Source organism: Toxotes jaculatrix, chromosome 7 (assembly GCF_017976425.1).
Source record: "Toxotes jaculatrix isolate fToxJac2 chromosome 7, fToxJac2.pri, whole genome shotgun sequence".
Classification (NCBI taxonomy): Eukaryota; Metazoa; Chordata; class Actinopteri; family Toxotidae; genus Toxotes; species Toxotes jaculatrix.
In genome coordinates, this window is record NC_054400.1 from 20,619,404 (window position 1) to 20,691,289 (window position 71,886).

At 34.6% G+C, this 71,886-nt stretch overlaps 1 protein-coding gene across 2 annotated transcripts; it reads left to right on the plus strand.

Moving 5' to 3' along the window:
- Nucleotides 1-11,639: 11,639 nt before the first annotated feature.
- Nucleotides 11,640-25,144, plus strand: zbtb34 (zinc finger and BTB domain containing 34). 2 transcript variants are annotated; one of them, XM_041042190.1, is made up of 2 exons: nucleotides 11,640-11,758; nucleotides 18,436-25,144. In XM_041042190.1, the coding sequence occupies exons 1-2, from the start codon at nucleotides 11,741-11,743 to the stop codon at nucleotides 19,969-19,971; spliced, it is 1,554 nt and encodes a 517-aa protein (XP_040898124.1). In that variant the 5' UTR covers nucleotides 11,640-11,740; the 3' UTR covers nucleotides 19,972-25,144. The 2 variants fall into 2 exon arrangements, with proteins under 2 accessions (XP_040898124.1, XP_040898123.1); XM_041042189.1 differs by having other exon boundaries at nucleotides 11,654-11,840.
- The last annotated feature ends 46,742 nt before the right edge of the window (nucleotides 25,145-71,886 follow it).

Sequence of the window (71,886 nt, forward strand, 5' to 3'; positions counted from 1 at the left end):
CCTTGTTTTAGAGATTTACGTCTTTAGTAGGAATCAGTGGACTTGGGAACTATGGAATATGTCGACAAGAACAAAAATATAGGACATCACCAGACCTATCCTCCCTGTGCCTGCGTGGGTTTTCTCCGGGTACTCCGGCTTCCTCCCACGATCTTAAAAACAAGTACAATAGGTTAATTGGCTACTCTAAATTGCCCGTAGGTGTGGGGAGTGTGTGCATGAGTGGTTGTCTGTCTTTGTGTGTCAGCCCTGCTGTTGACCGGCATCCAGTCCAGGGTGTACCCCGCCTTTCGCCCATAGTCAGCTGGGATAGGGTCCAGCAACTCTGTGTAATGTTTTACCAGCAACATTTCAACTTAAATCGTCCATTCAAAGTCTGTTCTGACTGTAAAAACATTTTTTTAATGAAATATTCCCCTTCAAAACACACATCACATTTTTCCTACTGTGAAAAACATCTTGGATTGAAACCAGCTAATCATCTGTCTAAATGATTCTGGGATAATGTCTATATTTCCACCAGATGACTTTTTAAACTCCTGACACCGGCATACTGTATGTGAGATTTATTTTTAGCCGTGGAGATAGTTTGAGGAAGCCCTTATAGATTGCACCCTCCCAGGAGAGAAAAGCAGAGACTGCAGAAGTAAAGCGAACCCCAGCTGAGTGTCGATATCAGGTTATGATGTTTGCTGTTTTAACATGAGCCTCTTTTCTCTTTTCTTCTGTTGTTTCTTCTTCTCTTCAAGGGTAGACAGGCAGACAGAGCCCAGGGGCTGTATCTCCCCAGCTGGGATCTTAGGTAAAGAGAAAAATACCACCACTGTTGACTTTTTTTGGTGCATTTCCTTCATTGCAACTCTATTTTACATCACATGGCTTTGTTGTTGTAATTTAGACTGAGGTTCCTTTAATTTAACCAATTCTTTTGACGCCAGTTCATTCAAAGGTCAGAGGTTATGAAAACAGTCAATGCAAGCTGCTGAGCTCTGCCCAGTCAGTGTCATTTAAAGGTATAAATCTACCCATCTGAGTGAAAAGAAGCAAACTTTTTTCTGTCGCATGCTATCATTCTAAAATGATTGCCTTTGAAGAAGAAAGAAGCACTGCAACAAAGCAGACACCGATCAATTTGCTGTGATGAATTGTGGCTTGGGATATTCGATCTATGATCTTGGAAAAAAATGTAGTACTCTATAATCTAATTTCTACAGCGCTAGGAGACAATGAGTGAAGAAAAAGAAAACCATCACCAGCATTTTCTTTTATGGTTACAGAGCAGTATTCAGGTTGTGCTCTGGGTGAGGTCTGACGGATGTCAATTAAAGGGCTATTTAAATATTTAAGCAACAAAGTTTGCAAGTTGTCCCTTGGGTGCAGTTATGGAGGGGGGGAGTAATGCAGCCTCAGCTCTCCAAGGAGCAGCTGAATGCCAGGCAGGCAGCGTGGATAGTTGGGAGGCATCACGGCTAGGGTTACAGTGTGAATTAAAGCTGACACTAAGAAGCGCTCCTCACAATGACCTGCAGAAAACAGCAGACAAAAGAGCCTATTTTAAAGCGGGACAAAGGGGAGGTTAGTGGAGATACCTGAGCCCAGGCTGGCCTAGTCAGCGTGTCTGTGGAAGGACGAATGGCTGGTGCCGCAGGACCACCACAGTTAGACCCAGCAGGAGAAGAAACACACTGAAAAGCACATTCCTGCACAGCCATAACACGAGAAAAGACATATGACACACTGACACACACACACACACACACAGATGCATACACACAAGAATATCCTGAGCACAAGCTGTAATTTGTAGGACATCATTTTTGGTATTAATATCAGTGTTGTCAGAGGTTTGACTGGCGGTGTACTGGGTTTCTCTGGTCTCACACTCACACACACAAACACACACATATGCAATATATGATTTTATAACAGTTCAAAAGAGAAAAATATTGCCAGCAATCTGTTATGCTCCCTGGAGGACGTTGTCATCTCAAAAGCATATTTAACCTTTCAGATCTTTTCAGAAATATAATTTTCTCTGCAATGAAACTCACTCAGTCATTACTATAGACATTTTGTGATGAAATTTACATTAACAAAAATACTTCTGAGAACACTCTTGCACTCTCGTAGCAACCCTCCACCCCCACCCCCCACCTCCGACACTGCCTATGAGTGCTTGTGAATTCCACAAGAGTTTGTGCTATCTCCCTTCATCTGCTGTCACCATGGTCCTCAGCATGCCTTCACCTCCATCCTAATCCCCCACTTCATCTGAAAGTCAGGATGACAGCTCTGGCTCTTGTCCTCTCTCTGTGTGTTTGTGTTCGCTCACATGATTTCAACAGCATCCACCTGTTCTTGGAGTGTGGAGGCTACAGGACGACAGGTAGAATTAATTGTTGGAGTGGATCTTCATGCTAGGTTACTGCAATCAATTATTTTGTTAATGCACAGATCAAACATTCCCGACATTCCCCCCACTTCCAAACTGAGTTGTCTTAATAATTGATATGATACACTTTCTTTTCAGACAGTAGATCATTAGCTTCTAGCCAAACTGTCAGCATCCTGGTTGAAGTAATTACTTTCTGCAGACATCTCGCAGGGTGCAAAGTGTCCAGACAGCAGCCGCATTCTTAAAATGGCACTCTCAGGGTCACAGCTCACTCTGGTAACAAACTGGACCTTTCAGACTGCCATTTGAAATTGAATCTTTATATTCACTGTACTAACTTCACCATACATTCACTTGTATTCCCTTTCTCTTTTGATGTATTCAGATAACACCTTTCTGAAAAACAGAGGAGGAGCAGCAGTCTTTAAGATTGCTTACAATGAATGTCAAATGCTATCAAGCTAACCACCAAGGCTTGGTAGGAAAGTTGGTTTAACATTGTGAAAATAACAAGACTGTGACACAATTTGCCACAACCTAGACGGGTAATTAAAGGAAAAGTGGGACAGAGTTGATGGAAAGTAAAGGATTTAAATGTGACATCAAATTGGATATAAAACAACAATGGAAACAACAATTTTTGGTGTAAATGAGGCATAAGGAAGTGTTGCTTGAGACATTTTTAACAATGTGGACAGAATGGTGACAGGATAGATCTCAAAACATGTGAATGTTGTTCACTGGTAACAGCATTTATCAGAGAAATGCTGAAATTTAAACCTGTGGGTAACAGAAAATAACATAAAGTGATATTATTCTGTGCTTATTTTGAAGAAATACATCCTTTATAATACTGGTACTTGTTAAATATGGTGAGTGATAACTAATGACTAACAATCTAATAATCTATCAAAACTAATATAGATTAATATATGCATATGATACAAAAGCAGTTAAGTTTACTTAAAGGGTATGGTTCACAATTTTTCAAGCCTGTCTTAAAGTAATATTGACATACCCTTATGTACGTGATCAGTTTTTGGATTTGGAAAATTGTGAACCTATCCTTTAATCGTTGCAAAAAATGCTTTTGTATTTTGCACTTCAGATTTTTTCATTGATTATTCAAAAATTACGCTTAAAATTGATTTAATAATGATTAACATCTTTATAAATAACACTGTATATGTGCAGTCTAGTATCTTCCATGTGCTCACCACACTTTTGTTTTATTACAACTATAATCAAATTAAAATTGGAAAAAATGTCAGTTTATGAACAGTGCATTTAAACAACAACAGGCCTTTTTCACCGCAGACATTTTGACTTGTCACTGTGGGAAAAACACGGGTGTTACTAATAATATTAATGACGGGTTGGTTCCAATCAAGTGTCCCAGTGAGCCATGACAGTGGGCCAGCATCCACAATACCAGGACACCCTCAGTTACTTTGTAATATATGCCTGTGTATTTCCCAGTGCAAAATGTCTACTGTCTACTGTCTCCGAAAAAGGCCTTTATTTTATGATCCAACATTCTCTCTGTTGTAATTGTTTCAATTCAGTAACTAATAATATTAATATTAGATACAAGTCAGTCATTCAGTATTATGAAACTACTAAACTATTACAAAACTAATAATCTTCTTAAAGACATGCATTTTTAAAGGTAAGTTTGTATTGACGCATGTTCTAATATTAAATGCACAGCCTGGTAACAGTGCACAGTCAGACAGTGTAGCCCCAGCAGGAAACCAGCAGCTTATATGTCTCCGGTCTCTACTGATTAACATGGATAACTCTGACCCACAGAACGGGTGAGGATTCCTGTCTAATTGAATTACTGTCAGTCTCCTAGCCTCCAAATATTGTTTTGAACTTATACCCCTCTCTGTTGCCAGAAACTATTTACATTATATGTGCTGCTGAGCTTTTTTTTTCCCTTTCTACTTAACTGAAATTTCGTTTTAGGCACTGGTACAAAGCATAATTATTTTTACTTTTTCAACAATTACAATTGGGCTCTATGTTCTTGTATTGGACATCTGAACCATAAAATATCAAATTATTTGATGTAGTTGTCATAAAATAAAAGCCCAATGACAGAGGCCTCCTACATATGATAAAAACACTGTGCATGCTGAAGAAGAAATCTGTTGCAGAATAGGCTTTTCTTTATTGTATGGAACTAGAATAGAATAGAGCTGTGATCCAGAGGAGAGGGAAGACAGGATGAAGGGCAAAAGCTCATCTTTGAGTGAGTTCCATTCTTTCGTTAAGGCCAAAGTTATGTCATTTATTGCATTGCTCTGGAATGAGGTGCAAAAACATGGCTGCCAGTTCTTTTCCCTCTCAGGCCCTGCAGACCCACCCAAAGGCAGGACTTATATGCCATTTTACGCATGTTATCCATTTTGTATCATGGGAGAACACAAGATAAAGACCCCTCAGCAACACAGGTCCCCCAGCGGATAAACAGCTTTGCTCTCACTTGTTAGCATGGAGCAACAGTTCCCTTATATAAAATGCATTTGACTTCAAGTCACACCAACATGAACATTCTATTAAATATACATATCTCAAGTGTCCATGTCGGATTCCAAAGTGGACGGTCTAAGATTTATGGCGCCATTGACCCTCATTGCTTTGCTGCTTCCTCAAGAGAACCTGCCACAGGCTGCGTGCCAAATGCTTTAAAATTTAAAGAGGTGATGAAGAAACTATCCAGAGGAGACAAAAACACATCAGTTCTGCCACAATAAGACTTTTCTCTTCCTTCCTTCTAGCCTCTTCTTTCCAGTTGATCTGTTTTACCCTGAGCACTCATTGCCAGCCATTTGAACTTTCTTCTTACACTTGTGGTTACATATGCGAAAAACCTGGTAAAAATCAGAGAAGTGTGATGTGTAAATGACCAACAAACCCAGGTGGACAGCTTTGCCTGAGCACAGACTGCTGGATGAAGGAGGATAGCAAAAGGAGAATTTTTTTTTCTTCAGGCTTTTTGCTCCAAGCACAACACCTGCATTCTTTCCTGGCTCTCTGGAGAACTCTGAATTTGACCTCAGTGTATGAGTAAAAGGGTATCCAACTTCTTCAAAATGTCAGAATGCCACATAACTCTATTGTTTCTGACATGTTCCCTCCACAGAGGCTCTGATAAAGAAACACCTTTCTAAAAGTGGTGAGGCTGACATACCTTTCTAAGAACAATGGAGGAAACAAAAACTCCCATATTCTCACAGCAGCTCTCTGATTTGTCCACACTTACTGGTAAAGTGATAAAGTACAGTGACAATACCTCTGGAGTGTCTCATAAATGCTTTGTATTGACCTTAAAGCAGTTGCTGACCACAAACATAACCACAAACGGGGGATGGGGTAGGGGGGCATTTCTCTGGTGGGTAGGAGATGATTTTCTGCGGCAGGCACACAGGATCACTGTCTTGGTACTCTAAGCTGACCTTCCACAGACAGCAGCACCTTCCGTTGCTCCAAGCCTTCAGCCTGAAAAACCTCTCCTCTGCAGCATGGATTGGGTTCCAGGACCCTCTCCTCTCCTGGGACTGACCCAAACCCAGGGAACAGGGGGCTTTCATGGGCGATCACAGGTGCTTATATACAAAATGGCAATTTTCTTCTTCCATAATTCCATGTTACTGCATTACCAGATCTTATCGTGAGGCCAGTGTCTCATTCCTGAGGTTTTAGACGTTAATGAAAGATGCTTTGCCTCCGGCCACTGGGGGCTAAATCAACAAGCCCAGGATTCCTGTTGGCCTTTGTAGGGGAATACCAAAGACAGAGAGTAGGCTGAGTTGAGGTCAGAGACAAAGCATGGAGCTGAAGATGGAAATGCTGCACCCAAAACAAGCTTGTATGCAATCTAGTGGTGCAGTGGACCTCAACCATTTTTGTCAGAAGTACTCCCATATACCTATCAAATGCATTCGAGTAGCCTACCTCTTTACTGACACCACCTGCCATGTTCCAAACATGTCCATTTGAACTTATTTTAAATTGGATGGAAAACTATTCATTATATACAAGTTGATATTGTTACAGTAATGTTTTCATATTATTGTACCCCATTTGCAGTAGCAATAGGTGGACGTTACAACATGTATGTTACTTTTAGTCAACCATTTCAGTCGTTTCTGTCTGACAGTTCACTTATTATCAGTCTTTACTGAGCCATTTAAACCTTTTCATTTATCTATTACGTTACTTAAAGCTAATAATTCAAATCCTTTATCCTTCACTTTTTGCTGTTTTAACCTCTTATGTATTTGCCTACTTTTAACAATCAGTTTTATCTGTTTATCTATTACATTTAGCAAACTATTTATCCATTAAGCTAACTATTTAAACCTTTTATCCATTACTTTGAGCCACTTGTTTCAGTTAGTGGTCCGCTGGCTTACGTTTAGCTATCAATTTCATCCATTTATTCATTACTTTTACCCAACACTGATTATCCATTACTTTATCCTTTACTCTTTATTTCAAACAGTTATCCATTGCTTATAGCTAAGTGTTTAGACCTCTAATCACATACTAGTTTTCATGCAATCTCAATGACAACATGTAGCGTTTAAGCACTATAGCAAGCTCAATATGTGGATTTTTTTTTAATGAAATCATAATTTCTGTTTTTTGTTTTTTCAAATTAACTGAGCCTCCTCACGGTCTTTCCATGTACTTCCTTGCACCTGCAGAAGTACCCTCTGGATTGCAAGTACCCCTGGTTGGGAATCATTGATCTTGTGCACATGTGCAAGCTGACTTAAATATATTACCCTTCTTACCTTTCCTGGGTCACACATGGTAATTATCCAATGCTGTCATATTGTACAATTACATAAACAACCAAATATGAAAATGAACATACTGGATCTATGTACACTATGGTATAATAATACAAAATGAATGGCACATTATTCTTTTCATTGGAGAATTGAAACATTTTGATAATTACTTTTTATGCCCTTAGTGTGCCCTGGAATCAGACTAGAACAACCTCAACAATACGTGTTGAGGATATGTAATTTCAGCCACTTAGGATCATTAAAAAGAGATCATATTGAATATCACTTCTACAGAGAGAAAGAGAAAGCGAGAAAGAAATAAAGAAGAGATTTGTTTGTCAGTCAGTTCCGACCCACTCAATCTCCTTAGCCTTGTGAAAGAGGGGGAGAGAAAGGGTCGGGGTCAGCTTTCTGTAAATCTTCTGATGAAATGTTGACAAAACAGCCAATTTTCTGTAATTTTGCTGCAGCCGTCTTTCAGCAGCTTACTCACTCAGAACCCCTTCATTTCAAACAGCAGCACACTGCGACCTCTGACATGTAACTCGTCCCTGACTTCTTTGGCCTGGCAGAAAGACGTAACAGTTGTGCCTTTTAGGTCAGGTGGATGCCGTTTAAGAAGCCAGCTTCATAAAGGAAGCCTTTGTCTCTCAAACAGGCTCTCTTGGGCCCCAGTAAAAGGATAAGAAATGTAGTTAATAGCTCAGGAGTGGCCTAATCATCAGCTGCCATTACTGCTCCAATATCAGCAGAGATGACAGACTTATCAATAACAAAGGCCCAGCTGAAGCCTCTACCGCTCTGTCATTTTGATCTTTGCTCCACTAATCAGAGCTTTCATTTGAGCTAAGCACCGGGCAGCACACCTCTCATTCTCTTCATGCTGTGCCAGATATCACTCATCTTTACAAGCCACTCTGTATTCCCTCAACCCCAGGCCACCATTTCCACAAATTGGCTTAATTTCTCAGGCAAATATATGACACATCTGAGAGCTCATTATCCCTGCAATGCAAGTGATTATTGTACTTACTGGTAAAACTCTCTTAGCTTTTGAGGTTTTGCCTTGAATGGCTTTGGTTGGAGCCCAGCTGATTTTTAAAATGAAATGAAGATATGTCAAACTGACTATCATTGTGGTATATAAATATTTCATAAGCGTATGCTGTATTTGCACATCCAAACACATAAAAGGATTGTTAGGCATGTTTTTTCTATTGTTTGTCCAATACAGAGCGTGGAGATAAGCATGCATTGCTTATCTTGTAAAACAAGAAAAACACTTTACTAATAAAAGGCTGTCAGTCATCTGTACAGAGTAGATAACTGTCTGTCATTAGTCTCAGAGAGCAAATATTCTACCCTCTTGTAGAATATTACATATTCTAAAGGGGATGATGTACATGCTTTTTAATAGTAATATACATAGTTTAATGTCAATATTTCTCTTGTTCATTCTTCCACAAAGAGCTCCTCCATCAAGGAGAAACCTGAGAGGGCCAAAGAGGTGCTCCCGCACCTGGACGAGCTGGCCCTTTCATTTACAGTCATGGTGAGGATCAGGCACTGACTGACTCAGACACCTGCTATTGGGAAATATGTTCTCCATCAGTGAGCTATAGACTATTTCTGGACAGGAGCACTGGGAGGCCATTGTTCTCCTCAGCACTGACAGCCAAGGTATTCTGGGACTCTTGGCACACATAGAAAACAATGTGTTATTCATGTTAAGCTTAAAAATTGGGCTACTTGTTCAACAAAACAAACATACTGTGGTCAGAGTGGTATTTGTTGACTGCGGCAGAATTGCTTAATAGCTTTTAATATTGCAGTAAAACTGCAAACATTACATATTTCATAGAAGAAGCTCACATATGATGGGATTTTTTAAAATAATTGTAATTCTTGGAACAAAATAAAGATACTGATAGATCAGAAATATTAATATACTTTGAAGGACTTTTAGACTTATTAGAGTAAATCACCAGATTCACACAAATGTCCTTTTCAGACAAAGAATAAATACCTATCTTTCATATTAAGCATAACCTATGGTCTCAGGCTTAACATAAAACACTGGAGCTCCTTATTCCCTCAGTTTGATACATGATATGCACTCTTTAAACAAATCATCTGGTTTCTGCTCCTATACAGTCTTATACAAGGGCTGGGGGTTTGGAGATTTTGCTATGTCATCTGGGATTAAAAAGGAGCAGCACATCAGAGCCCCAGGCCACACCACCTGGAGCCCCTATACGATCCCTGGCGCTGCACCACTCAAAACCAGCCCCATTAGCTTACCGCCAAATAATTCCTGGTCAACCAAATGACACTGAGCTAACAAAGCCCCATTTCAGAAAAGATTACAACTTCAACAGGAAACCCTTTGATTATGAGTTTGTTTGAAATGTTATCAATACCATGATCATTCCTGCGGATCAACAAAACCATCTCTAATCACCATACTTTGGCTGCACCTCCAGTTATGCATCAATCTCCTGAAAAAAAAGAGAGAAGAAAATCATGGTTGAGAATAGAGGAGTGACTTGTTTAACAAGAAGCACGTGCAATGACAAAGCGATTTCTTTCCCTGTGTTGATCACCCACCTGCACACAGATTAGGTCAGATATTCACCTGAGCTGCCAACCTGTCACTCACATGCAAAAAAAAAAAAAAACCAAAACACACAGCGCACATTCATTCCTCTCCACAACAAGTATTGCAGATAAAGTGCTCCTCACAGAAGACCAGCAGACAAGAGTTTACCTTGTCCCCCTTTTTGCCATCAGAAAAACATACACCCTAAAACTTATCACACCAAAAATATAAAAAAAAATAAACAAATGAATAAAATAAAAAACACAGTATATACAGTGTTTGCAAGTATTTATTATAATGTATGACTGAAAATATTTAAATAAAATTAAGAAAAATATAAATGGCCATGAACTTGCACCTCTGGTGGGATCTCAGTATCCAAGGTTCAATGGAATCTGCCACTTGCAGACGTAAACGTTGATTTAAAAAAAATTAAATGATTAGGAAATATCCAATATTGTAAGTCCAGATTTTGTGTAGGTGCAAAGTGCTTATAAATGATTATAGCTGTAGTGTTCAAGATTATATTCAAAGCTCTACTGTATACATAAAAGAGATTACTACAGTAAACAAACCTCTTTGTTTACATTGGGTGGTGGCCAAACACCATAAAGCTAAATTTAAGTTCTGTTTTCTTAAGATCCTGCATGAACTTTACACTTACAGTATTTTCCATTCTGTTATTTTTGCAGTTTTATTGGATTAATGGAAAAACATATTTCTCCAATGTCATGAGGAAGTACTTCTCATAGAGTTCATCATTAAATCACAGTGTTTCTAACATTTTCCTAATTTGCCACTGCTTAATCAATATAGACAATAAAGACAAAGACTAATTAAGCAGTGTGTTTTAATGAGGATTTTTAATGAGGAAATTGACATAAGACAACCAAACCCCATCCAAATATTGTGGTAAACAAAAAAATAGAAAAGAAACATAGACAAGTTAATATTTTTGTTGACGGTTTTTATCATTTATAATCGAATTTATTATATATAATGCCATCTAAATCGCCGAATAGCATATTTTCCTTGTTATGCTGATCCACCTCAACCTATTGAGAGTTGAGTATTATTATTAAAGGGAGGACTTGGGTGCAAAGTGGAGATTTTATCATCAGTTTAGTCTCTGGCGCCCCTTTGTGGTATGTATATAGAACTGAATGGATTCATTTTGAGTTCATGAAAATTGATTCCAAAAAAAAAAAAGAAAGAAAAAGAAAAACAAAAAACAAAAACAAGTATATGTGACTATCAAACAAACAATTTAATTACTTGACCAGTGTCTTTGAAGTTGTTAGAGTGACACATCTTAGCTCAACTCAAATGTGTTTTTGAGGGGTGCAATACCACAGTTCTTAACTTGCCCTCTGTTTATAGGCTAAGGGGACAAGAGAACAAGAGTTGCACAGGTGTAATGCACAGGTACGGACGTATGTTATCGCAAAATTAAATGACGAAACTATAGAGTTGCAATAAACATTTATTAAACAAGACAACAATGCAGCAAATGCGTATATGCAGTCATTTAGTGCTCCCTCTCACTGTCAGTATTGTAAAATGCAAGCAGATGAAACTGACCTATGTATAGTATAATAGAATGGGTGTAGTCAGGAGATAAGAGTATGACTGTAGCCACATTATGCTCTGAAAACTATTTGGAAACCGACTGTAGGCTACTTTACATTAATTCTTACGCGTGTATATGTCCTCCATCACGTTGTACGTTAAGAACATGATGTCTCCGCACATAACACTGACATGAGCAAGGGAGGGGCTGCTGCAAAACACACTGATAGAATGAATGCAAAGAGCCAAAAGAACACTTCCTGTTGATGCAAAAATTGCAGCAGCAACTGTCTGACACATCTGGACTGGAGAGGGGGGGAGGCCTGGCTGTAGTGTTAGCGAACTACTGAGGGGAATGGACAACATTTCATGCTAATCTGCAAGACGGTGAGTTTGGTGGACTTCAACTTTGGCTTGGACTAGTGACCATAATGTGGCTGTAATGTCGGCACGCCTTTGGTCTTACAGTGTAAGTAATGGGGAAATAATTGCCCGCGACCGTACGCTAGCAACTATCTGCTAGTTAGCATTAGCCGCTAACTAGCACTGGTCGCTACGTAGCCCCGGCTGACATGGATTGGTTGCTAAATAAGCTAGCTAGCAAATGCCGCGTTCGACGTTGTAACTCGGTTACTACTAAACGGTACAATGTTGTCAGGCTTTTGTGTTGTCAGAAAAAATGTGAGAAATGCATACCAACCACAAACTAACCCACTGAGCGTCAAAGAGGGAAGTCTGTGTAAAAGTTACGCATTTTTCTTAAGCATTTGCTCGATTTTAGGCTGCGTTAGCAACTATAGCTGGTTAGCCATGCTTGTGTGCCTCTAAATAGTTGGGTGGTCCGGCCCCGTGAGCCGATGAAAATGTTTTAACTAACGTTAAGCTAACTACAATTGTCGTAGAAATGAGAAATGGGGGTGAGAACTAAACAAAAAGTAGGTGGACTCGATGGTCAAGCTGACGCTAATGTTAGCATCTCGGCTACGCAGACCCCCCTCATCAATGGCTAACTTAAGCACTAACAGAATGGTTTGGCATAAAGTTTTAAACACTGCACATTCGCTTCCCAGTGTATCAGCATTGTGTGCACGTAAGATGGGTTCAACGGCCCACGCCAGTGTCCCGCAGTGTTCAAGCATGGTGAAGCTAACACGGGTAATTTTTAATTAAAAAGTGAACCTACTAAATATGTAGCTAAAACTTGCAAAAATTAGTCGTACTGTAGTCCCACTGTCCTTATAAGGGGTGGCACTAGGCTTGTACAACTTCAGGGTTTCAGAAACTAGCCTGTACCTGCAGTGGTTTTCACAGGACATATGTTAGACTGAAAGTCTAAAGATACCAGTATTAGCAGTGCTCTCAGTAACAGTTAATGTACTTGTAAACAAATTGTACGCGATGTTATGGCAGGAAAGGACAAAGTGCAGGAACATGGCAGGTTATTCAGTACACCTGGGTTCACCTAGGTCACCAAGGACTGGCGTTTACTGTTTCTGTGACATCCATTTTCTCTGAAATCTCCCATTCTGCTGCATTATCAACCCAGTTTGAAACCAACAACACAAGTTATTCCTGGACAACTGCATCTGAAACCAGTCCAAATATTTTAACTATAAGGCATGTCAGAACAGAGTCAAGCCAAAGCCATTTAGACTTTTGCATGAGTAGGCATTATGGTTTTGCACCCATTCAACCTTACTCTTTTATAGTCCTGTTTCTGTTTGGGATAAGCAGTAAAGCTGAATTGGTTTTAACCACTAGCTGAAATCAGTGATTGTGCAATACTGGGCATAAAGATGCCAGGTGCATACATTGATTTGATGAAAACTGGACTCCTGTGATGTTTAGGGTAATTGTCCTTTATAGTAATCTGGTAATTCAGGAACTGCTTAGGGTATGGGTGTAGTGGTTATTGTTTGTAGTCCCTTTGTTAGTAGAAGGTACCATGTATCATAGTCTTTGTATTTGATTCGAGTGTTATTTGTCCTTGTTTTGTGGTCATGATATTTATTACTTAATTATTGATATAAAATCACGCTGTGATTCAAAACGTTCTCAAGTATTTACTTATTTTATGAGTGTGAAATATTTTTATATAATTTTGAGAAGTGTAGGAAACATAACAGAACAAGAAGACTGTAAATATGACTCAACATTCAGACATTTGAAAGGTTTTTCCTGCATTATAACAGCAAATGGTGGCTGCCTAGCTTAAAGTCTGTTTCACCTCAAGCAAATCCTGACCATTTGCTGGTAATAAAGCCTGTTTTAAGGACATTGCATCAATTGTATCACTGCCAACTGTAATTGCAACAGCGTAATCCCTGCAGGGTTGGCTCTATGTGAAAAGACAATGTAGCAGGATGATATCCTAGCTAATTAGCGCTGCTCATTAAAAGCGCTGTTCATGCTGCAAACAAGAGGTGGTAAATTTGTCAGGGGCTGACCGGGGACAGAAAGCAGGACAATTTCTGCCAGAGGAAAGCACGAGTTATGGAGGCCAGAGTCGGAGTACTGTTACTGTGGATCAGTTAGGTTCTCTTTGAACTAGTTACTCTCATCTCAATGAGTCAGTTGTTGCTGGAAACCAGAAGAAAACGTTTGACTTTCATTGTGGATGAACTCTTGTTATAGGAGAAAAAAAAAGTTGTGTGAGATTTTCACTTGTGTTCATCTGGTAAGCACGTGAGAAGGCTGAAATGAAAGATTACTTTTTTCTTGTCTTCCACTTCTTTCCAAACAAAACAAGTGAGACCACACCCAAAGGCTAAAGGCCAGTTTATATTTCTATGAAGAATCAACGCTGTAGTTATGGTGTAGCTGTGTACCCTATGCTCTATGTAACTACACGTCGCAGTGACACAGAACGCAACAACAGTGATTGGTCCGCTTGGCAGCATGTCTCTCAGTGGCTGGGCAAGCACAGACAATTCACCCTCCTTCTGCCTTAACTGGTTCAGTGGTCGTACACACCATCTCCTCTGACGTCTCCTCTCTTTTCTGTGTTGCAGTAATTCCAGTAAAAGGAACTGTTGTTCAATATTTATTAGCTCCAACTCAGTTTCATGTTGCCACTGTTTGAAGTACACAAAGAAACTCAACAAAGTGGCATAGAAACCCTACCGCCAACTAGCATTTTGGCGGTGAAATGGTAGAGTGACGCAGACACACCAGTATAAATGCTCAGGGCGTAGATCATCTGCATCGATGCTGCTCAGAAGTAAATACCGACCTCAAGTATACAGTATTAAACTCTGCATGCTGAGCTCCCGCTAAGCTTTAACAATTTCCACAATGCATGTTATTCTTACACCAGCAAAGTTCCTCACATCATACTTTCCCTTTAATGTATCACAACCTAGTCTATTTTTATCTTGTTTTGTTCTATCTGTTTTGAATTGCTCTCCTAACCTTTGCTTGTTAAGCAATTACATTCTGGATCTGGTCCGCCCCACAAGCTGTTTTTCAAAGTAGGTGAAATGCTGCTGATGTTGAAGAAAGCACACAATGCTTACCTGCTGACTTTGATTTATCTTCCACTGCATTTTTTTTTTTTTTTTTTTTTTTTTTTTTTTTTTGGGAGGGGGGGGGGGGGGTGACATGCCAAAGTTATTAGAGACTCTATATAAGATTCTGCGGCTCTAGGTGATGTCTTTCCACTACAGTTATGCTGATCTTTTCATCAGCCAAACTATTACAATACACTCAGCATCCTTTCTATGTACCAACATGAAGCAGCTGTGTCAAACAGGTTTATTACCAGGCAGGGAACTTGAGCTGCAGATGGAATTTTTGAGCTGAGTTTTAACATTTTCAGTTTTCCCACGTGAGCCAAGCATGTGACCCTCACCCAGCATGTGCATCTCAGCTACTGAGCATGCATTCTTTGGCTGCCCTTCAACTTGGCTCCATCTAGTATGCATGCTGTTGGCAGCCACCACTGATATGTTGGAGGGTATAAACGTGTTCTATTTGGTAAATGGGGGAGTGAAAATAATGCACACCTTGTTACGATTCTTCTCTGTTTTGCTACATCTTTCCCTCTCCTGCGCCATGATGAGAACATATGGTTTGTTGGACAGGTGTCTTGGCATGCTTTGGCAACTGGAAAAAGTGTTTACGTTCCCAAAGTGCTGACAGGGATTCAGTGCGCAGAAGATCATGCTGAATTGCCAGTGAGGGGCAGGAGGAAGGGAGGAGGAGGAGGTGCAGAGGGAGAGATGGGAGAAGGGCAGATGGAATTGGGTAGGAGGGTGGGGTGGTGGTTAAGCTGGAGAACACACATACTGAGGTTTTGCAACGCGGAAGTATTTGCTTTTATAAACAGAAAATTACGCAGTGGATACCGTAGAATTTGATCTCACAGTTGCAACGTTCTAAAGTGTGGTTTAACAAGTTCTGCTGAGAAGGCAGGGCCTATGTCAGTTAATATTTTATCAGTCAGCTCAAGTGAGTATATTATTGTGTAAGGGCAGTACTTGACTACTGGTGCAGCTATTCCCTGCACGGGGAGATTTGATCATTTTATCACTGATCATTTTCCCAAAATGTGTTTTAGTGTTTCAAAGCTTGAATCTTATGTCTGCTATGTAATGAAATATCAACAAGCATTAAGCTATCCACAATTATGCAGTCACAAAAGAAGTTGCTTCAGTGTCATTACATACAACTCTTTTATTCAGATATATCAGAGAAGCTTCAAAGATAGGGGAGACTTTACAAGATATGTTTTACTGTATGGACATGTTCTTCATGCATTCTCACCTCCCATGTACAACCAGATTTTCTTCTTTCTCTGCCAAATGCAGTATATAAACCTGTATGGCCTCATATGGCTGTCATGCTTCACCACAGTCAGTTTATGCTGAACATGGGTACATTGTGTTCCATCAGTTGCTATCAGGTCCTCTTTTACACCGCATGTTCAAGGCAGGAATGTTGTGCCTTTATTCTGCCTCACCGGTCTGTATAAAACATGCAAACACATAATTGGGGGCTGGGGGTTGTTGAAGTTCTGGCAATAAGCCCACAGTGTATGAACTTAGACTTATGTCAGTAAATAAATAGAAGATATTAAATATCACAAAAAAAGAATTTAAGTGAGAATAAATCTCCCTGGGGCAAATAAAATCTTCTCAAAAGTAAAACTTAGAACTTGCAAACAAATTATTTGTGTAACCATGTAAACTATTATTGTTTTTTTTAGCTTTTTGCTAATATGTCCTTTTGTTTACCGTTCCCTCCTCTTCTTTCTCACTGAACAGACTTTTGCCCCCACTGTCGGCTTCGTGGTTACACTGCTAGCTCTCGTTCACACTGCCAGATGTTTTGTTTGCATTTATGACACAAACCTCGGGCGTGAGCAGGTTTTTTTTTTTTCAGGGGTTCATCCCCATTGGCTGATGACTTTTTGAGTGACAGCTCAGTGCCCCAGACTAGGGTTGCAACGGCATGAGATTTTTACAGTATGATAAGTGTCTCAGAAAATGTCACAGTTTCACGGTATACTGTGTTTCACAGTTTTTATTACTGTCAGTTACGATGACCATTAAAGGAATGAAAATTGAAGAACATCTCAGTGGCAGCATGTGGCAACACCCAGCCACGTAATTCTTTTTCCTTTTTCATTCATTTTATGTTGTTACTTCTGCGAAAGAGGTTAAGATTTCGAAATTTGAAATTTAAAGCAACAAAAATACTCTCTTTACTAATCCCCTGTGTTATTATTGCAGGAGGGAAACACAGGTTTAAATACAAACAACTTTAGTAACATAGACCACTTGATAAATAGAAAAAAAATATTAAAAATAGCTGGCTACGTGTTGTCACATTTTTATTTACAAAGTTGTTTTTTTCTCACTTTTTCGCCAGTTTTTCACTTTTTTACTTAGGTGATTTACTTACAGAAAAATAAATATTAATGTTTAAATTAATAAAATGTTAAGGATACTGGTTAAGACACATGCCACATAATCCATCACCATCTGTGTTTCAAATTCAACAAGCAGACTTTAGTTACAGACTCTCTCTCCCTTAATTTATTCTTGCTTCAGTGAGTTTTATTCTCTCTCAAATTCTGGTTTGATAAGGAAGAAGTTTTGATTGATTATATTGACTCTGGAGGTAGTCAGAGAGCTGAATCGACGTCTGTGTAAAAGGGAGAGCTGGCATGGCGAGATAGACGCTGATTCTGTTGTGTTACACATCACTCTTCTAATACAGTGTAAATAAGCAAAGCCAGCATAATGAGGGATCTTCTGCAGTATAGCAGGATCTCTGTTTAAAAGAGGCTAATTGTTTCATATACTTGCTCTCTATTTCCTGTTTCAATGAATGAATAAAAAATGTGATAAATAGAAGGATAAAACTTGGAGAGATGAATTTTCAGATTATTACTTTCACCTTTGGACCACCATCTCCTTTGTTTTCTCTCTCTCCTAAAACTTGCACTTGATTCTGTTTGTGTGTTGCAACCCCAAGAAAACAGCCAGTATTTTCAGCACGTTTACACTCTGTGCAAAGAGGTTAAAATGTGTATTAGAGCTATTACACTTCTGTCTGCTCTGTGTGAATCATGTTGGTGATTTTCTGATGGTAAATTTACAACACATTGAGTTTGGGGTTACCAGTAGTGGCTTAGCAGATGTCTTTTGTGTTTTATCTTCGGGATGGACAGGTAGTGAAATAGTTGGACTCCATAATGTTTAGCATTTGCTATTTCAGTTTTGAAACTTTGACTGGCCACTGTTGACAGTCAGTAGTAAATATAAGAAATGTAATAAAACAGTTAATTTTGTAATGTTAACATTACTGTAAAATTCATTAGCATAAATGAGCATATTTAAGGTTGTATGCAGTGTGGATACAGTCTTCCATATATGGGCCAGTTATGACAAGAGTAATAGTAATAGTACTGTAGAGTAAGCTTGAATCAAAATCTCATTTTGTTACATATAATAGTTTTTTCTTCTCAACTGTGAAATTGTAAAAGTGCTGCAATCCATTGCAAATGTAGTGTTTCACAACCTAATGTTTTCTCCTTTTTTCTTTTCTTTTCCCATCAGGCTGTCGACAAACTGGAGAAACATATCCAAGAAATGGACGACGGCAGCTACATCGAGTTTGATGTGCCGGAGTTCAGTAACACTGTTCTGACCCAGCTCAATGAGCTGCGGCTGCAGGGGAAGCTGTGTGACATCATTGTTCACATTCAGGGCCAGCCATTTCGAGCCCACAAGGCTGTGCTGGCAGCTAGTTCACCCTACTTTCGTGACCACTCAGCTCTCAGCACCATGAGTGGCCTTTCCATCTCGGTCATCAAAAGCCCTGAGGTGTTCGAACAGCTTCTTGCTTTCTGCTACACAGGTCACATGTCCCTGCAGCTCAAGGATATTATCAGTTTCCTAACTGCTGCCAGCTTTCTGCAGATGCAGGCCATCATTGACAAGTGTACCCAAATCCTGGAGAGCATCCACTCCAAGATCAGCCTCCCAGTTAGCGTCTGCAGCCCAGAGAAGGACGACTCGCAGGCCAGCCGCAATGGGGTCAATGACAGCAACCTCTTTGTAAACCCTACCCAGATCTCCCCCCCTTACTACTCCCGGCAGAGTCAGGCAGGGCACGGCATGGGCCGGGGGCGACAGCATCAAGAGGAAGGCCAGTCGGACCGTGGCAGCAGCGATAGTGTTTCAGAGCAAGATACTCCCATGGAGGGAGAAACAGAGCAAGTGGAACTGATTGGCAAAGACGGGCAGGTAACCGATGTGCACGTGAAAGTAGAGAAGATCGACAGGCCCACTTACTCAGATAGTTCCTCAGCTGGTGATGATGGGTACCACACAGAGTTGGTGGATGGAGAGCAGGTATTGGCTGTTAGTGTGGGTTCTTACTGTCCTGTCATCCAACCTGCTACCTATTCTTACTCAGGGCTGTCCTCCCCATGCTTTGTCAACCTTAGCAGCTCCAGTCCTTCCCGCTCCATGCTTAGTGGTTTCAGAGGTGGGCGAGCCAGGGCAAAGCGCCCCCTGGCCATCCCAGCAGGGGTGTTGAGTCATGTCAAACCAGGCTCAGATGACAACGAGTCAGCTATTGGACCCACAGGGCTGGAGAACGACGTGCGAGAGCGCAGCCTGCGGAGCCAGTGGTACCCCTACAATGAGAGACTCATTTGCATCTACTGTGGAAAGACCTTCAATCAGAAAGGGAGCCTGGACCGCCACATGCGCCTGCACATGGGAATCACTCCATTTGTTTGCAAATTCTGTGGCAAGAAGTACACAAGGAAAGACCAGCTGGAGTACCATATCCGTGGCCACACGGACAATAAGCCCTTCCACTGTCAGATCTGTGGCAAATGCTTCCCATTTCAGGGCACCCTTAACCAGCACCTGAGGAAGAAGCACATGGGGGCATCAGAGGGCAGCAATCATATGGACTCTCCAGAGAGGACGGAGGCAAGCTCAGGTCAGAAGGACCAAGAGGATACGTCAGAGGGGATGGCCTTTGAGGCGCAATATGCAGAGGAGGCACCAGGCAATGATATGGAAGAAAGTTCAAAATGCAGTCCAGAGGAGGCTCAAGCATCGAGATGTGATTTTTAGGTCCTGCTTCAGGTTAAGGAAGCTTTAAGAAATGTTTATTTCAACTCAAGTTAAAGGACTTTTTTTCTTTTTGAATCAGCTCCCTCTACTATGGACATTTCTTGCGTCAAGGGTTTCTGTCAATTTTGTGAAAGTTAGTTGTTGAATGCAGAGAGCAAATGGGTGCTTTATAGAAATTTGATTCTTTCAAGTAAAGGGAGTAACAACTTACTATTTTTGAGGAGGTCCCAATAATCAAGACCCCCTAATTGATTTCTCTTTTTATCTTTCCATGTTTTTTAAAACATATTTACAGAGTTATATAGGCATGTTGCAATAATTGATAATGTGAAAGCTCTGGTAAGATGCTTGTCATATCACCTTTTTACCTGACCTGTTTTTGCACATGTGGCCACAGGAGGTCACTTACTCACAAGGAATGATTTTTCTGCCAGTGCAAAGCTTCGTGTGACATATCCGTTCAATACCTCATGATGCAACTACATACTCATAACAGACAGTATTTTAACTTAAATGAAACTCACCAGGTTCTACCTCATAGCCAAGAACCTACCAGGCACAGATGTGTTCACCGTTTGAAACCCACTTTAGGTTGTATGTACAGTATCTTATTGCCAAACCCTGTAAAGAATATTCTCTCAACACAAAGCCTTGATACTTAGGGGAAATATTCCTTGCTGATTGTATGGATTGGGGGACAAAGTCCTTGTCAATTGTTTCATGGTCAGCCAGGTTAAAATGATGATTAAGAAGGTGCTATGTTAGGAGTGCATTAAATTTGCTAGCTTACTTGTGTGTTTTTGGCGGAGAACAGAGTAAGAGAATGGCCCTGCATACTTTCAAGATATGATTTTACTGTCTTATGACGTTTGTTCGACAAAACACTTAAGGATTTTTATCTCTCATCACTACTGGAGATCTCACTCTGTTGGCCAAGGTGGTTTTAGATGCTGTCATCCATGTAATGGATAAATTACGTCCATACGGTGAAGTCTTTTCTATTCCTCTATACTCTGATGGCAGATTTATACTGAACTATTGTATGTGTTTTGTCCTGAGGTAGGCTTCTAGGTTAATACTCGATATCTGAGACGAGAGTACTCATTGTCAACTCAGCACAGGAGGAACAGCGCTGGATCTATTCACATAAATCAATATAGTATATGAGTCTGATTAATATGCAAACAGACAGAACAAAGGAATCTCAGCCATTTTGACATGGTTTTTCTTACATTATATGAAAGAGCTATTGGTTTGTTTCCTTTTTTCTCATTCTGTCCAGCCGTTTATGACGGGACGGCTGATCTTTGTTCTCTGCATTGGTTGGGGGTTTAAATGCAGACTTGGAACATGTTTTCCTTATTATATCAATCCTATATTTATGGCGTTGACATAGATACGGCGTAGCTAGATTAAGGCTAAGAGGTAAATGCTGTTAGAGGTAGCTGGTGATCCAAAGTATTTATGCACTTCGCAGAGTTAGTGGGTGGGATGGGAGCTGTTCCAGTGATAAAATGTACTAATCTCTGTCTTAATTCTGATGCAGCAGCAGCATCAGTGTCAGAGTAGTACTTGCTTCACAGCAGCAATTTTTTTCCCCTCTGAGTAAAAATATTGTGAACTTGGATGAGACTCTACAGTCCCGTGAATACTATAACTACAAGTCATGCATATGGCAACATTGTATTTTATCTATACTATTTGAACCATGGGGATCAGGGATTGGGGTGTTTTTTTTTTAGCATATAGAGTCTTGGCTTTATTTCCATTCTGATTTTAAAGAATCTACATTCACAGTAAATACATAAAGGCACGTAGAAGGCCTGATTGATTATCCTGTCATATTCTGCAACTTTAGAACTCAGCTGGGTGGTCCCTTTTGTGCTGTCCTGCTTTCTTGTTTGCCATCCAGCTGTTTAATGCCTTTTTTTGAAGAGCACCTGCTAAATGCTTTTATTCTGTCCCGTCTGGTCCATGCTGAATTTGTGTCAATGAATCTGAGCTTGATTATTTTACAGTTTTCATATAATTTTCTACTTTGTGTGCGTTTGGTGGGAGAATATTGTGTTTTGTTGCTCATGTCTAATGTTATGTCAAGAGTGCAGTCCTTTTATTCCACTGAATGTGCGGTCGTCGTCTTCACTCTTTGACAGTTAAGACAGCAATCCAAAATTTAGGGAATTTTGCAAAAGTCAGTATAGCTAGCATTTCGTTATCTTTTTTTGTGTACGGATTTATCACAAACACTTTTGGTCATCATCACCCACAGTGTGTCAACCTATACAGTACTTTTTTAGATGAATGTTTACTAAGTCATGTTTATTTCTGTCAGCCGCTGATGTGCAGGTTTGACAGCTGATCGGACCTCACTAAAATCAGTCGCTGACTATTTGATTTTGCCTATGATGATTCTTGCCCTTCACCTAGAGGAAAAAAAAAGGAGGAAATGCATATTGTCTTGCATTATTGTCGGTAATGTTTTGTGAGTAATAGGTACAAACTGCTAAAACAATTTTGTGCCAAGAGTTCACACCAAAGACTAATAGGTGATTTTTAAGAGTAAATTTTGACTGTATTGCATAATTGAATGCTTGTTAAGAAGAATAGGTTCTTAATTTAATGTAGGACTAGTTCATTGCTATTTGCAAGGAATGTACGTTTCCCAGCTTTTAACAATCACTTGTGTAAAATTTGAACAATTTGCTAAGAGGACATTAAGCAGCAAAGTCATAAGTAACATCAAATATGAAGCCATACGAAAGCTGACAATATAAAAGTTGTGCAATAGGTATTGTAATTGTTTAAAGCCAATGTAAACAAAAGAGAGAATACTTCACAAAAAGTGGCATCTTAAACTTAGTGCCTTGCCACAAGCTTTACCTTTTAGATTCTGGCACTTAGACTCCTGTGCCTCTTTCATTTTTAAATGGATTCAGAGAGATTATAACACAATATGGCCACAACATTTATTGTAAAGTGGCACCAAGAATGAATCGAAATTAATTCCTCTCATTCTTGTCCATTTTGTAATTTTTAGTCCTGTCCCCTGTTGTCACTTGTCATCATTTGATTTAGTTTTTTTTTTCTTTTTGTTTGTTTGGTTTTTTGTTTTCTTTTTTGTCACAGAAAGGAAAAAGTTGAACTGATTTTGTAGCAGTTGATTACAATCAAATGAGGCAAGCCATTGCTCCCATGTTCAGAGACTATACTGCATCCCTCCTCTCAAGCCACTGAGGACAATCTTAGCAATGTACTGTAGTTGTAGGCATTTCAATGAAGGAGGGAGATGCATGAGAAACACAAATCTACTTCCTCTCTGTTCTCTCAGAGCATCTGGCAAGGGAACAGCTGTTTGGGTATTTAGCTGATAATAAACTAAATATTTGTGGAGGGGAAAAAAGCTTACCCTCATATACTGTAGCTGAATTGCACGTTGCTCAACCACAAAATTGTATAAAATTGCCAATGGATAATTTTTTTAAACTTGAGTTTTCTTGTATTTGTCTCATCGATTGTGCACTTGCAGTTTTTCGTTGATCGTACATACCAGTTCCATCCAGGAAGTCAAGTTTTTCTCTGTAGTTACCCTTAAGGGACTCAGCTATAATGGCCTCAATCACTTTGGTAGGGACCTTTTCCCCTTAAATGGTGCTTTTAGACTAGTCAGGTTATTTTTTTTTTCTTATCAAATGACTAAACAAGTCCATGTCTTCATCATAGGTGAATGGAGGGGAAGTTGTTTAAATGCTTTTCATTAACTGAACTATAGTTACATATGTGATAGTACACATCTACCGAACCAGCTGAACTTGACACACTCGAATCGACTCTTTGTCAGCTCTTAGTTCCACACCTCTGAGAGGAACAGGAGATGCATTATGGGCCACAGGTAATCAAAAGGAAGTGTTTACAGGGAAGGCTGTCAGACTACTTTTTTGAAATTGCAGCTCGTCCTATTCCTTTTATAATAAACTCACTTCAGGTAGTTTACGAACACTGATACAGGCTTAGAAAAAAATCTTAAGTCTTCCATAGCTTTTCTGTCAGTTTCTGTCCACTGTGTATTATGAGAAAAAAGCAATAACCTTTTTAAAAGTGGTGTATTGGGATCATCAAGCCTATTGAAATATTGGCCTGTCATATATCAAACAAACTGAATGTCAGGGAGCTGTAGAATTGAAGTAGGACCAGGACAATTTGATATTGATTTATTTTTATGTATTTTCTGAAACTTTGGACAGGTCGACTTTCTCTTCAGAAGATATATATAAATGAAAAATTGGTGTTGCTTGCTGGTGTTCTAAATGCTTGTCAAAATCCAGTGGTAGTCAGTAAACTGCAACACAAGAACTGAGCGTGTGGTTCAGTCATCAAACTCAGTGGCACTGTTCAGAGTTGCACCTCCAGCTGCGTCAAATAATGAAAGGGATTTCGGGCTGTATAGCCACTGTTAAGGAGTGGGTTATCTGCTGTCATGCTGAGGTTCATTGATCTCCTTTGGCTCCCCAGGCACTGAGACTGTAGCTGTAGTTGTTCGGGATCAGAGGGGAAGTTTTCAGCCTGGCTATTGTCCCTTTTCCTTTTACAACTCCCTAAACTCTGCACTATAATGTCTCTGGCTCATATGTATTTGGTGACAAGGCAAAAAAAAAAAACTTAGAACTCAGGGTATATAGTGTTAAAAGTGGTCTCATTGGACATACATCTTATGTCCATAGTTTAATTGTGCACTTCTCTTCAGGTGGGGGAAACAAGTCCTCAGTCAGTGGTTCCCAAACATTCTGCCTCAAGGTCTCAATGAGCCCATATTTTCCACAGAGCTGAAGCTTGAGGAGCACTGGAGACCATGAACTGAACCATGGCAGCAGAAATGCCCCAACTCCTGTTTTGTCCACTCTACACACAACCTCACAACCCAACTGTGAACCTCAGAACTCTACTGTTTTGTACAACTATGAAGTAAATGAAGCTAGCTAGAGCTGATGTTGTATCTATTGCCATTTATGAATTTATTTTATAGCATGAAATAAAATATATTTATTCAAATTATATATTTTACTCATAATCATTCTGTGCTGCTTCATTTTGGTTCTTAAGCTTGTAAATTGCTTTTTTATTATATAAAAAAATGTCAATAGAATAATGCGTTTGTAAAATAAAGACGCTGATTTGGCTCTGATTTGTCCTTTTCTGTTTCCCACAAGTGGATTGATTTATTTATGTTTTTACATGGGCAAGAAAACTCAAATGACCCAGATCAAAGCCTTTGGTGTTAAAAAAGGAGAGCAAACTCTACTAGTCGGCCACCCTATAATAATCTTGTTTACTATGAGCGGAACAACAAGGCATCCTCTATGTTCAAAATGTGTTACTGGCATGCTTGGAATTCACAATAAGTGCACCAAGTGGAGGAATATGTGATGCTAGTGCAACTTCGACCCTGCAGAGGGAGCTAAAGAACAGCAAATACTCCTTAATATGTCACTCATTGTTATTGCCAGAAATTCTGCAATTTAATCCAAATAGAAAATTCTAATATATCTCAGAATTATTATGCTATTGTGATTTAAAACACAGAGATGTTTAACTTATCTATTAAAAATGTTACCAATCCAACTTAACCAAATAAGAGGCCACTGGTGTGAAAATGTTTAATACATCTTGATAGATTTAAAAAAATGACCAGATGTCTCAAAAGAACTTTTTCTCTCGCATGTTCTATTTTGCTAAAGGCAATCCCCATGGAAAATAAGCCATTCACAAAAGTCACTGTGGCCAAGTAGCAGAATATAAAACAATAAATTGCTTTAGTCTCAGATGGCTGGTAATAAAATTCATTTATCACCAAACAGGCTCCTGTTGGATCCCCATTCAAATTCTCAATCTAATCTTCAGCAGTGTTATAGCTCCTGTCCCCACTGTGTTAAAAAATGTATCCAAAGGGAGAAATATATTCATGGAGTGGCAGCTGTGCAACAGCCTCCCATAGTGTTACCACTGTTTGTGGGTTTTGCAAAAAGTCAGAGCATAGACTATTAAACTGCCAAATTGGCCAGCTTTGTGCTTCACTGACATTTTCTTGAAATAGTTTACAGCTCTGCTTTCAGGCTGCTTGTTGCAGTTTGCGACCAACTTCAATGTGGAGAATTTCACAGTGTTTTATGTCTAATTCCTCTTTATGATATATTGTCCAATAGTGATAATCTCAGTAAATAACATACTGCTTGGCAACATAATGTGAAATAAACATCACTCATGCCTGAAAATTCTAATAATCTGGATGAATTGTTTAAATGACAGCATTACAGGGCTTCACAGACATCTGATCCCTAAAATAATATGCAAAATTGCACTGTTCAGTGGAATATGAGAATAAAAAGAACCACAAAATACAAGGCCAGGAAACCAGAGGCGGCCGTGTTTCCACAAGGGGTCTTTAACTGCATTCTATGGGTATGATGTATTATAGCTCTCAGTAACACAAACCCCAACACTTGGATGGAAGTAAATTACTGCTAGGTACTGCTTTTAATATGTACTTTCAGGATGATCATTAGTTTTATTCTGAAACTAGAACATGGCTGTTGGGTCTTCAATTCTCTACACACTATTGTTAGACTTTGGCTCAGTCTGTGCCATGCAGTAAAGCACCCTTAGTCCTGAAACAGCAGAGCATTCTCAAGTTCATCTCAAAGTTCAGGAAAGGTCATGCCCTATAGCAGACACGGACACTTGCTTTATTTGAGTGCTGCTGGAGCACAAAAGGGTTTCTGTGCCATGTTGTTTTATAATGTGACCAAGTCACTAACTTAAAAGTAGTTCGATGGTTGTCTCTATTCCCTTAAACCTAATCTCAATGAATCTTGTTAAATAGACAGAGCTTTTAAAAAAAATCTTTATTCTACTGTTATTTGGCATTACTGACTCAAGTTATCACTTCATTAAACTGTATCTGGCTTTAAGTCACAACTTACTATGTGGCAGTTAAGTGTAAAGGCCCCTTTAGCCTCACTGGTACTCATAAGTAATATTATTACCTCAATGCTCTCTGGATGAGTATAATACCAAGTGTAATGCCACGTTACAAGTGATTTGTGAGGCAGGAGAGTGGCTTTTGGGGAAGAGGAGGACAACAGGTGAGAGGTACATACAGGAAATGAAAGCACAGTCCTCTAAATTAATTTACTGCTGGAGGAATTTCTTCGATGGGTTAGAAACCACTGGACCCTCTCAGTCTACACCAACAATGAGACTGTTAAGCTAGACAATTCACCTGCAGGAAATCGCGAGAGTGGTGCAGTGTGCTGTGCTGTCCCATTCATTGTCTGTACTGTTACTGTAAAGCAGAAACCAAAATATATTCATGACTTTACGAATTTGTTTTTTTTTTTCAGACCTCAAAATGTCATAAAAAACGTCATAGTATAGTAAGGCGTTTTTTTCGGCCAAAAAAAGTCAAAAATTTTTTTGACCTCAAAATGTCATAAAAAACGTCATAGTATAGTAAGGCTTTTTTTTCGGCTTTTTTTGACCTCAAAATGTCATAAAAAACGTCATAGTATAGTAAGGCGTCAAAATCGGCCAAAAAAAGTCAAAATTTTTTTTGACCTCAAAATGTCATAAAAAAACGTCATAGTATAGTAAGGCGTTTTTTTCGGCCAAAAACAGTCAATTTTTTTGACCTCAAAATGTCATAAAAAATGTCATAGTATAGTAAGGCGTTTTTTTCGGCCAAAAAAAGTCAAAAATTTTTTTGACCTCAAAATGTCATAAAAAATGTCATAGTATAGTAAGGCGTCAAAATCGGCCAAAAAAAGTCAAAATTTTTTTGGACCTCAAAATGTCATAAAAAACGTCATAGTATAGTAAGGCTTTTTTCGGCCAAAAAAAGTCAAATTTTTTTTGACCTCAAAATGTCATAAAAAACGTCATAGTATAGTAAGGCGTCAAAATCGGCCAAAAAAAGTCAAAATTTTTTTGGACCTCAAAATGTCATAAAAAACGTCATAGTATAGTAAGGCTTTTTTTTTCGGACAAAAAAAGTCAAATTTTTTTTGGACCTCAAAATGTCATAAAAAACGTCATAGTATAGTAAGGCGTCAAAATCGGCCAAAAAAAGTCAAAATTTTTTTGGACCTCAAAATGTCATTAAAAACGTCATAGTATAGTAAGGCGTCAAAATCGGACAAAAAAAGTCAAATTTTTTTTGGACCTCAAAATGTCATAAAAAACATCATAGTATAGTAAGGCGTTTTTTTCGGCCAAAAAAAGTCAAAAGATTTTTTGACCTCAAAATGTCATAAAAAACGTCATAGTATAGTAAGGCGTCAAAATCGGCCAAAAAAAGTCAAAATTTTTTTGGACCTCAAAATGTCATAAAAAACGTCATAGTATAGTAGGGCTTTTTTTTTCGGCCAAAAAAAGTCAAAATTTTTTTGGACCTCAAAATGTCATAAAAAACGTCATAGTATAGTAAGGCGTTTTTTTCGGCCAAAAAAAGTCAAAAATTTTTTTGACCTCAAAATGTCATAAAAAACGTCATAGTATAATAAGGCGTTTTTTTCGGCCAAAAAAAGTCAAAATTTTTTTGGACCTCAAAATGTCATAAAAAACGTCATAGTATAGTAAGGCTTTTTTTTTTCGGCCAAAAAAAGTCAAACTTTTTTTTGACCTCAAAATGTCATAAAAAACGTCATAGTATAGTAAGGCGTCAAAATCGGCCAAAAAAAGTCAAAATTTTTTTTACCTCAAAATGTCATAAAAAAAAGTCTTAGTATAGTAAGGCGTCAAAATCGGCCAAAAAAAGTAAAACATTTTTTTGACCTCAAAATGTCATAAAAAACGTCATATTATACTAAGGCGTCAAAATCGGACAAAAAAAGTCAAATTTTTTTTGGACCTCAAAATGTCATAAAAAACGTCATAGTACAGTAGGGCTTTTTTTTTCGGCCAAAAAAAGTCACAATTTTTTTGGACCTCAAAATGTCATAAAAAACGTCATAGTATAGTAAGGCGTCAAAATCGGACAAAAAAAGTCAAAAATTTTTTTGACCTCAAAATGTCATAAAAAACGTCATAGTATAGTAAGGGTTTTTTTTCCGCCAAAAACAGTCAAATTTTTTTTTGACCTCAAAATGTCATAAAAAACGTCATAGTATAGTAAGGCGTCAAAATCGGCCAAAAAAAGTCAAAATTTTTTTGGACCTCAAAATGTCATAAAAAACGTCATAGTATAGTAAGGCTTTTTTTTTCGGCCAAAAAAAGTCAAACTTTTTTTTGACCTCAAAATGTCATAAAAAACGTCATAGTATAGTAAGGCGTTTTTTTCGGCCAAAAAAGGTCAAAAATTTTTTTGACCTCAAAATGTCATAAAAAACGTCATAGTATAGTAAGGCTTTTTTTTTCGGCCAAAAAAAGTCAAAATTTTTTTTTACCTCAAAATGTCATAAAAAACGTCATAGTATAGTAAGGCGTCAAAATCGGACAAAAAAAGTCAAATTTTTTTTGGACCTCAAAATGTCATAAAAAACGTCATAGTATAGTAAGGCGTCAAAATCGGCCAAAAAAAGTCAAAATTTTTTTGGACCTCAAAATGTCATTAAAAACGTCATAGTATAGTAAGGCGTCAAAATCGGACAAAAAAAGTCAAATTTTTTTTGGACCTCAAAATGTCATAAAAAACATCATAGTATAGTAAGGCGTTTTTTTCGGCCAAAAAAAGTCAAAAAATTTTTTGACCTCAAAATGTCATAAAAAACGTCATAGTATAGTAAGGCGTTTTTTTCGGCCAAAAAAAGTCAAAAATTTTTTTGACCTCAAAATGTCATAAAAAACGTCATAGTATAGTAAGGCGTCAAAATCGGCCAAAAAAAGTCAAAATTTTTTTGACCTCAAAATGTCATAAAAAACGTCATAGTATAGTAAGGCTTTTTTTTCGGCCAAAAAAAGTCAAAATTTTTTTGGACCTCAAAATGTCATAAAAAACGTCATAGTATAGTAAGGCTTTTTTTTCGGCCAAAAAAAGTCAAATTTTTTTTTTACCTCAAAATGTCATAAAAAACGTCATAGTATAGTAAGGCGTCAAAATCGGCCAAAAAAAGTCAAAAATTTTTTTGACCTCAAAATGTCATAAAAAAGGTCATAGTATAGTAAGGCGTTTTTTTTGGCCAAAAAAAGTCAAAATTTTTTTTGACCTCAAAATGTCATAAAAAACGTCATAGTATAGTAAGGCGTCAAAATCGGACAAAAAAAGTCAAAATTTTTTTGACCTCAAAATGTCATAAAAAACGTCATAGTATAGTAAGGCTTTTTTTTCGGCCAAAAAAAGTCAAAATTTTTTTGGACCTCAAAATGTCATAAAAAACGTCATAGTATAGTAAGGCTTTTTTTTCGGCCAAAAAAAGTCAAATTTTTTTTTTACCTCAAAATGTCATAAAAAACGTCATAGTATAGTAAGGCGTCAAAATCGGCCAAAAAAAGTCAAAAATTTTTTTGACCTCAAAATGTCATAAAAAAGGTCATAGTATAGTAAGGCGTTTTTTTTGGCCAAAAAAAGTCAAAATTTTTTTTGACCTCAAAATGTCATAAAAAACGTCATAGTATAGTAAGGCGTCAAAATCGGACAAAAAAAGTCAATTTTTTTTTTGACCTCAAAATGTCATAAAAAACGTCATAGTATAGTAAGGCTTTTTTTTTCGGCCAAAAAAAGTCAAAATTTTTTTGGACCTCAAAATGTCATAAAAAACGTCATAGTATAGTAAGGCGTCAAAATCGGCCAAAAAAAGTCAAAATTTTTTTGGACCTCAAAATGTCATAAAAAACGTCATAGTATAGTAAGGCGTCAAAATCGGCCAAAAAAAGTCAAAATTTTTTTGGACCTCAAAATGTCATAAAAAACGTCATAGTATAGTAAGGCGTCAAAATCGGCCAAAAAAAGTCAAACTTTTTTTTTACCTCAAAATGTCATAAAAAACGTCATAGTATAGTAAGGCGTCAAAATCGGCCAAAAAAAGTCAAAATTTTTTTGGACCTCAAAATGTCATAAAAAACGTCATAGTATAGTAAGGCTTTTTTTTCGGCCAAAAAAAGTCAAAATTTTTTTGGACCTCAAAATGTCATAAAAAACGTCATAGTATAGTAAGGCTTTTTTTTCGGCCAAAAAAAGTCAAATTTTTTTTTTACCTCAAAATGTCATAAAAAACGTCATAGTATAGTAAGGCGTCAAAATCGGCCAAAAAAAGTCAAAATTTTTTTTGACCTCAAAATGTCATAAAAAACGTCATAGTATAGTAAGGCTTTTTTTTCGGCCAAAAAAAGTCAAAAATTTTTTTTACCTCAAAATGTCATAAAAAACGTCATAGTATAGTAAGGCGTCAAAATCGGCCAAAAAAAGTCAAAATTTTTTTGGACCTCAAAATGTCATAAAAAACGTCATAGTATAGTAAGGCTTTTTTTTCGGCCAAAAAAAGTCAAAATTTTTTTGGACCTCAAAATGTCATAAAAAACGTCATAGTATAGTAAGGCTTTTTTTTCGGCCAAAAAAAGTCAAATTTTTTTTTTACCTCAAAATGTCATAAAAAACGTCATAGTATAGTAAGGCGTCAAAATCGGCCAAAAAAAGTCAAAAAATTTTTTGACCTCAAAATGTCATAAAAAACGTCATAGTATAGTAAGGCTTTTTTTTCGGCCAAAAAAAGTCAAAAATTTTTTTTACCTCAAAATGTCATAAAAAACGTCATAGTATAGTAAGGCGTCAAAATCGGCCAAAAAAAGTCACATTTTTTTTTAACCTCAAAATGTCATAAAAAACGTCATAGTATAGTAAGGCGTCAAAATCGGCCAAAAAAAGTCAAAATTTTTTTTGACCTCAAAATGTCATAAAAAACGTCATAGTATAGTAAGGCGTTTTTTTCGGCCAAAAAAAGTCAAAAATATTTTTGACCTCAAAATGTCATAAAAAACGTCATAGTATAGTAAGGCGTCAAAATCGGACAAAAAAAGTCAATTTTTTTTTGACCTCAAAATGTCATAAAAAACGTCATAGTATGGTAAGGCGTCAAAATCGGACAAAAAAAGTCAAAATTTTTTTGGACCTCAAAATGTCATAAAAAACATCATAGTATAGTAAGGCGTTTTTTTCGGCCAAAAAAAAGTCAAAAAATTTTTTGACCTCAAAATGTCATAAAAAACGTCATAGTATAGTAAGGCGTTTTTTTCGGCCAAAAAAAGTCAAAAATTTTTTTGACCTCAAAATGTCATAAAAAATGTCATAGTATAGTAAGGCTTTTTTTTCGGCCAAAAAAAGTCAAAATTTTTTTTGACCTCAAAATGTCATAAAAAACGTCATAGTATAGTAAGGCGTCAAAATCGGACAAAAAAAGTCAAAATTTTTTTGACCTCAAAATGTCATAAAAAACGTCATGGTATAGTAAGGCGTCAAAATCGGCCAAAAAAAGTCAAAATTTTTTTGGACCTCAAAATGTCATAAAAAACGTCATAGTATAGTAAGGCTTTTTTTTCGGCCAAAAAAAGTCAAAATTTTTTTGGACCTCAAAATGTCATAAAAAACATCATAGTATAGTAAGGCTTTTTTTTCGGCCAAAAAAAGTCAAATTTTTTTGGACCTCAAAATGTCATAAAAAACGTCATAGTATAGTAAGGCGTCAAAATCGGCCAAAAAAAGTCAAAATTTTTTTGGACCTCAAAATGTCATAAAAAACGTCATAGTATAGTAAGGCGTCAAAATCGGCCAAAAAAAGTCAAAATTTTTTTGGACCTCAAAATGTCATAAAAAACGTCATAGTATAGTAAGGCGTCAAAATCGGACAAAAAAAGTCAAACTTTTTTTTGACCTCAAAATGTCATAAAAAACGTCATAGTATAGTAAGACGTCAAAATCGGCCAAAAAAAGTCAAAATTTTTTTGACCTCAAAATGTCATAAAAAACGTCATAGTATAGTAAGGCGTCAAAATCGGCCAAAAAAAGTCAAAATTTTTTTGGACCTCAAAATGTCATAAAAAACGTCATAGTATAGTAAGGCGTTTTTTTCGGCCAAAAAAAGTCAAAATTTTTTTTGACCTCAAAATGTCATAAAAAACGTCATAGTATAGTAAGGCGTTTTTTTTGGCCAAAAAAAGTCAAAATTTTTTTTGACCTCAAAATGTCATAAAAAACGTCATAGTATAGTAAGGCGTCAAAATCGGACAAAAAAAGTCAATTTTTTTTTTGACCTCAAAATGTCATAAAAAACGTCATAGTATAGTAAGGCTTTTTTTTTCGGCCAAAAAAAGTCAAAATTTTTTTGGACCTCAAAATGTCATAAAAAACGTCATAGTATAGTAAGGTGTCAAAATCGGCCAAAAAAAGTCAAAATTTTTTTGGACCTCAAAATGTCATAAAAAACGTCATAGTATAGTAAGGCGTCAAAATCGGCCAAAAAAAGTCAAAATTTTTTTGGACCTCAAAATGTCATAAAAAACGTCATAGTATAGTAAGGCTTTTTTTTCGGCCAAAAAAAGTCAAAATTTTTTTGGACCTCAAAATGTCATAAAAAACGTCATAGTATAGTAAGGCTTTTTTTTCGGCCAAAAAAAGTCAAATTTTTTTTTTACCTCAAAATGTCATAAAAAACGTCATAGTATAGTAAGGCGTCAAAATCGGCCAAAAAAAGTCAAAATTTTTTTTGACCTCAAAATGTCATAAAAAACGTCATAGTATAGTAAGGCGTTTTTTTTGGCCAAAAAAAGTCAAAATTTTTTTTGACCTCAAAATGTCATAAAAAGCGTCATAGTATAGTAAGGCGTCAAAATCGGACAAAAAAAGTCAATTTTTTTTTTGACCTCAAAATGTCATAAAAAACGTCATAGTATAGTAAGGTGTCAAAATCGGCCAAAAAAAGTCAAATTTTTTTTGGACCTCAAAATGTCATAAAAAACGTCATAGTGTAGTAAGGCGTTTTTTTCGGCCAAAAAAAGTCAAAATTTTTTTGGACCTCAAAATGTCATAAAAAACGTCATAGTATAGTAAGGCGTTTTTTTCGGACAAAAAAAGTCAAACTTTTTTTTGACCTCAAAATGTCATAAAAAACGTCATAGTATAGTAAGGCGTCAAAATCGGCCAAAAAAAGTCAAAATTTTTTTGGACCTCAAAATGTCATAAAAAACGTCATAGTATAGTAAGGCGTCAAAATCGGCAAAAAAAATTAAAAAAATTTTTGACCTCAAAATGTCATAAAAAACGTCATAGTATAGTAAGGCGTCAAAATCGGACAAAAAAAGTCACTTTTTTTTCAGACCTCAAAATGTCAGAAAAAACGTCATAGTATAGTAAGGCGTCAAAATCGGCCAAAAAAGGTCAAAAATTTTTTTGACCTTAAAATGTCATAAAAAACGTCATAGTATAGTAAGGCGTTTTTTTCGGCCAAAAAAGGTCAAAAATTTTTTTGACCTCAAAATGTCATAAAAAACGTCATAGTATAGTAAGGCTTTTTTTTCGGCCAAAAAAAGTCAAAAAATTTTTTTACCTCAAAATGTCATAAAAAACGTCATAGTATAGTAAGGCGTCAAAATCGGCCAAAAAAAGTCACATTTTTTTTTTACCTCAAAATGTCATAAAAAACGTCATAGTATAGTAAGGCGTCAAAATCGGCCAAAAAAAGTCAAAATTTTTTTTGACCTCAAAATGTCATAAAAAACGTCATAGTATAGTAAGGCGTTTTTTTCGGCCAAAAAAAGTCAAAAATATTTTTGACCTCAAAATGTCATAAAAAACGTCATAGTATAGTAAGGCGTCAAAATCGGACAAAAAAAGTCAATTTTTTTTTTGACCTCAAAATGTCATAAAAAACGTCATAGTATGGTAAGGCGTCAAAATCGGACAAAAAAAGTCAAAATTTTTTTGGACCTCAAAATGTCATAAAAAACATCATAGTATAGTAAGGCGTTTTTTTCGGCCAAAAAAAAGTCAAAAAATTTTTTGACCTCAAAATGTCATAAAAAACGTCATAGTATAGTAAGGCGTTTTTTTCGGCCAAAAAAGTCAAAAATTTTTTTGACCTCAAAATGTCATAAAAAATGTCATAGTATAGTAAGGCTTTTTTTTCGGCCAAAAAAAGTCAAATTTTTTTTTACCTCAAAATGTCATAAAAAACGTCATAGTATAGTAAGGCGTCAAAATCGGCCAAAAAAAGTCAAAATTTTTTTTGACCTCAAAATGTCATAAAAAACGTCATAGTATAGTAAGGCGTCAAAATCGGACAAAAAAAGTCAATTTTTTTTTTGACCTCAAAATGTCATAAAAAACGTCATAGTATAGTAAGGCGTTTTTTTTGGCCAAAAAAAGTCAACATTTTTTTTGACCTCAAAATGTCATAAAAAATGTCATAGTATAATAAGGCGTTTTTTTCGGCCAAAAAAAGTCAAAAATATTTTTGACCTCAAAATGTCATAAAAAACGTCATAGTATAGTAAGGCGTCAAAATCGGACAAAAAAAGTCAATTTTTTTTTTGACCTCAAAATGTCATAAAAAACGTCATAGTATGGTAAGGCGTCAAAATCGGACAAAAAAAGTCAAAATTTTTTTGGACCTCAAAATGTCATAAAAAACATCATAGTATAGTAAGGCGTTTTTTTCGGCCAAAAAAAAGTCAAAAAATTTTTTTGACCTCAAAATGTCATAAAAAACGTCATAGTATAGTAAGGCGTTTTTTTTCGGCCAAAAAAAGTCAAAAAATTTTTTGACCTCAAAATGTCATAAAAAACGTCATAGTATAGTAAGGCTTTTTTTTCGGCCAAAAAAAGTCAAATTTTTTTTTACCTCAAAATGTCATAAAAAACGTCATAGTATAGTAAGGCGTCAAAATCGGCCAAAAAAAGTCAAAATTTTTTTTGACCTCAAAATGTCATAAAAAACGTCATAGTATAGTAAGGCGTCAAAATCGGACAAAAAAAGTCAATTTTTTTTTTGACCTCAAAATGTCATAAAAAACGTCATAGTATGGTAAGGCGTCAAAATCGGACAAAAAAAGTCAAAATTTTTTTGGACCTCAAAATGTCATAAAAAACATCATAGTATAGTAAGGCGTTTTTTTCGGCCAAAAAAAAGTCAAAAAATTTTTTGACCTCAAAATGTCATAAAAAACGTCATAGTATAGTAAGGCGTTTTTTTTCGGCCAAAAAAAGTCAAAAAATTTTTTGACCTCAAAATGTCATAAAAAACGTCATAGTATAGTAAGGCTTTTTTTTCGGCCAAAAAAAGTCAAATTTTTTTTTACCTCAAAATGTCATAAAAAACGTCATAGTATAGTAAGGCGTCAAAATCGGCCAAAAAAAGTCAAAATTTTTTTGGACCTCAAAATGTCATAAAAAACGTCATAGTATAGTAAGGCGTTTTTTTCGGCCAAAAAAAGTCAAAAATTTTTTTGACCTCAAAATGTCATAAAAAACGTCATAGTATAGTAAGGCTTTTTTTTCCGCCAAAAACAGTCAAAATTTTTTTTGACCTCAAAATGTCATAAAAAACGTCATAGTATAGTAAGGCGTCAAAATCGGCCAAAAAAAGTCAAAATTTTTTTGGACCTCAAAATGTCATAAAAACGTCATGGTATAGTAAGGCTTTTTTTTTCGGCCAAAAAAAGTCAAACTTTTTTTGGACCTCAAAATGTCATAAAAAACGTCATAGTATAGTAAGGCGTTTTTTTCGGCCAAAAAAAATCAAAAAAATTTTTGACCTCAAAATGTCATAAAAAACATCATAGTATAGTAAGGCGTCAAAATCGGACAAAAAAAGTCACTTTTTTTTCAGACCTCAAAATGTCATAAAAAACGTCATAGTATAGTAAGGCGTTTTTTTCGGCCAAAAAAGGTCAAAAATTTTTTTGACCTCAAAATGTCATAAAAAACGTCATAGTATAGTAAGGCGTCAAAATCGGACAAAAAAAGTCAAAATTTTTTTGGACCTCAAAATGTCATAAAAAACGTCATAGTATAGTAAGGCGTCAAAATCGGCCAAAAAAAGTCAAAATTTTTTTGGACCTCAAAATGTCATAAAAAACGTCATAGTATAGTAAGGCTTTTTTTTCGGCCAAAAAAAGTCAAAATTTTTTTGGACCTCAAAATGTCATAAAAAACGTCATAGTATAGTAAGGCGTCAAAATCGGACAAAAAAAGTCAAAATTTTTTTGGACCTCAAAATGTCATAAAAAACGTCATAGTATAGTAAGGCGTCAAAATTGGCCAAAAAAAGTCAAAATTTTTTTGGACCTCAAAATGTCATAAAAAACGTCATAGTATAGTAAGGCTTTTTTTTCGGCCAAAAAAAGTCAAAATTTTTTTGGACCTCAAAATGTCATAAAAAACGTCATAGTATAGTAAGGCTTTTTTTTCGGCCAAAAAAAGTCAAATTTTTTTTTTACCTCAAAATGTCATAAAAAACGTCATAGTATAGTAAGGCGTCAAAATCGGACAAAAAAAGTCAAAATTTTTTTGGACCTCAAAATGTCATAAAAAACGTCATAGTATAGTAAGGCGTCAAAATCGGCCAAAAAAAGTCAAAATTTTTTTGGACCTCAAAATGTCATAAAAAACGTCATAGTATAGTAAGGCGTCAAAATCGGCCAAAAAAAGTCAAACTTTTTTTTGACCTCAAAATGTCATAAAAAACGTCATAGTATAGTAAGGCGTCAAAATCGGCCAAAAAAAGTCAAAATTTTTTTGGACCTCAAAATGTCATAAAAAACGTCATAGTATAGTAAGGCTTTTTTTTCGGCCAAAAAAAGTCAAAATTTTTTTGGACCTCAAAATGTCATAAAAAACGTCATAGTATAGTAAGGCTTTTTTTTCGGCCAAAAAAAGTCAACATTTTTTTTTACCTCAAAATGTCATAAAAAACGTCATAGTATAGTAAGGCGTCAAAATCGGCCAAAAAAAGTCAAAATTTTTTTTGACCTCAAAATGTCATAAAAAACGTCATAGTATAGTAAGGCGTTTTTTTTGGCCAAAAAAAGTCAAAATTTTTTTTGACCTCAAAATGTCATAAAAAACGTCATAGTATAGTAAGGCGTCAAAATCGGACAAAAAAAGTCAATTTTTTTTTTGACCTCAAAATGTCATAAAAAACGTCATAGTATAGTAAGGTGTCAAAATCGGCCAAAAAAAGTCAAATTTTTTTTGGACCTCAAAATGTCATAAAAAACGTCATAGTGTAGTAAGGCGTTTTTTTCGGCCAAAAAAAGTCAAAATTTTTTTTGACCTCAAAATGTCATAAAAAACGTCATAGTATAGTAAGGCGTTTTTTTCGGACAAAAAAAGTCAAACTTTTTTTTGACCTCAAAATGTCATAAAAAACGTCATAGTATAGTAAGGCGTCAAAATCGGCCAAAAAAAGTCAAATTTTTTTTGACCTCAAAATGTCACAAAAAACGTCATAGTATAGTAAGGCTTTTTTTTCGGCCAAAAAAAGTCAAATTTTTTTTTTACCTCAAAATGTCATAAAAAACGTCATAGTATAGTAAGGCGTCAAAATCGGCCAAAAAAAGTCAAAAATTTTTTTGACCTCAAAATGTCATAAAAAACGTCATAGTATAGTAAGGCTTTTTTTTCGGCCAAAAAAAGTCAAAAATTTTTTTTACCTCAAAATGTCATAAAAAACGTCATAGTATAGTAAGGCGTCAAAATCGGCCAAAAAAAGTCACATTTTTTTTTTACCTCAAAATGTCATAAAAAACGTCATAGTATAGTAAGGCGTCAAAATCGGCCAAAAAAAGTCAAAATTTTTTTTGACCTCAAAATGTCATAAAAAACGTCATAGTATAGTAAGGCGTTTTTTTCGGCCAAAAAAAGTCAAAAATATTTTTGACCTCAAAATGTCATAAAAAACGTCATAGTATAGTAAGGCGTCAAAATCGGACAAAAAAAGTCAATTTTTTTTTGACCTCAAAATGTCATAAAAAACGTCATAGTATGGTAAGGCGTCAAAATCGGACAAAAAAAGTCAAAATTTTTTTGGACCTCAAAATGTCATAAAAAACATCATAGTATAGTAAGGCGTTTTTTTCGGCCAAAAAAAAGTCAAAAAATTTTTTGACCTCAAAATGTCATAAAAAACGTCATAGTATAGTAAGGCGTTTTTTTCGGCCAAAAAAAGTCAAAAATTTTTTTGACCTCAAAATGTCATAAAAAACGTCATAGTATAGTAAGGCGTCAAAATCGGCCAAAAAAAGTCACATTTTTTTTTTACCTCAAAATGTCATAAAAAACGTCATAGTATAGTAAGGCGTCAAAATCGGCCAAAAAAAGTCAAAATTTTTTTTGACCTCAAAATGTCATAAAAAACGTCATAGTATAGTAAGGCGTTTTTTTCGGCCAAAAAAAGTCAAAAATATTTTTGACCTCAAAATGTCATAAAAAACGTCATAGTATAGTAAGGCGTCAAAATCGGACAAAAAAAGTCAATTTTTTTTTGACCTCAAAATGTCATAAAAAACGTCATAGTATGGTAAGGCGTCAAAATCGGACAAAAAAAGTCAAAATTTTTTTGGACCTCAAAATGTCATAAAAAACATCATAGTATAGTAAGGCGTTTTTTTCGGCCAAAAAAAAGTCAAAAAATTTTTTGACCTCAAAATGTCATAAAAAACGTCATAGTATAGTAAGGCGTTTTTTTCGGCCAAAAAAAGTCAAAAATTTTTTTGACCTCAAAATGTCATAAAAAATGTCATAGTATAGTAAGGCTTTTTTTTTGGCCAAAAAAAGTCAAAATTTTTTTTGACCTCAAAATGTCATAAAAAACGTCATAGTATAGTAAGGCGTCAAAATCGGACAAAAAAAGTCAAAATTTTTTTGACCTCAAAATGTCATAAAAAACGTCATAGTATAGTAAGGCGTCAAAATCGGCCAAAAAAAGTCGAAATTTTTTTGGACCTCAAAATGTCATAAAAAACGTCATAGTATAGTAAGGCTTTTTTTTCGGCCAAAAAAAGTCAAAATTTTTTTGGACCTCAAAATGTCATAAAAAACATCATAGTATAGTAAGGCTTTTTTTTCGGCCAAAAAAAGTCAAATTTTTTTGGACCTCAAAATGTCATAAAAAACGTCATAGTATAGTAAGGCGTCAAAATCGGCCAAAAAAAGTCAAAATTTTTTTGGACCTCAAAATGTCATAAAAAACGTCATAGTATAGTAAGGCGTCAAAATCGGCCAAAAAAAGTCAAAATTTTTTTGGACCTCAAAATGTCATAAAAAACGTCATAGTATAGTAAGGCGTCAAAATCGGACAAAAAAAGTCAAACTTTTTTTTGACCTCAAAATGTCATAAAAAACGTCATAGTATAGTAAGACGTCAAAATCGGCCAAAAAAAGTCAAAATTTTTTTGACCTCAAAATGTCATAAAAAACGTCATAGTATAGTAAGGCGTCAAAATCGGCCAAAAAAAGTCAAAATTTTTTTGGACCTCAAAATGTCATAAAAAACGTCATAGTATAGTAAGGCGTTTTTTTCGGCCAAAAAAAGTCAAAATTTTTTTTGACCTCAAAATGTCATAAAAAACGTCATAGTATAGTAAGGCGTTTTTTTTGGCCAAAAAAAGTCAAAATTTTTTTTGACCTCAAAATGTCATAAAAAACGTCATAGTATAGTAAGGCGTCAAAATCGGACAAAAAAAGTCAATTTTTTTTTTGACCTCAAAATGTCATAAAAAACGTCATAGTATAGTAAGGCTTTTTTTTTCGGCCAAAAAAAGTCAAAATTTTTTTGGACCTCAAAATGTCATAAAAAACGTCATAGTATAGTAAGGTGTCAAAATCGGCCAAAAAAAGTCAAAATTTTTTTGGACCTCAAAATGTCATAAAAAACGTCATAGTATAGTAAGGCGTCAAAATCGGCCAAAAAAAGTCAAAATTTTTTTGGACCTCAAAATGTCATAAAAAACGTCATAGTATAGTAAGGCTTTTTTTTCGGCCAAAAAAAGTCAAAATTTTTTTGGACCTCAAAATGTCATAAAAAACGTCATAGTATAGTAAGGCTTTTTTTTCGGCCAAAAAAAGTCAAATTTTTTTTTTACCTCAAAATGTCATAAAAAACGTCATAGTATAGTAAGGCGTCAAAATCGGCCAAAAAAAGTCAAAATTTTTTTTGACCTCAAAATGTCATAAAAAACGTCATAGTATAGTAAGGCGTTTTTTTTTGGCCAAAAAAAGTCAAAATTTTTTTTGACCTCAAAATGTCATAAAAAGCGTCATAGTATAGTAAGGTGTCAAAATCGGCCAAAAAAAGTCAAATTTTTTTTGGACCTCAAAATGTCATAAAAAACGTCATAGTATAGTAAGGCGTTTTTTTCGGACAAAAAAAGTCAAACTTTTTTTTGACCTCAAAATGTCATAAAAAACGTCATAGTATAGTAAGGCGTCAAAATCGGCCAAAAAAAGTCAAAATTTTTTTTGACCTCAAAATGTCATAAAAAACGTCATAGTATAGTAAGGCGTTTTTTTTTGGCCAAAAAAAGTCAAAATTTTTTTTGACCTCAAAATGTCATAAAAAGCGTCATAGTATAGTAAGGCGTCAAAATCGGACAAAAAAAGTCAATTTTTTTTTTGACCTCAAAATGTCATAAAAAACGTCATAGTATAGTAAGGTGTCAAAATCGGCCAAAAAAAGTCAAATTTTTTTTGGACCTCAAAATGTCATAAAAAACGTCATAGTATAGTAAGGCGTTTTTTTCGGACAAAAAAAGTCAATTTTTTTTTTGACCTCAAAATGTCATAAAAAACGTCATAGTATAGTAAGGTGTCAAAATCGGCCAAAAAAAGTCAAAATTTTTTTGGACCTCAAAATGTCATAAAAAACGTCATAGTATAGTAAGGCGTTTTTTTCGGACAAAAAAAGTCAAACTTTTTTTTGACCTCAAAATGTCATAAAAAACGTCATAGTATAGTAAGGCGTCAAAATCGGCCAAAAAAAGTCAAAATTTTTTTGGACCTCAAAATGTCATAAAAAACGTCATAGTATAGTAAGGCGTCAAAATCGGCAAAAAAAATTTAAAAAATTTTTGACCTCAAAATGTCATAAAAAACGTCATAGTATAGTAAGGCGTCAAAATCGGACAAAAAAAGTCACTTTTTTTTCAGACCTCAAAATGTCAGAAAAAACGTCATAGTATAGTAAGGCGTCAAAATCGGCCAAAAAAGGTCAAAAATTTTTTTGACCTTAAAATGTCATAAAAAACGTCATAGTATAGTAAGGCGTTTTTTTCGGCCAAAAAAGGTCAAAAATTTTTTTGACCTCAAAATGTCATAAAAAACGTCATAGTATAGTAAGGCTTTTTTTTCGGCCAAAAAAAGTCAAAAAATTTTTTTACCTCAAAATGTCATAAAAAACGTCATAGTATAGTAAGGCGTCAAAATCGGCCAAAAAAAGTCACATTTTTTTTTTACCTCAAAATGTCATAAAAAACGTCATAGTATAGTAAGGCGTCAAAATCGGCCAAAAAAAGTCAAAATTTTTTTTGACCTCAAAATGTCATAAAAAACGTCATAGTATAGTAAGGCGTTTTTTTCGGCCAAAAAAAGTCAAAAATATTTTTGACCTCAAAATGTCATAAAAAACGTCATAGTATAGTAAGGCGTCAAAATCGGACAAAAAAAGTCAATTTTTTTTTTGACCTCAAAATGTCATAAAAAACGTCATAGTATGGTAAGGCGTCAAAATCGGACAAAAAAAGTCAAAATTTTTTTGGACCTCAAAATGTCATAAAAAACATCATAGTATAGTAAGGCGTTTTTTTCGGCCAAAAAAAAGTCAAAAAATTTTTTGACCTCAAAATGTCATAAAAAACGTCATAGTATAGTAAGGCGTTTTTTTCGGCCAAAAAAGTCAAAAATTTTTTTGACCTCAAAATGTCATAAAAAATGTCATAGTATAGTAAGGCTTTTTTTTCGGCCAAAAAAAGTCAAATTTTTTTTTACCTCAAAATGTCATAAAAAACGTCATAGTATAGTAAGGCGTCAAAATCGGCCAAAAAAAGTCAAAATTTTTTTTGACCTCAAAATGTCATAAAAAACGTCATAGTATAGTAAGGCGTCAAAATCGGACAAAAAAAGTCAATTTTTTTTTTGACCTCAAAATGTCATAAAAAACGTCATAGTATAGTAAGGCGTTTTTTTTGGCCAAAAAAAGTCAACATTTTTTTTGACCTCAAAATGTCATAAAAAATGTCATAGTATAATAAGGCGTTTTTTTCGGCCAAAAAAAGTCAAAAATATTTTTGACCTCAAAATGTCATAAAAAACGTCATAGTATAGTAAGGCGTCAAAATCGGACAAAAAAAGTCAATTTTTTTTTTGACCTCAAAATGTCATAAAAAACGTCATAGTATGGTAAGGCGTCAAAATCGGACAAAAAAAGTCAAAATTTTTTTGGACCTCAAAATGTCATAAAAAACATCATAGTATAGTAAGGCGTTTTTTTCGGCCAAAAAAAAGTCAAAAAATTTTTTTGACCTCAAAATGTCATAAAAAACGTCATAGTATAGTAAGGCGTTTTTTTTCGGCCAAAAAAAGTCAAAAAATTTTTTGACCTCAAAATGTCATAAAAAACGTCATAGTATAGTAAGGCTTTTTTTTCGGCCAAAAAAAGTCAAATTTTTTTTTACCTCAAAATGTCATAAAAAACGTCATAGTATAGTAAGGCGTCAAAATCGGCCAAAAAAAGTCAAAGTTTTTTTTGACCTCAAAATGTCATAAAAAACGTCATAGTATAGTAAGGCGTCAAAATCGGCCAAAAAAAGTCAAAATTTTTTTTGACCTCAAAATGTCATAAAAAACGTCATAGTATAGTAAGGCGTTTTTTTTGGCCAAAAAAAGTCAACATTTTTTTTGACCTCAAAATGTCATAAAAAATGTCATAGTATAGTAAGGCGTTTTTTTCGGCCAAAAAAAGTCAAAAATATTTTTGACCTCAAAATGTCATAAAAAACGTCATAGTATAGTAAGGCGTCAAAATCGGACAAAAAAAGTCAATTTTTTTTTTGACCTCAAAATGTCATAAAAAACGTCATAGTATGGTAAGGCGTCAAAATCGGACAAAAAAAGTCAAAATTTTTTTGGACCTCAAAATGTCATAAAAAACATCATAGTATAGTAAGGCGTTTTTTTCGGCCAAAAAAAAGTCAAAAAATTTTTTGACCTCAAAATGTCATAAAAAACGTCATAGTATAGTAAGGCGTTTTTTTTCGGCCAAAAAAAGTCAAAAAATTTTTTGACCTCAAAATGTCATAAAAAACGTCATAGTATAGTAAGGCTTTTTTTTTCGGCCAAAAAAAGTCAAATTTTTTTTTACCTCAAAATGTCATAAAAAACGTCATAGTATAGTAAGGCGTCAAAATCGGCCAAAAAAAGTCAAAAATTTTTTGGACCTCAAAATGTCATAAAAAACGTCATAGTATAGTAAGGCGTTTTTTTCGGCCAAAAAAAGTCAAAAATTTTTTTGACCTCAAAATGTCATAAAAAACGTCATAGTATAGTAAGGCTTTTTTTTTCCGCCAAAAACAGTCAAAATTTTTTTTGACCTCAAAATGTCATAAAAAACGTCATAGTATAGTAAGGCGTCAAAATCGGCCAAAAAAAGTCAAAATTTTTTTGGACCTCAAAATGTCATAAAAACGTCATGGTATAGTAAGGCTTTTTTTTTCGGCCAAAAAAAGTCAAACTTTTTTTGGACCTCAAAATGTCATAAAAAACGTCATAGTATAGTAAGGCGTTTTTTTCGGCCAAAAAAAATCAAAAAAATTTTTGACCTCAAAATGTCATAAAAAACATCATAGTATAGTAAGGCGTCAAAATCGGACAAAAAAAGTCACTTTTTTTTCAGACCTCAAAATGTCATAAAAAACGTCATAGTATAGTAAGGCGTTTTTTTCGGCCAAAAAAGGTCAAAAATTTTTTTGACCTCAAAATGTCATAAAAAACGTCATAGTATAGTAAGGCGTTTTTTTCGGCCAAAAAAAGTCAAAAATTTTTTTGACCTCAAAATGTCATAAAAAACGTCATAGTATAGTAAGGCGTCAAAATCGGCCAAAAAAAGTCAAAATTTTTTTGACCTCAAAATGTCATAAAAAACGTCATAGTATAGTAAGGCGTCAAAATCGGCCAAAAAAAGTCAACATTTTTTTGGACCTCAAAATGTCATAAAAAACGTCATAGTATAGTAAGGCGTCAAAATCGGCCAAAAAAAGTCAAAATTTTTTTGGACCTCAAAATGTCATAAAAAACGTCATAGTATAGTAAGGCGTCAAAATCGGACAAAAAAAGTCAAAATTTTTTTGGACCTCAAAATGTCATAAAAAACGTCATAGTATAGTAAGGCGTCAAAATCGGCCAAAAAAAGTCAAAATTTTTTTGGACCTCAAAATGTCATAAAAAACGTCATAGTATAGTAAGGCTTTTTTTTCGGCCAAAAAAAGTCAAAATTTTTTTGGACCTCAAAATGTCATAAAAAACGTCATAGTATAGTAAGGCGTCAAAATCGGACAAAAAAAGTCAAAATTTTTTTGGACCTCAAAATGTCATAAAAAACGTCATAGTATAGTAAGGCGTCAAAATTGGCCAAAAAAAGTCAAAATTTTTTTGGACCTCAAAATGTCATAAAAAACGTCATAGTATAGTAAGGCTTTTTTTTCGGCCAAAAAAAGTCAAAATTTTTTTGGACCTCAAAATGTCATAAAAAACGTCATAGTATAGTAAGGCTTTTTTTTCGGCCAAAAAAAGTCAAATTTTTTTTTTACCTCAAAATGTCATAAAAAACGTCATAGTATAGTAAGGCGTCAAAATCGGACAAAAAAAGTCAAAATTTTTTTGGACCTCAAAATGTCATAAAAAACGTCATAGTATAGTAAGGCGTCAAAATCGGCCAAAAAAAGTCAAACTTTTTTTTGACCTCAAAATGTCATAAAAAACGTCATAGTATAGTAAGGCGTCAAAATCGGCCAAAAAAAGTCAAAATTTTTTTGGACCTCAAAATGTCATAAAAAACGTCATAGTATAGTAAGGCTTTTTTTTCGGCCAAAAAAAGTCAAAATTTTTTTGGACCTCAAAATGTCATAAAAAACGTCATAGTATAGTAAGGCTTTTTTTTCGGCCAAAAAAAGTCAAAATTTTTTTTTACCTCAAAATGTCATAAAAAACGTCATAGTATAGTAAGGCGTCAAAATCGGCCAAAAAAAGTCAAAATTTTTTTTGACCTCAAAATGTCATAAAAAACGTCATAGTATAGTAAGGCGTTTTTTTTGGCCAAAAAAAGTCAAAATTTTTTTTGACCTCAAAATGTCATAAAAAACGTCATAGTATAGTAAGGCGTCAAAATCGGACAAAAAAAGTCAATTTTTTTTTTGACCTCAAAATGTCATAAAAAACGTCATAGTATAGTAAGGTGTCAAAATCGGCCAAAAAAAGTCAAATTTTTTTTGGACCTCAAAATGTCATAAAAAACGTCATAGTGTAGTAAGGCGTTTTTTTTCGGCCAAAAAAAGTCAAAATTTTTTTTGACCTCAAAATGTCATAAAAAACGTCATAGTATAGTAAGGCGTTTTTTTCGGACAAAAAAAGTCAAACTTTTTTTTGACCTCAAAATGTCATAAAAAACGTCATAGTATAGTAAGGCGTCAAAATCGGCCAAAAAAAGTCAAAATTTTTTTGACCTCAAAATGTCACAAAAAACGTCATAGTATAGTAAGGCGTCAAAATCGGCCAAAAAAAGTCAAAAAAATTTTTGACCTCAAAATGTCATAAAAAACGTCATAGTATAGTAAGGCGTCAAAATCGGACAAAAAAAGTCACTTTTTTTTCAGACCTCAAAATGTCATAAAAAACGTCATAGTATAGTAAGGCGTCAAAATCGGCCAAAAAAGGTCAAAAAGTTTTTTGACCTCAAAATGTCATAAAAAACGTCATAGTATAGTAAGGCGTTTTTTTCGGCCAAAAAAGGTCAAAAATTTTTTTGACCTCAAAATGTCATAAAAAACGTCATAGTATAGTAAGGCTTTTTTTTCGGCCAAAAAAAGTCAAAATTTTTTTGGACCTCAAAATGTCATAAAAAACGTCATAGTATAGTAAGGCTTTTTTTTCCGCCAAAAAAAGTCAAAATTTTTTTTGACCTCAAAATGTCATAAAAAACGTCATAGTATAGTAAGGCGTCAAAATCGGACAAAAAAAGTCAAAATTTTTTTGGACCTCAAAATGTCATAAAAAACGTCATAGTATAGTAAGGCGTCAAAATCGGCCAAAAAAAGTCAAACTTTTTTTTGACCTCAAAATGTCATAAAAAACGTCATAGTATAGTAAGGCGTCAAAATCGGCCAAAAAAAGTCAAAATTTTTTTGGACCTCAAAATGTCATAAAAAACGTCATAGTATAGTAAGGCGTCAAAATCGGACAAAAAAAGTCACTTTTTTTTCAGACCTCAAAATGTCATAAAAAACGTCATAGTATAGTAAGGCGTCAAAATCGGCCAAAAAAGGTCAAAAAGTTTTTTGACCTCAAAATGTCATAAAAAACGTCATAGTATAGTAAGGCGTTTTTTTCGGCCAAAAAAGGTCAAAAATTTTTTTGACCTCAAAATGTCATAAAAAACGTCATAGTATAGTAAGGCTTTTTTTTCGGCCAAAAAAAGTCAAAATTTTTTTGGACCTCAAAATGTCATAAAAAACGTCATAGTATAGTAAGGCTTTTTTTTCCGCCAAAAAAAGTCAAAATTTTTTTTGACCTCAAAATGTCATAAAAAACGTCATAGTATAGTAAGGCGTCAAAATCGGACAAAAAAAGTCAAAATTTTTTTGGACCTCAAAATGTCATAAAAAACGTCATAGTATAGTAAGGCGTCAAAATCGGCCAAAAAAAGTCAAACTTTTTTTTGACCTCAAAATGTCATAAAAAACGTCATAGTATAGTAAGGCGTCAAAATCGGCCAAAAAAAGTCAAAATTTTTTTGGACCTCAAAATGTCATAAAAAACGTCATAGTATAGTAAGGCGTTTTTTTTTGGCCAAAAAAAGTCAAAATTTTTTTGGACCTCAAAATGTCATAAAAAACGTCATAGTATAGTAAGGCGTCAAAATCAGACAAAAAAAGTCAATTTTTTTTTTGACCTCAAAATGTCATAAAAAACGTCATAGTATAGTAGGGCTTTTTTTTTCGGCCAAAAAAAGTCAAAATTTTTTTGGACCTCAAAATGTCATAAAAAACGTCATAGTATAGTAAGGCGTCAAAATCGGCCAAAAAAAGTCAAAATTTTTTTGGACCTCAAAATGTCATAAAAAACGTCATAGTATAGTAAGGCGTCAAAATCGGCCAAAAAAAGTCAAAATTTTTTTGGACCTCAAAATGTCATAAAAAACGTCATAGTATAGTAAGGCTTTTTTTTCGGCCAAAAAAAGTCAAAATTTTTTTGGACCTCAAAATGTCATAAAAAACGTCATAGTATAGTAAGGCGTCAAAATCGGCCAAAAAAAGTCAAAATTTTTTTGGACCTCAAAATGTCATAAAAAACGTCATAGTGTAGTAAGGCGTTTTTTTCGGCCAAAAAAAGTCAAAATTTTTTTGACCTCAAAATGTCATAAAAAACGTCATAGTATAGTAAGGCTTTTTTTTCGGCCAAAAAAAGTCAAAAATTTTTTTTACCTCAAAATGTCATAAAAAACGTCATAGTATAGTAAGGCGTCAAAATCGGCCAAAAAAAGTCACATTTTTTTTTTACCTCAAAATGTCATAAAAAACGTCATAGTATAGTAAGGCGTCAAAATCGGCCAAAAAAAGTCACATTTTTTTTTTTACCTCAAAATGTCATAAAAAACATCATAGTATAGTAAGGCGTCAAAATCGGACAAAAAAAGTCACTTTTTTTTCAGACCTCAAAATGTCATAAAAAACGTCATAGTATAGTAAGGCGTTTTTTTCGGCCAAAAAAGGTCAAAAATTTTTTTGACCTCAAAATGTCATAAAAAACGTCATAGTATAGTAAGGCTTTTTTTTCGGCCAAAAAAAGTCAAAAATTTTTTTGACCTCAAAATGTCATAAAAAACGTCATAGTATGGTAAGGCTTTTTTTTCCGCCAAAAAAAGTCAAAATTTTTTTTGACCTCAAAATGTCATAAAAAACGTCATAGTATAGTAAGGCGTCAAAATCGGCCAAAAAAAGTCAAAATTTTTTTGGACCTCAAAATGTCATAAAAAACGTCATAGTATAGTAAGGCGTCAAAATCGGCCAAAAAAAGTCAAAATTTTTTTTTACCTCAAAATGTCATAAAAAACGTCATAGTATAGTAAGGCGTCAAAATCGGCCAAAAAAAGTCAAAATTTTTTTTGACCTCAAAATGTCATAAAAAACGTCATAGTATAGTAAGGCGTTTTTTTCGGACAAAAAAAGTCAAATTTTTTTTTACCTCAAAATGTCATAAAAAACGTCATAGTATAGTAAGGCGTCAAAATCGGACAAAAAAAGTCACTTTTTTTTCAGACCTCAAAATGTCATAAAAAACGTCATAGTATAGTAAGGCGTCAAAATCGGCCAAAAAAGGTCAAAAAATTTTTTGACCTCAAAATGTCATAAAAAACGTCATAGTATAGTAAGGCGTTTTTTTCGGCCAAAAAAGGTCAAAAATTTTTTTGACCTCAAAATGTCATAAAAAACGTCATAGTATACTAAGGCTTTTTTTTCGGCCAAAAAAAGTCAAAAATTTTTTTGACCTCAAAATGTCATAAAAAACGTCATAGTATAGTAAGGCTTTTTTTTTCCGCCAAAAAAAGTCAAAATTTTTTTTGACCTCAAAATGTCATAAAAAACGTCATAGTATAGTAAGGCGTCAAAATCGGACAAAAAAAGTCAAAATTTTTTTGGACCTCAAAATGTCATAAAAAACGTCATAGTATAGTAAGGCGTCAAAATCGGCCAAAAAAAGTCAAACTTTTTTTTGACCTCAAAATGTCATAAAAAACGTCATAGTATAGTAAGGTGTCAAAATCGGCCAAAAAAAGTCAAATTTTTTTTGGACCTCAAAATGTCATAAAAAACGTCATAGTGTAGTAAGGCGTTTTTTTCGGCCAAAAAAAGTCAAAATTTTTTTGGACCTCAAAATGTCATAAAAAACGTCATAGTATAGTAAGGCGTTTTTTTCGGACAAAAAAAGTCAAACTTTTTTTTGACCTCAAAATGTCATAAAAAACGTCATAGTATAGTAAGGCGTCAAAATCGGCCAAAAAAAGTCAAAATTTTTTTGGACCTCAAAATGTCATAAAAAACGTCATAGTATAGTAAGGCGTCAAAATCGGCAAAAAAAATTAAAAAAATTTTTGACCTCAAAATGTCATAAAAAACGTCATAGTATAGTAAGGCGTCAAAATCGGACAAAAAAAGTCACTTTTTTTTCAGACCTCAAAATGTCAGAAAAAACGTCATAGTATAGTAAGGCGTCAAAATCGGCCAAAAAAGGTCAAAAATTTTTTTGACCTTAAAATGTCATAAAAAACGTCATAGTATAGTAAGGCGTTTTTTTCGGCCAAAAAAGGTCAAAAATTTTTTTGACCTCAAAATGTCATAAAAAACGTCATAGTATAGTAAGGCTTTTTTTTCGGCCAAAAAAAGTCAAAAAATTTTTTTACCTCAAAATGTCATAAAAAACGTCATAGTATAGTAAGGCGTCAAAATCGGCCAAAAAAAGTCACATTTTTTTTTTACCTCAAAATGTCATAAAAAACGTCATAGTATAGTAAGGCGTCAAAATCGGCCAAAAAAAGTCAAAATTTTTTTTGACCTCAAAATGTCATAAAAAACGTCATAGTATAGTAAGGCGTTTTTTTCGGACAAAAAAAGTCAAAAATATTTTTGACCTCAAAATGTCATAAAAAACGTCATAGTATAGTAAGGCGTCAAAATCGGACAAAAAAAGTCAATTTTTTTTTTGACCTCAAAATGTCATAAAAAACGTCATAGTATGGTAAGGCGTCAAAATCGGACAAAAAAAGTCAAAATTTTTTTGGACCTCAAAATGTCATAAAAAACATCATAGTATAGTAAGGCGTTTTTTTCGGCCAAAAAAAAGTCAAAAAATTTTTTGACCTCAAAATGTCATAAAAAACGTCATAGTATAGTAAGGCGTTTTTTTCGGCCAAAAAAGTCAAAAATTTTTTTGACCTCAAAATGTCATAAAAAATGTCATAGTATAGTAAGGCTTTTTTTTCGGCCAAAAAAATTCAAATTTTTTTTTACCTCAAAATGTCATAAAAAACGTCATAGTATAGTAAGGCGTCAAAATCGGACAAAAAAAGTCAAAATTTTTTTTGACCTCAAAATGTCATAAAAAACGTCATAGTATAGTAAGGCGTCAAAATCGGACAAAAAAAGTCAATTTTTTTTTTGACCTCAAAATGTCATAAAAAACGTCATAGTATAGTAAGGCGTTTTTTTTGGCCAAAAAAAGTCAACATTTTTTTTGACCTCAAAATGTCATAAAAAACGTCATAGTATAGTAAGGCGTTTTTTTCGGCCAAAAAAAGTCAAAAATATTTTTGACCTCAAAATGTCATAAAAAACGTCATAGTATAGTAAGGCGTCAAAATCGGCCAAAAAAAGTCAATTTTTTTTTTGACCTCAAAATGTCATAAAAAACGTCATAGTATAGTAAGGCGTCAAAATCGGACAAAAAAAGTCAATTTTTTTTTTGACCTCAAAATGTCATAAAAAACGTCATAGTATAGTAAGGCGTTTTTTTTGGCCAAAAAAAGTCAACATTTTTTTTGACCTCAAAATGTCATAAAAAATGTCATAGTATAGTAAGGCGTTTTTTTCGGCCAAAAAAAGTCAAAAATATTTTTGACCTCAAAATGTCATAAAAAACGTCATAGTATAGTAAGGCGTCAAAATCGGACAAAAAAAGTCAATTTTTTTTTTGACCTCAAAATGTCATAAAAAACGTCATAGTATAGTAAGGCGTTTTTTTTGGCCAAAAAAAGTCAACATTTTTTTTGACCTCAAAATGTCATAAAAAATGTCATAGTATAGTAAGGCGTTTTTTTTCGGCCAAAAAAAGTCAAAAATATTTTTGACCTCAAAATGTCATAAAAAACGTCATAGTATAGTAAGGCGTCAAAATCGGACAAAAAAAGTCAATTTTTTTTTTGACCTCAAAATGTCATAAAAAACGTCATAGTATGGTAAGGCGTCAAAATCGGACAAAAAAAGTCAAAATTTTTTTGGACCTCAAAATGTCATAAAAAACATCATAGTATAGTAAGGCGTTTTTTTCGGCCAAAAAAAAGTCAAAAAATTTTTTGACCTCAAAATGTCATAAAAAACGTCATAGTATAGTAAGGCGTCAAAATCGGACAAAAAAAGTCAATTTTTTTTTTACCTCAAAATGTCATAAAAAACGTCATAGTATAGTAAGGCGTCAAAATCGGCCAAAAAAAGTCAAAATTTTTTTTGACCTCAAAATGTCATAAAAAACGTCATAGTATAGTAAGGCGTTTTTTTTGGCCAAAAAAAGTCAAAAATTTTTTTGACCTCAAAATGTCATAAAAAACGTCATAGTATAGTAAGGCGTCAAAATCGGACAAAAAAAGTCAATTTTTTTTTTGACCTCAAAATGTCATAAAAAACGTCATAGTATAGTAAGGTGTCAAAATCGGCCAAAAAAAGTCAAATTTTTTTTGGACCTCAAAATGTCATAAAAAACGTCATAGTGTAGTAAGGCGTTTTTTTCGGCCAAAAAAAGTCAAAATTTTTTTTGACCTCAAAATGTCATAAAAAACGTCATAGTATAGTAAGGCGTTTTTTTCGGACAAAAAAAGTCAAACTTTTTTTTGACCTCAAAATGTCATAAAAAACGTCATAGTATAGTAAGGCGTCAAAATCGGCCAAAAAAAGTCAAATTTTTTTTGACCTCAAAATGTCACAAAAAACGTCATAGTATAGTAAGGCGTCAAAATCGGCCAAAAAAAGTCAAAAAAATTTTTTTACCTCAAAATGTCATAAAAAACGTCATAGTATAGTAAGGCGTCAAAATCGGACAAAAAAAGTCACTTTTTTTTCAGACCTCAAAATGTCATAAAAAACGTCATAGTATAGTAAGGCGTCAAAATCGGCCAAAAAAAGTCAAAATTTTTTTGGACCTCAAAATGTCATAAAAAACGTCATAGTATAGTAAGGCGTCAAAATCGGCCAAAAAAAGTCAAAATTTTTTTTGACCTCAAAATGTCATAAAAAACGTCATAGTATAGTAAGGCGTCAAAATCGGCCAAAAAAAGTCAAAATTTTTTTGGACCTCAAAATGTCATAAAAAACGTCATAGTATAGTAAGGCTTTTTTTTCGGCCAAAAAAAGTCAAAATTTTTTTGGACCTCAAAATGTCATAAAAAACGTCATAGTATAGTAAGGCTTTTTTTTCGGCCAAAAAAAGTCAATTTTTTTTTTTACCTCAAAATGTCATAAAAAACGTCATAGTATAGTAAGGCGTCAAAATCGGCCAAAAAAAGTCAAAAATTTTTTTTACCTCAAAATGTCATAAAAAACGTCATAGTATAGTAAGGCGTTTTTTTTGGCCAAAAAAAGTCAACATTTTTTTTGACCTCAAAATGTCATAAAAAACGTCAAAGTATAGTAAGGCGTCAAAATCGGACAAAAAAAGGCAATTTTTTTTTTGACCTCAAAATGTCATAAAAAACGTCATAGTATAGTAAGGCGTTTTTTTCGGCCAAAAAAAGTCAAAATTTTTTTTGACCTCAAAATGTCATAAAAAACGTCATAGTATAGTAAGGTGTCAAAATCGGCCAAAAAAAGTCAAATTTTTTTTGGACCTCAAAATGTCATAAAAAACGTCAGTGTAGTAAGGCGTTTTTTTCGGCCAAAAAAAGTCAAAATTTTTTTTGACCTCAAAATGTCATAAAAAACGTCATAGTATAGTAAGGCGTTTTTTTCGGACAAAAAAAGTCAAAATTTTTTTGACCTCAAAATGTCATAAAAAACGTCATAGTATAGTAAGGCGTTTTTTTCGGCCAAAAAAAGTCAAAAGATTTTTTGACCTCAAAATGTCATAAAAAACGTCATAGTATAGTAAGGCTTTTTTTTCGGCCAAAAAAAGTCAAATTTTTTTTTTACCTCAAAATGTCATAAAAAACGTCATAGTATAGTAAGGCTTTTTTTTCGGCCAAAAAAAGTCAAAAATTTTTTTGACCTCAAAATGTCATAAAAAACGTCATAGTATAGTAAGGCGTTTTTTTCGGCCAAAAGAAGTCAAAAATTTTTTTGACCTCAAAATGTCATAAAAAACGTCATAGTATAGTAAGCCGTTTTTTTCGGCCAAAAAAAGTCAAAAAATTTTTTGACCTCAAAATGTCATAAAAAACGTCATAGTATAGTAAGGCGTTTTTTTCGGCCAAAAAAAGTCAAAAATTTTCTTGACCTCAAAATGTCATAAAAAACGTCATAGTATAGTAAGGCGTCAAAATCGGACAAAAAAAGGCAATTTTTTTTTTGACCTCAAAATGTCATAAAAAACGTCATAGTATAGTAAGGCGTTTTTTTCGGCCAAAAAAAGTCAAAATTTTTTTTGACCTCAAAATGTCATAAAAAACGTCATAGTATAGTAAGGTGTCAAAATCGGCCAAAAAAAGTCAAATTTTTTTTGGACCTCAAAATGTCATAAAAAACGTCAGTGTAGTAAGGCGTTTTTTTCGGCCAAAAAAAGTCAAAATTTTTTTTGACCTCAAAATGTCATAAAAAACGTCATAGTATAGTAAGGCGTTTTTTTCGGACAAAAAAAGTCAAAATTTTTTTGACCTCAAAATGTCATAAAAAACGTCATAGTATAGTAAGGCGTTTTTTTCGGCCAAAAAAAGTCAAAAGATTTTTTGACCTCAAAATGTCATAAAAAACGTCATAGTATAGTAAGGCTTTTTTTTCGGCCAAAAAAAGTCAAATTTTTTTTTTACCTCAAAATGTCATAAAAAACGTCATAGTATAGTAAGGCTTTTTTTTCGGCCAAAAAAAGTCAAAAATTTTTTTGACCTCAAAATGTCATAAAAAACGTCATAGTATAGTAAGGCGTTTTTTTCGGCCAAAAGAAGTCAAAAATTTTTTTGACCTCAAAATGTCATAAAAAACGTCATAGTATAGTAAGCCGTTTTTTTCGGCCAAAAAAAGTCAAAAAATTTTTTGACCTCAAAATGTCATAAAAAACGTCATAGTATAGTAAGGCGTTTTTTTCGGCCAAAAAAAGTCAAAAATTTTCTTGACCTCAAAATGTCATAAAAAACGTCATAGTATAGTAAGGCTTTTTTTTCGGCCAAAAAAAGTCAAAAATTTTTTTGACCTCAAAATGTCATAAAAAACGTCATAGTATAGTAAGGCGTTTTTTTCGGCCAAAAAAAGTCAAACTTTTTTTTGACCTCAAAATGTCATAAAAAACGTCATAGTATAGTAAGGCGTCAAAATCGGACAAAAAAAGTCAAAATTTTTTTGGACCTCAAAATGTCATAAAAAACGTCATAGTATAGTAAGGCGTCAAAATCGGCCAAAAAAAGTCAAACTTTTTTTTGACCTCAAAATGTCATAAAAAACGTCATAGTATAGTAAGGCGTTTTTTTTGGCCAAAAAAAGTCAACATTTTTTTTGACCTCAAAATGTCATAAAAAACGTCAAAGTATAGTAAGGCGTCAAAATCGGACAAAAAAAGGCAATTTTTTTTTTGACCTCAAAATGTCATAAAAAACGTCATAGTATAGTAAGGCTTTTTTTTTTCGGCCAAAAAAAGTCAACATTTTTTTTGACCTCAAAATGTCATAAAAAACGTCATAGTATAGTAAGGTGTCAAAATCGGCCAAAAAAAGTCAATTTTTTTTGGACCTCAAAATGTCATAAAAAACGTCATAGTGTAGTAAGGCGTTTTTTTCGGCCAAAAAAAGTCAAAATTTTTTTTGACCTCAAAATGTCATAAAAAACGTCATAGTATAGTAAGGCGTTTTTTTCGGACAAAAAAAGTCAAAATTTTTTTGACCTCAAAATGTCATAAAAAACGTCATAGTATAGTAAGGCGTTTTTTTCGGCCAAAAAAAGTCAAAAGATTTTTTGACCTCAAAATGTCATAAAAAACGTCATAGTATAGTAAGGCTTTTTTTTTCGGCCAAAAAAAGTCAAACTTTTTTTTGACCTCAAAATGTCATAAAAAACGTCATAGTATAGTAAGGCGTCAAAATCGGCCAAAAAAAGTCAAAATTTTTTTTGACCTCAAAATGTCATAAAAAACATCATAGTATAGTAAGGCGTCAAAATCGGACAAAAAAAGTCAAATTTTTTTTGGACCTCAAAATGTCATAAAAAACGTCATAGTATAGTAAGGCGTCAAAATCGGCCAAAAAAAGTCAAAATTTTTTTGGACCTCAAAATGTCATAAAAAACATCATAGTATAGTAAGGCGTTTTTTTCGGCCAAAAAAAGTCAAAAAATTTTTTGACCTCAAAATGTCATAAAAAACGTCATAGTATAGTAAGGCTTTTTTTTCGGCCAAAAAAAGTCAAATTTTTTTTTTACCTCAAAATGTCATAAAAAACGTCATAGTATAGTAAGGCTTTTTTTTCGGCCAAAAAAAGTCAAAAATTTTTTTGACCTCAAAATGTCATAAAAAACGTCATAGTATAGTAAGGCGTTTTTTTCGGCCAAAAGAAGTCAAAAATTTTTTTGACCTCAAAATGTCATAAAAAACGTCATAGTATAGTAAGCCGTTTTTTTCGGCCAAAAAAAGTCAAAAATTTTTTTGACCTCAAAATGTCATAAAAAACGTCATAGTATAGTAAGGCGTTTTTTTCGGCCAAAAAAAGTCAAAAATTTTTTTGACCTCAAAATGTCATAAAAAACGTCATAGTATAGTAAGGCTTTTTTTTCGGCCAAAAAAAGTCAAAAAATTTTTTGACCTCAAAATGTCATAAAAAACGTCATAGTATAGTAAGGCGTTTTTTTCGGCCAAAAAAAGTCAAACTTTTTTTTGACCTCAAAATGTCATAAAAAACGTCATAGTATAGTAAGGCGTCAAAATCGGCCAAAAAAAGTCAAAATTTTTTTGGACCTCAAAATGTCATAAAAAACGTCATAGTATAGTAAGGCGTCAAAATCGGACAAAAAAAGTCAAAAATATTTTTGACCTCAAAATGTCATAAAAAACGTCATAGTATAGTAAGGCGTCAAAATCAGACAAAAAAAGTCAAATTTTTTTTGGACCTCAAAATGTCATAAAAAACGTCATAGTATAGTAAGGCTTTTTTTTTGGCCAAAAAAAGTCAAATTTTTTTTTTACCTCAAAATGTCATAAAAAACGTCATAGTATAGTAAGGCTTTTTTTTCGGCCAAAAAAAGTCAAATTTTTTTTTGACCTCAAAATGTCATAAAAAACGTCATAGTATAGTAAGGCGTTTTTTTCGGCCAAAAAAAGTCAAAATTTTTTTTGACCTCAAAATGTCATTAAAAATGTCATAGTATAGTAAGGCGTCAAAATCGGCCAAAAAAAGTCAAAATTTTTTTGGACCTCAAAATGTCATAAAAAACGTCATAGTATAGTAGGGCTTTTTTTTTCGGCCAAAAAAAGTCAAAATTTTTTTGGACCTCAAAATGTCATAAAAAACGTCATAGTATAGTAAGGCGTTTTTTTCGGCCAAAAAAAGTCAAAAATTTTTTTGACCTCAAAATGTCATAAAAAACGTCATAGTATAGTAAGGCGTCAAAATCGGCCAAAAAAAGTCAAAATTTTTTTTGACCTCAAAATGTCATAAAAAACGTCATAGTATAGTAAGGCGTCAAAATCGGACAAAAAAAGTCAAATTTTTTTTGGACCTCAAAATGTCATAAAAAACGTCATAGTATATTAAGGCTTTTTTTTCGGCCAAAAAAAGTCAAAAATTTTTTTTACCTCAAAATGTCATAAAAAACGTCATAGTATAGTAAGGCGTCAAAATCGGCCAAAAAAAGTCAAAATTTTTTTTGACCTCAAAATGTCATAAAAAACGTCATAGTATAGTAAGGCGTCAAAATCGGACAAAAAAAGTCAAATTTTTTTTGGACCTCAAAATGTCATAAAAAACGTCATAGTATAGTAAGGCGTCAAAATCGGCCAAAAAAAGTCAAAATTTTTTTGGACCTCAAAATGTCATAAAAAACATCATAGTATAGTAAGGCGTTTTTTTCGGCCAAAAAAAGTCAAAAAATTTTTTGACCTCAAAATGTCATAAAAAACGTCATAGTATAGTAAGGCTTTTTTTTCGGCCAAAAAAAGTCAAATTTTTTTTTTACCTCAAAATGTCATAAAAAACGTCATAGTATAGTAAGGCTTTTTTTTCGGCCAAAAAAAGTCAAAAATTTTTTTGACCTCAAAATGTCATAAAAAACGTCATAGTATAGTAAGGCGTTTTTTTCGGCCAAAAGAAGTCAAAATTTTTTTTGACCTCAAAATGTCATAAAAAACGTCATAGTATAGTAAGGCGTTTTTTTCGGCCAAAAAAAGTCAAAAATTTTTTTGACCTCAAAATGTCATAAAAAACGTCATAGTATAGTAAGGCGTTTTTTTCGGCCAAAAAAAGTCAAAAATTTTTTTGACCTCAAAATGTCATAAAAAACGTCATAGTATAGTAAGGGTTTTTTTTCGGCCAAAAAAAGTCAAAAATTTTTTTGACCTCAAAATGTCATAAAAAACGTCATAGTATAGTAAGGCGTTTTTTTCGGCCAAAAAAAGGCAAAATTTTTTTTGACCTCAAAATGTCATAAAAAACGTCATAGTATAGTAAGGCTTTTTTTTCGGCCAAAAAAAGTCAAATTTTTTTTGACCTCAAAATGTCATAAAAAACGTCATAGTATAGTAAGGCGTCAAAATCGGCCAAAAAAAGTCAAAAATTTTTTGGACCTCAAAATGTCATAAAAAACGTCATAGTATAGTAGGGCTTTTTTTTTCGGCCAAAAAAAGTCAAAAATTTTTTGGACCTCAACATGTCATAAACAACGTCATAGTATAGTAAGGCTTTTTTTTTGGCCAAAAAAAGTCAAAATTTTTTTGGACCTCAAAATGTCATAAAAAACGTCATAGTATAGTAAGGCGTCAAAATCGGACAAAAAAAGTCAAAAATATTTTTGACCTCAAAATGTCATAAAAAACGTCATAGTATAGTAAGGCGTCAAAATCGGACAAAAAAAGTCAAATTTTTTTTGGACCTCAAAATGTCATAAAAAACGTCATAGTATAGTAAGGCTTTTTTTTTGGCCAAAAAAAGTCAAATTTTTTTTTTACCTCAAAATGTCATAAAAAACGTCATAGTATAGTAAGGCGTCAAAATCGGCCAAAAAAAGTCAAAATTTTTTTGGACCTCAAAATGTCATAAAAAACGTCATAGTATAGTAAGGCGTTTTTTTCGGCCAAAAAAGTCAAAAAAATTTTTGACCTCAAAATGTCATAAAAAACGTCATAGTATAGTAAGGCGTCAAAATCGGCCAAAAAAAGTCAAAATTTTTTTGGACCTCAAAATGTCATAAAAAACGTCATAGTATAGTAAGGCTTTTTTTTTCGGCCAAAAAAAGTCAAAAATTTTTTTGACCTCAAAATGTCATAAAAAACGTCATAGTATAGTAAGGCGTCAAAATCGGCCAAAAAAAGTCAAAATTTTTTTGGACCTCAAAATGTCATAAAAAACGTCATAGTATAGTAAGGCTTTTTTTTCGGCCAAAAAAAGTCAATTTTTTTTTTGACCTCAAAATGTCATAAAAAACGTCATAGTATAGTAAGGCGTTTTTTTCGGCCAAAAAAAGTCAAAATTTTTTTTGACCTCAAAATGTCATAAAAAATGTCATAGTATAGTAAGGCTTTTTTTCGGCCAAAAAAAGTCAAATTTTTTTTGACCTCAAAATGTCATAAAAAACGTCATAGTATAGTAAGGCGTCAAAATCGGCCAAAAAAAGTCAAAATTTTTTTGGACCTCAAAATGTCATAAAAAACGTCATAGTATAGTAGGGCTTTTTTTTCGGCCAAAAAAAGTCAAAATTTTTTTTGACCTCAAAATGTCATAAAAAACGTCATAGTATAGTAAGGCGTTTTTTTCGGCCAAAAAAAGTCAAAATTTTTTTGGACCTCAAAATGTCATAAAAAACGTCATAGTATAGTAAGGCGTCAAAATCGGCCAAAAAAAGTCAAAATTTTTTTGGACCTCAAAATGTCATAAAAAACGTCATAGTATAGTAAGGCGTTTTTTTCGGCCAAAAAAGTCAAAAAAATTTTTGACCTCAAAATGTCATAAAAAACGTCATAGTATAGTAAGGCGTCAAAATCGGCCAAAAAAAGTCAAAATTTTTTTGGACCTCAAAATGTCATAAAAAACGTCATAGTATAGTAAGGCTTTTTTTTTCGGCCAAAAAAAGTCAAAATTTTTTTTGACCTCAAAATGTCATAAAAAACATCATAGTATAGTAAGGCGTCAAAATCGGCCAAAAAAAGTCAAAATTTTTTTGGACTTCAAAATGTCATAAAAAACATCATAGTATAGTAAGGCGTCAAAATCGGCCAAAAAAAGTCAAAATTTTTTTGGACCTCAAAATGTCATAAAAAACGTCATAGTATAGTAAGGCGTTTTTTTCGGCCAAAAAAAGTCAAAAATTTTTTTGACCTCAAAATGTCATTAAAAACGTCATAGTATAGTAAAGCGTTTTTTTCGGCCAAAAAAAGTCAAAAATTTTTTTGACCTCAAAATGTCATAAAAAACGTCATAGTATAGTAAGGCTTTTTTTTTCGGCCAAAAAAAGGCAAAATTTTTTTTGACCTCAAAATGTCATAAAAAACGTCATAGGTGTCAAAATCGGCCAAAAAAAGTCAAATTTTTTTTGGACCTCAAAATGTCATAAAAAACGTCATAGTATAGTAAGGCGTCAAAATCGGCCAAAAAAAGTCAAAAATTTTTTGGACCTCAAAATGTCATAAAAAACGTCATAGTATAGTAAGGCTTTTTTTTCGGCCAAAAAAAGTCAAAATTTTTTTGGACCTCAAAATGTCATAAAAAACGTCATAGTATAGTAAGGCGTTTTTTTCGGCCAAAAAAAGTCAAATTTTTTTTTGACCTCAAAATGTCATAAAAAACATCATAGTATAGTAAGGCTTTTTTTTCGGCCAAAAAAAGTCAAATTTTTTTTTTACCTCAAAATGTCATAAAAACGTCATAGTATAGTAAGGCGTTTTTTTCGGCCAAAAAAAGTCAAAATTTTTTTTGACCTCAAAATGTCATAAAAAACGTTATAGTATAGTAAGGCGTCAAAATCGGCCAAAAAAAGTCAAAATTTTTTTGGACCTCAAAATGTCATAAAAAACGTCATAGTATAGTAAGGCGTTTTTTTCGGCCAAAAAAAGTCAAAAAATTTTTTGACCTCAAAATGTCATAAAAAACATCATAGTATAGTAAGGCGTCAAAATCGGCCAAAAAAAGTCAAAATTTTTTTGGACTTCAAAATGTCATAAAAAACATCATAGTATAGTAAGGCGTCAAAATCGGCCAAAAAAAGTCAAAATTTTTTTGGACCTCAAAATGTCATAAAAAACGTCATAGTATAGTAAGGCGTTTTTTTCGGCCAAAAAAAGTCAAAAATTTTTTTGACCTCAAAATGTCATTAAAAACGTCATAGTATAGTAAAGCGTTTTTTTCGGCCAAAAAAAGTCAAAAATTTTTTTGACCTCAAAATGTCATAAAAAACATCATAGTATAGTAAGGCTTTTTTTTTCGGCCAAAAAAAGTCAAAAAATTTTTTGACCTCAAAATGTCATAAAAAACGTCATAGTATAGTAAGGCTTTTTTTTCCGCAAAAAAAAGTCAAAAATTTTTTTGACCTCAAAATGTCATAAAAAACGTCATAGTATAGTAAGGCGTCAAAATCGGCCAAAAAAAGTCAAATTTTTTTTTGACCTCAAAATGTCATAAAAAACATCATAGTATAGTAAGGCTTTTTTTTCGGCCAAAAAAAGTCAAATTTTTTTTTTACCTCAAAATGTCATAAAAACGTCATAGTATAGTAAGGCGTTTTTTTCGGCCAAAAAAAGTCAAAATTTTTTTTGACCTCAAAATGTCATAAAAAACGTTATAGTATAGTAAGGCGTCAAAATCGGCCAAAAAAAGTCAAAATTTTTTTGGACCTCAAAATGTCATAAAAAACGTCATAGTATAGTAAGGCGTTTTTTTCGGCCAAAAAAAGTCAAAAAATTTTTTGACCTCAAAATGTCATAAAAAACATCATAGTATAGTAAGGCGTCAAAATCGGCCAAAAAAAGTCAAAATTTTTTTGGACTTCAAAATGTCATAAAAAACATCATAGTATAGTAAGGCGTCAAAATCGGCCAAAAAAAGTCAAAATTTTTTTGGACCTCAAAATGTCATAAAAAACGTCATAGTATAGTAAGGCGTTTTTTTCGGCCAAAAAAAGTCAAAAATTTTTTTGACCTCAAAATGTCATTAAAAACGTCATAGTATAGTAAAGCGTTTTTTTCGGCCAAAAAAAGTCAAAAATTTTTTTGACCTCAAAATGTCATAAAAAACATCATAGTATAGTAAGGCTTTTTTTTTCGGCCAAAAAAAGTCAAAAAATTTTTTGACCTCAAAATGTCATAAAAAACGTCATAGTATAGTAAGGCGTCAAAATCGGCCAAAAGGCTTTTTTTTCTCGCCTCGTGCATCTGTGTACCAATTTTCAGGTCCGTAGGTCTTACGGTGAACATTTTCACACTTTAGGGGGCGCTGTAGAGCAGTTTGACCATGCCCAGTAGCACGGACAGTGTCAAACGAAAATTTTTGTCGGGGGGACAAAATTTGGTGACTTTTCGTGCATGCTGAGGGGGTCAAAATTGACCCCGAAGTCGCGAAATAATAATAATAATAATAATAATCATACCAATACCAATAGGGCCTTGCACGAGTTTTGTGCTCGGGCCCTAAATAGACAATGCAGTTGTGGACAGAGGGAGTAGGCAGGTCTAAAGAGATGGGTTTTGAGTTTCATTTGTTTTTAGTGAGTTTGCGTGATGGTTTTAGTATTAAACATTAACATATGTATGTTGTACAGATGTCAGCAAAGATGTCTGGGGGTGAAAAATGAACTCAGCTACAATCATTGACAGAAAATGGCATCCTTTTCCACATCATCTGGTTCACAGTCAGACTCTGGATGCTGACACATGGTGTTGAACTCAGGTTTATTCCTGGTTTAAGTCAAAGAGAACAAAACACCATTTCTGGCTTCACAACAACAGGTCTCTCAAAGTCAAGTTCAACTCAGACCAACTCAAAACATTTAAATAAAATTCAATAAAATATGAACAAATTACTTTGGGTCTCTAACTAGATCACATTCAGTTATATCATGAACATAATTATCGCAGTTCAACACAGACTGACCAGAGACTGGAAATGACACAGAGCATCAGCTAACAATCAGGAGAGAGCACAATAACATCTAACACCGACCTCACAGTACAAACTGAGAATGGTAACCTTAGAAACAGCAGAATATGCCATATCATAAGAACCTAAAGTTAAAACAATAATTTTCTATGGTTTCTTCTGTTAAACATACACATAATTCAGATGCCAATACAGATTTGAAATTCATTCATAAAATCACTCACTTGGTAAAAATGCAGCTTTATGACAGAGTCAGCAACAGTCTAAGCGAACAATAACTACTTACAACAGCACTATGTCATTTAGTATTACATCTTATGTCATATGAGTCGACTCAGTTTGACTTTATTCACTATATAATGTAGAAGTTCTGGCTAATTGAATCCTGTTAATGACACCAAATTACTGATGAAATGTGAGCACTAAATAAAAGACAATACAAAGAATTAAACATTATAAAAAAATTAAATGAGAAACATAAGAGAAAAGGGACAAAGAAACCCTTTGACTTCAACCTGTATTTTTATTTGTTTGTATTTAAAGATACCATTTCCTTTAAAAAATAAAAATAAAAAAATAAAATATACCAGTACATGTTCAGAAAGGTTCTCCAGATGTTCAACTTCAAGTATGTCAATAGCACATAGCTCAGAAGGAGCAAATTAATCGTTATTGTTCAACCTGGTAAACTTGACACATGTATTAGGTTTTCACAGTGGTCACTGTATTCATCACCACCACTAGATGGAAAATGAAGCAAATATACCCAAACTGGGTGCATCTTTACAGTCGTCTGAGTTGTCTCTCTGCCAGGCTTCCTTCCCTTACCCTGTCCACCACGCAATAAAAAAAAAAAAAAAAAAAAAAAAAAAAAAGGTTCAAACCCACCTACACTTAAACCTGACCCAAATAACCCCATGTCACTTGATACTGCAGTGAATCTTGTCCGCGACCGTACGTAGAGCTTTGCAGGGGTGGGAAAAATTCCCCTGTCGGGAGGCCTCCCCATGTGCCGACGCCAAAAAACGGAAGAATCACAAAACTTTTCCTCACCACACCTACTTCAACCCAGAAAGGTCCTACTCCAGTCTCCCCTTGGAACGAAACTTGGCAGAGCGAGACAAGCCAGTGTTTCACCTCAAAGTCCAACTCACCCTGCCTGTACAATAAAGCTTCTATCAAAATTTAGCTGGTGATGATGGACAGCAGTGCAACTATGCTCAGGACACAGGCTGACCAATCCATCTACATTAGACCTGCCCTTGTATCGCCACCATTTAATGATGGAAAACTTACCAACTTACTGACCTAACAATGATTTTCCTCAATATCAAAAAATGTGATCACAAACATATCTTTGATGCCAATACAGATTTTAAATACATTCATAAAACATCATCCATGGGCTGAAAAACTGTTTGAGAAAGCCAACATCAGAAACACAACAATTCCATTTAAACCAGTCATGAGTCTCCTTCCTCACACTCTACTTTTGTACCTCGACAGTATTCAATTCTATAAACAGTAGAACCTATGATGTAGATATGTAAATGTAAATATGAAGACGTGTTTTTATTTTTTCTGATTTTGGGGTATATGTACATTCTAAGGGGTGGGTAGTGTGGGTTTTTTTCAAATTCTATTTCTTGTTTTTAATTTACATTTATCTTAAATAAAAAAAGGTTTTAATCTTACTTCTGTCTTCAAACTCTTCTGCACACTACGTTGCATCTTCTTCATTTTCCATTGGGAGTTTGATTGTAACTAAAGAATTTCTTGTCCTCTTGAGGCATCACAAATGAAGAGCTGGTAAAACTTCAGTTCCAACAACAGAGATAATAAATGGTCACAGTCTGTGCTTAATCAGCACTTGAGCTTCACGATGCAGAAAATCAGTCCATCCACTTCCTAGATGCAGCAGACTCACTTCCTGGTCGTGTCCTGTAGTTTGAAGAGCAGCTTGCAGACTTGTGTGATGTGGGCTGCAACAGTCCTTCAGAGGTGAGGTCCAGAGATCTAGGCGGGGTCCAGGGCTTGATGGATCAGGTCAAGCCACAACATTCCCTTTCCAGCCTTCCTTAAGGTTGGACATGTGACTCAAACAGAGAAAAACAATCATTAGTAATAAGTAAAAAGCAAAGAGACTAAAGCAAGCCTTCAACATGACCTCAGATCTTACCTTTGGTTGCCGCTCTCTCACTTCCTCTCACTCTGGTGTCTGCTGCTTTCAGACTGTAGTGTCCAGTGGTCCAGTGCATCCATCCCTGCAGGGTGGAAAGTCTGATGGGAGTCTCTGAAGTCATCTATCCATCAGTCCATTAACTCGAAACTTCTTCACATTCCAGTTCTGTATTGCCTGTGGAACTCCTCCTCAGCATGTTCTGCCGTGGTCTTGTGATCTTTGCAAACCCTTCCACAGAGGCTCAGCAGCAATTACAAAGTCCAACGTCCTGACGTACGTGGAGACACTCTGAGAAGACACTATTGTCTTCTACTGCACTTTACACCTTTTGCAGACTAACAATATCAACAGGTTGACAGCTCCATGTTTTGGGCTCAGAGACAGAAAAGTCCAAATGCAAAGCAAGAAATTAAAAAGAAAAAAAAACAAATACAAACAAAACAAATGATCAAGCACTACAGAGTACAAGGTTTTCTTCATCCAAGTGACAAAGGTAAATAAATTCACATTAACAAAAAAATTTAAGAAAAAGGATAACTATGAAAACAAAACTTAAAAACCCCATACGCATAAATATGTAAAGTTAAACTAAAATAAATAAAATGACAAGTGTATGAAAAAGGTTCTGAAGGACAGAAACAGAACAGAAATTTGTGCAACAGACCATGTAAAAGTAAACAGCATGGATAAAGAGAGTAACACTATCACTGGAGGTTCAGCTACAAATTAAAACCTCAGTTCACTCATAATTAAACTACAACATCTACACAATAATTTACGCAGAACTTATGATCTGTCCAAACTTCAACATGTCTTCCTCACTCTGTTCCTTCAAGCACTGGAACGAGGACTTAACTGTGTCTTCCCCTGTAGTGTCTTTGACTTGGTTTCTAAAACATAGTGAAAGGTTTCTCTACCATCTGTAAACATCTTTTCAGGTTTGCCTTCTGAAATGGCTGTCACTCTGTTCACATTTGTTTATAGAGATTAGCAGTTCTACTTCAAGACAAAGCCTGTTACCCTTAAGACTTTCTCTTCAATTCAGCCCATGACAATGTCTCATTTCATGTATGTCAATAGCACATAGCTCTGTAGAAGCAAAATATAATTATTGTTCAACCTGCTAGACTTGACACATCTATTGGGTTTTCACAGTGGTCACTGTGTTCATCATCAACACTAGATGGAAAATGAAGCAAATATACCCAAACTGGGTGCATCTTTACAGTTGTCTGAGCTGTCTGAGATGTCTCTCTGCCAGGCTTCCTTCCCTTACCCTGTCCACCACGCAATTAAAAAAAAAACACTGACCCAAATAACCCCACGTCACTTAATCTTCAGTGAATCTCGTCCGCGGTTGACACATACGCTGTAAATCGCTACATACGGTCCCTGTCGGGAGGCCTCCCCATGTGCCGACGCCAAAAAACGTTTCCTCACAAAACCTACTTCAACCCAGAAAGGTCCTACTCCTGTCTCCCCTTGGAACGAAACTTGGCAGAGCGAGACGAGCCAGTGTTTGACTTCAAAGTCCAACTCCCCCTCCCTGTACAATAAAGCTTCTATCAAAATTTGGGTGCTGATGATGGACAGCAGTGCAACCATACTCAGGACACAGGGTGACCAATCCATCTACATCAGACCTGCCTGTGTACCTCCACCATTTAAAGATGGAAAACTTACCAACTTACTGACCTAACAATGATTTTACTCAAAATCAAAAAATGTGATCACAAATGTATCTCAGATGCAATACAGACTTTAAATAGATTCATAAAACATCATCCATGGGCTGAATAACTGATTGAGAAAGCCAACATCAGGAAAACATTTACAACCAATTCATCAGATCAGAACAGCAATGTTCTATCAATAATTCCATTTAAACCAGTCATCAATAACCAGTTAAAATACAGGCAAGTCACTGTCAAAGTCTTTGTCCTTATAATCAGTAATGATGATCTTAGAGAAGTTATCACCAGGGATTAACAAGGTTAATCAACAGATTAGAAGAATTTACAGGGAAGCACATGTGGAGACAGTAAAAAAAAAATCATAATTATATATATATATATATATATATATATATATATATATATATATATATATATATATATATAGTTATATAGTTATATAGTTATATAGTTTCTGTTTAAACTAAAATACATAATGCCTTATGCCCCTTAGCCTAATCTAACTATCCAAACTGAAAGTTGAAAGGACAGTCTGACTTATTAAAATGCCTGTTGCCCCCCCCCCCCCCCCCCCTCCTTTTTTTTAAGGCTGCGTATGTGTGTATTTGACCCCCCCCCCTAGTAAAAGCATTTTACCACTGCCCATGTTATTCCTCCTTCCACACTTGTGACTATGGTCACAAGTTTAAGTTAATTTGTCTTATTTGAAGCATTTTGTTATGTGATATAACTGCTGCTATAAATCAGTATATATTCTGCCAATCATCTGTCTGATTTGGAAATTTGTTGTTTAGGTTTATCTGATATGATAAAGGCCATATCAGAAGGAGGGAGGGAGGGAGAGGTGTGAGTGTGAGTCTGTGTGTTTGTGTGTGTGAGACAGAATGAGAGAGAAGGACAGAAACAAGATGAAGTGATGGCACAGTGGCCGAGCAAACAACCTCATACCTCTTGAAGGCTCAAAATAAAAATGGACGGACAGACAGCAGCCAGGTTGGAAGGATGGACAGGAACAAATTCTGTAGGAGGAAAAGTTATGGCACGGCGGCCAGACATCCCAGCATCATAGAAGTGAAAGTCGTATACCTCGTTTAGCCTCTTCATCCAACGTAGTCAAAATCGACGCTATAACAATGAGGGGGGTTAGAGAGACTAGACTAGACAGGCGGGCGGACATTAATAATTATGGCACTGTGGCCGTGTGTGAGACAGAAAGAAAAAGAAGGTGAGATAAATCGGCATAGTCGCCGTATGTGTGTGTGTGTGTGTGTGTGTGTGTGTGTGTGTGTGTGTGTGCAAGAGAGACACACACACACGAACACACCCCAGCAGCAGAATAAAAACTTCACTTACAATTAGTTGATTAATTCTCATGCTGATCTGTTTGTGGACCTGAAAGAAGAAGAAGAAGAAGAGGCTCAGTATGAGTCTGCAGGTCAGAGCCAGTTCACCTGTGAAGACACCGAGTGGACTGATCCTGTCCAACACTCACACTGTGGACATCAGTTCACTGAATATAAATCCATCTGTGTGAAGCTTTACACACACAGAGCAGCGTTTCACACTCTTTAAATATTGTTTATTGATTAAATTAAATTAAATTCTACTAAAACGGAAAATCAACACTGATCAAACTGATGACGGTATTTTACTGTGAGCTCTGGACTCTAATATAACTAATAAAGGCTTATGTGGGTAAAAACTGTGTCTCTGTCCAACTCTGAGGACTTACAGGCCAGTCTCCACATACCCCTGATAACCTGAGCAGCTGGGAGGTGAACTGAGGGCTTACTAACATGAACTGAGGAGGCCGCTGAGGCCTAATTATCTCTGTGCGGCTGCGCTGTCCCGCGTGTCATATTCAGCCTTTATCTTTACCACATGAACCACATCACGGTCCAGAATTAAAATATGTCAAACCACCAAAGCTTAAGAAATATTTACTACAGAACCAGGTGAGCTCCACCTTAAACCATAACCCCAGGTGGCACTAGCGCACCATGTTGTGTGTACTCACTTTACATAGAAAGTCCAGAAAGCCGTTTCCAAGCCGTCTGTCCAAGGTGAGCGGTGCGACGGAGACACGCGCACTGAGGGCGTGTGCGCGGGCGTGAGCAGAAAGTGGCGCCAGTGGCTCACAAGGTGAAAAGGCCCCGGGCGTCTCTGTAGCAGCATCTGGAGCGAGATTCACAGGCTGATACTCCTGGTGTGTTTCCCTCAGTGTGCTCACACTCTCTCCATTTTCACTCAGAAACTCGGTCGGAAGTTTGCGTTCCGCGCACACGCGCTCTCCTCTCCTCCAAAACGGCGCGGTAATGGCGGACTCGTTTCCTCCGCATGGTGGTCACAGTGGTACCCTGGTTTAGCTGAACTACGAGCTGAAAGCAGCTCCAACACACGGCTCAGCGTCCGGTTTTTATCAGGTTACACTCTCAAAGTCCCGGGTCTTCACCTGATGAACAACAGTACTTCGCAGATTTGCATAAATTCACAATCAGCGTCCCCCTGTTTCTAGCGTCCTCACGGCCTGTAGCTTCCCCTTTTAAGACCCACCCTCTAACAACCAGGTGGGTCGTCATCTCTGATTGGCTAATGATTGGCCAATGATAATTGAGTCAGACCTTAAAATCACAGGTCGTGTATTACGAAACAAAACATAGAAACCGATAGGAGTGTGCGATACTGCAAAATTTGATGTGGTCCAATACCAAGTAAATACAGGGACAGTACTGCTGATACCCATACCACTATAAATACATTTTTACTCAGAAAAAAAGCTTATCTACTTTTGTGTAGGGCGGAGCAATGCGTCATAATGACGTGAATTCAATATGCAAACTTGAATGAAAATTGAAAAATTGAATTTTCATGATCATTGAATAATTTTATGATTTTCAATTTTCAATTAGTTGATTATGACCATAATAAAACACAGGACAGAGATTTTAGGCAAATACAAATACTTTTTATGTCGAAATTTAAATTTTACTTTTTCAGTTAAGATTTTTGTTCAGTTTTTTGATCAGAAACAATAATATATAAATACAACAATATAACAAAATAACAATATCAACACTAGTATCAACACTGTCTTTGGGAAATTTTCAGAGCACCTCACAGCTGCTCGGACGGGCTCATCATCGGCCAATTCAGGCCTGTCAAACCACTGCTATTTATTCAAAAACCGAACATGATATCGCCAAACAAATTTCACCATCAAAGCCTTAAGGCCCTAAGGAAGACAGTGATGTATTTTTTTGTTCCTAGTGTCAATAATGTGGATAATACAGTGAGTTTAAAAAAGGATATTTTCTGCTTTTCTCCAAAAATCCTCTTCTCGATTTACATTGGAATCAATGGAGCAGTTGGGAGCGACTCATGTCGGTAAAAGGCAGACTATTCAAAAACTGTAAATCCTACCGATAAAGTAAACACATTGTGAGAAAGAAGACAAGTGTTGCTACAAAGCTGGAGAATGGTGCTACACCCTGCACCACTAATAACAATAGTGTGCGGTGCTACGCACAGATTCGTACACACTACGTCTGTGTGAATGTCTGTGTGCTCTGCACCGCACACTATTGCCCCCTATAGGTTTGTTATAGCTCTGATTATAAAGACAGAGAAAGTTATTACAGAGAGAGACATAGCACCGCTATGCAATGCATAAGTAATGTTGTACAACCTTTACAGGTGCAGGATGTCTGATTTCCGACAGCTCAGACACCGTCATTTCACTTCTTGCAGTTTAAATAGTTTGTGAGCAGGTAGTTTTTGTGAGTAAAAATACCAGGTTTGTATCGCACAGGTGTTCATGATGATGTGTTAAGCGATGCCCGCTGTAAGCAGGCTCCGTGTGTTTAACACCTGTTGGTTTCCTTCTATGACAAGTCAAAATACCTGCTGTGGAAAAAAAGCCTATCACCACCAAAGACAGCTGGAACACTGCATGTTTCCCTGATGGCCACTTTTACTCTAGCTGTGACATAGGAATATATGAACTTACCTAGATAAGGATAAAGCTTAGCTGAGTTGGGACAAGTGTGCCTTGCTTAGTTGGCATGACGTTTTATCCAAAACCCAGAGAGAGAGGAACATTTGTCAGTTTCTGAGAAACCACTCCTCCCAAACTAAGCCTATTCATGTTGTTCATATTTTCCTTTATTAAAACTGAGTCAATCTGTTATACTGGAGCTGACCTATGCCCCAGTAATTTTGACTCAGAGGTGAGTAACGGTTTAGAGGAGTACTGCTGTTTCTGTGTTGAGCTGTTTGGCTGCAGTTTGATTCCTATAGGACATTAACTGAAAGTAGGAACAATTCAATGGCAGTGAGAAGAAGTAATTGTTTTTTTTGTTTTTTTTTTGAGAATTTCATAGATTTAACAGGAATATTACTTTTTTCTTATTTATTACAGCTGTCACCTTCCACTTATAGTGTCATTTCAATCACTATATGTGTCAGGTATCAGGGAATATTTTGAGTGTTGATGTTTTCTGTCTCTGGCCTGCTTTCTCAGTTAAAATGTTAACCTGCAACATATATATGTATATGTATATGTATATGTATATATATACATATATATATATATATATAAATTTTT

Bases quoted from the DNA above. Each gene is read 5' to 3' on its own strand.
- zbtb34 (XM_041042189.1), top strand. From the start codon at position 11,814: ATGTCGGCACGCCTTTGGTCTTACAGT. The intron at 11,841-18,435 runs GTAAGTAATGGG...TTTTCCCATCAG, and splicing joins CACGCCTTTGGTCTTACAGT to GCTGTCGACAAACTGGAGAA.